The 60948-nt window shown below is 40.6% G+C and overlaps 1 protein-coding gene across 6 annotated transcripts; it reads right to left on the reverse strand.

The window, feature by feature from the left end:
* Nucleotides 1–7008: 7008 nt before the first annotated feature.
* Nucleotides 7009–60710, reverse strand: GOLGA4 (golgin A4). Of its 6 annotated transcripts, XM_035128783.2 has the most exons (26): nt 60323–60710; nt 56195–56287; nt 54077–54175; nt 50288–50350; nt 49569–49883; nt 48805–48852; nt 48063–48119; nt 43413–43511; nt 42488–42626; nt 41547–41734; nt 40423–40506; nt 39615–39762; nt 33114–33292; nt 31886–32017; nt 30047–30202; nt 24455–28644; nt 22859–22980; nt 21932–22062; nt 21630–21743; nt 19754–19774; nt 19570–19638; nt 18072–18147; nt 14381–14484; nt 11710–11796; nt 9787–9852; nt 7009–7720 (listed from the first exon to the last, which is right to left on the reverse strand). In XM_035128783.2, exons 1-25 carry the CDS (start codon nt 60419–60421, stop codon nt 9823–9825), a joined length of 6843 nt encoding a protein of 2280 aa, XP_034984674.2. In that variant the 5' UTR covers nt 60422–60710; the 3' UTR covers nt 7009–7720; nt 9787–9822. The 6 variants fall into 6 exon arrangements, with proteins under 6 accessions (XP_034984674.2, XP_034984669.2, XP_034984672.2 ...); XM_035128778.2 differs by lacking the exon at nt 54077–54175 and having other exon boundaries at nt 60323–60709; XM_035128781.2 differs by lacking the exons at nt 31886–32017; nt 54077–54175 and having other exon boundaries at nt 60323–60709.
* Between the last annotated feature and the right edge of the window lie 238 nt (nt 60711–60948).

Raw genomic sequence — 60948 nt, forward strand, 5'->3', positions numbered from 1 at the left:
ATAGGTACCGCTACAGCGGGAAGGTAAACGGTGTTTCCGTGTGCTGCACTGGTTCGCCAGAAGCGGCTTTGTCATGCTGGCCACATGACCTGGAAGTTGTACACCGGCTCCCCCGGCCAATAATGCGAGATGAGCGCGCAACCCCAGAGTCAGTCACGACTGGAGCTAATCGTCAGGGGTCCCTTTACCTTTAATAATTACCTGCTGCCTCTTACCTGGTATATGAATCCAGGGCCTTTTGAAAGATGGAGCATAATAGGAAACAAGGGAGGAGGCCAAGCCAGGGACAAAAGGATGGCATGCATTAAAACGAATAGATGTGTACAAAATCGATGTGGACCGTGACAAGGGGTCAGCGCATGAACTTAAGAGGCTGATGGAAGATAAGCTTAGCAGAGCCTGAACTGACTGAAGTCCAACAATTGGAGGGGGAGGCTGCAATTGTCTAAACTAGAGGTGACACAAACCAGAAACTTCACAATGTAGACAAGTGCCATGCCTCCCTCTTACAGTTGATTAATAAAGCGATAATCCCAGAGTAATGACATGCTTTCACTTCAGCGACTTTCACTAGAGAATCCTTATGCACAGAACATCCTTCTTCTCTGATATGGCTGTGGGAACTTTCCTTTGTGCTTTGGTCTGACTTCTGCCTTAAAAAATGATGCAACAAGGCGAAATGAATCAAACCTCCTGGTTGGCTAATGGCAAGCGAGAACGCAAGTTGCAAGTATTTACCACCTTGCCAAAACTATTCCTCCCCCCCCCCTTAACACAAATTAACGCAGGCCCAAGGGGCTGCCTGAAAAGATAGAGATCCCACAAAACAGACACATGTAGATCTGCTGTTTTAAGTTAACCCTGAAAACTCAGCCAAATATTCCTCTTCCAATTTTGCCTGCCTGCCCTCCTCCCTTCCCCTCGCTCTATCTTGTTCACAATGCTCATAACTAAATCCATATTTAAAATGGCCAAAGTTTTAAGTTAATGAATTCCCTGTTCTTTGCCGTTGTTGCTTCCTTATTACTTTACTGTTGGGGGTCATCATAGAGCCATGGCGCCCTCTTCCTCCTCCTTCTCAAAACTGTGTGAGGATCCAACGAGAGAAGAGCTATTGATGTGTCTTTGATAGTCCACTCATCAAGGTACCTTACCTTACCTTACCTTACCTAGCAGACTCATCATTGCCAGTTCAAGGAAGAACATCACCCAGCTAGAGATTAAGGTAAACACGCCTTGATGAGGTATGAAAGGGGTCAAAATAAGACATATTTACTGGATTATAAACAATCAGTCTTGGGTTAAAATAAAGCATGGGCCCCATCAATTTACAGCGCTACCTCAAGTTATAAACGGCTCAGGTTACAAACGCTTCAAGTTACAAACTCGGCTAACCTGGAAGAGTTACCTCAAGTTGAGAACTTTCCCCAGGATGAGAATGGAAATCATGTGCCGGCGGCGCAGCGGCAGCAAGAGGCCCCATTGGCGAAAACATGCCTCTAGTTAAGAACAGTTTCAGGTTAAGAACGGACCTCCGGAACGAATTAAGTTCGTAACTAGAGGTACCACTGTAGAGAGTCGCAAGACGATGCAGCACAACTCCCCCATGCCAGGCTGATGGCCAGGAGCTGTTCTGCAACTAAGCAAGGATATACAGTATATGACATTTTTAATGTGTCAGACTTTTTATTTTTGTTGTCTGCTATTCAGCCTTTTATAAATCAGGAAGCGTATTGCTTTCCCATTCAAATGCACATTTTTCTTCAGCACAGCATCTTTCTACAAAAGGTAGCAATTCAGATACAGCAGATCAATGCAACGAGATACAGCAAACCTAGCATAAAAGAACACAATTTTGAGGGCCATTAAGTACCTGATATCTAACAGACAAAGTCCAGTTTGCTGCATGGACAAATTACTGTTCCAAGCTTTAAAATGTTGTAAAATTTGTTTTGAGATGCATATACTGTACATTCTCCCCCTCCTAGCTTGATAGGGAATGTAAAGGTAAAGGGACCCCTGACCATTAGGTCCAGTCGCGGACCACCCCGGGGTTTGTGGCGCTCATCTCGCGTTATTGGCCGAGGGAGCCGGCATACAGCTTCCGGGTCATGTGGCCAGCATGACAAAGCCGCTTCGGGCAAACCAGAGCAGTGCACGGAAACGCTGTTTACCTTCCCGCTGTAGCGGTTCCTATTTATCTACTTGCACTTTTGACGTGCTTTCGAACTGCTAGGTTGGCAGGAGCTGGGACCGAACAACGGGAGCTCACCCCGTCATGGGGATTCAAACCACCGACCTTCTGATTGGCAAGCTCTGTGGTCTAAACCACAGAGCCACCTGCATCCCATTTCTCAATAGTATTTGAATCCAAAGAGACTGTGCCAACCCTGAACCAGTGCCTTAATGCTGTAGTGCAGAGGTTTTCAACCTTTTTGAGTCCACAGCTCCTTTGACCAACTATCTTTCTGCATGCAGCACCCCTCTGGGCCTCAGGCGGGCAGTTATGTCACCCCTTGCCTGCAGAGCTGGCAGCCTCTCACCCCTTTTCGAACACCCTCCCTTGTGGAGTGTTCCCTCAGCCTCCTCTCCTCTCCCCTCTACTTGGGAGCCCTCTGAGCAGCCGCTGCTGCCGCCCCTAGTCTCTCAGCTGCCCGTCCATCCACCCACCCACCCACCTACCCCGCCCCAAAGAGAGGTGCCTCCCAGAGGCAACATTTGCCTGCAAAGCTTATAGCCAGGGCTGCTGCAACAAACAGCTGTGCAAGCCTTTGGGAGGTTGAGATGCAAGAGGAGGGAGGGAAGGAAAGAGGGAGAGGCCAGTGTTCCCCGCGGCACCCCTGGCCATCATTCAAGGCAACCCAGGGTGCGGCATGTGACGAACTTACCCTAGTAGGAAAGGGTTAATACATCTCCTACCTTGAGTGACAGCACATGTTCTCCAGTTAAATAAAGCTTTCATCTATGTTGTGTCAAATTGGATGTTCCTCCTTATTCCAGCAACGTATCTAAACTCAAAAGGGTGGTGACTGAAGAGGGGAGAAAAAACTAAGCCTGAGGAGCAGGTGGATAGTTTGCATCTCAAAGTCACGCACAGAGGAGGCAAGTGAAGGGAAAGAGTGCCTTGAAGTAGCTAAAGTGCTGAGGCAAACAGCTGCTGAGGTGAACCTGAGTTGAGAGGGAAACCTTACTGAGGGCACAAGATTGTTCCTGTAAAATTTGCCTGGAGTTTTTAAGGATACAGAGCCACGTTATTTGGAAAGCTGGAATTGTACTCTATGTACTAGCAAACCCATATATAAACAGGGAGTTTATTTGGGAGAAAGAAGGAATAGGGGTTCCTGTGATCCTCAACTGAATTCCTTCAGCACACTGTTAGTAATAGAGAAGCGAGGTTCGTCACACGGGCACACTAGTTGAAAACCACTGTAGTGGACTGGACATCGGCATCTGTCTGTCTCAAGAGGCAATGGACGAGTGTGCCATCAGGGTCAAGGTCAAACCCTTTGAGAGTTACAGTGCCTGCTGTGGCTGTGGAGTCTGATACAGGAGAGACATGTTTTACTGCAGCTGGGGCAGATGAAAGTGTCTGGTTCGCTGTTACACATGCACCATAGCATGTCTTCTCTCTGCGCTCCTCCCATTGGTCCTTTCTCCTGGACTGCATGAGGACCAGTGAGCAATATGAGTCCTTGGAAGGATTATCCTCCCTGCCTACTTTAGCTGTCAGTTTGCAACATGGAAAGGAGGGATTATTCCGTGATAATCTCAAAAAAAATGACAGTGTTCTCGAAGCCACCAGCGTGAGTCTGACCAAACTGCGGGAGGCAGTGGAAGACAGGAGTGCCTGGCGTGCTCTGGTCCATAGGGTCACGAAAAGTCGGACATGACTAAACGACTAAACAACAACAACAAAAAATCTCAAAAAATGTATCAAAATATATTGAACTGAGTAAAGAGGAAAATATGTAACAGAAGAGCAAGTGGGGGATTTGTGTTAGATGCCCTCTCCCACATGTCAGCTTGAAGGCTAGAGTTGGGTAGCAGTCTACATCCGCTGGGAGGAATGTCATTTCAGAATAACATGAAGAATTAACACTCACTCAGACCAGCCACGTCTTGCTGCATTTTTAACACACACCTTTTTTTTAAAGAAGGCAACAGCAGTACTCTTGGGCACTTATCAATATCTGCAATTAGGATTGAAATTAAGAGGCTCTCAGTCCCAATTAGATTTGTCCACTAATCAAATCACTGCTCCTTTATGGCTAATATCAGGCAAGCTGAAGGAGAAGGGAATCCCTTCCAATGTTATTCACAAATAATTTGTACGTAGCCCTAAGTTTCATTTCAACATTTGGCAAAAAAACCACCCCTCTTCACTAGTATCTTGTGGGAATGAGAATAAATTCCACTTCTCAAGGGGGGGGGAGAAAGAAAGGTAGATTTTGGCTTCCTAAGTGCAAGACGCTGAAAACAAAAGTTTATGTCAAGAGTAAAAGACTGCAGGTGTGGGAATTTGTAGTAATGTGACCTATACCGTATATGTCAACTCCAGTCTTGAAATGTGTATATTTAGCTATATCTAAAGATGACTGGTGCAAACTTTTAAAAGCCCTAAAAGGCAAGATGGGAAAGAACAGGACTCATTTGACAAAGTGTGGAGGAGTGTGAGGTCTGTTGTTATATATTAGCCAATTTTCTGTAGGTTGAGTTCTTCCATATATGGTCAAACATGGAAAAGCCAAAGAGAGGGATAATTACTTTTTTAAAAGGAACTACAATTCATGTGCTGTTACCCTAACAACCTCCATTGGTGCAAACAAGTAATTGTGCAGATGTATTGGGAAAGGCCTTCCTGGGTTCTCAAAGGTCCACCAGCAGCCGCTGCCCCTCATGCTACATCGGATACCTGCTTCTGAAATTCTCTAGATCCCCCTCCAGTTGACAAGGACAGCTCATCTGGTAGGATATACAGTAAGAGCTGCTGCTGGCTTAGAAAGTACTGTATGCAAACAAAGATTGGTCACACATTTAGGGACTGGGACTTTAAGAAAAAACTCCTCAAGCAATGCTACTGAAGAGGGATAGGAACATTTTGTTCTAAGGAAACAAAACTCTTTGCCAAAGCAAACTAGAAACAACACAAGGGAAATCAAAAGCTTGTACCAGGATCAAATTGTGTAAGTTACATACATTTCTATTACCGTATTGGCCCGAATATAAGCCGCATCCACAAATAAGCCACACCTTTAAAGTTCAAAAAAAAGAAAGACAATACAGTACTTGAATATAAGCCGCTCCCTTAAAATTGGGTTGCAGGCTGAAAATCGCTGCAGTTGGTAGAATTGTAACTCCAAGCCAAATTAAGCCTTTGATCTTGCAAACCCACGAAAGTTACCGTAGAATGGCTAAAATTGCAAATTGCTCTTCAATTCCTACAATTCCTCAGGCACAAACACCCATAAATGGCAAATGTAGAAGAAAATCCTACGGGTTAATTGCACAAGAGTCTCAAGCTTGCAAATCGGCAATAAAACCGATTTAGTTTTACCGTATGTCTGTTTCCACAGTGATATTGTAAAAGCCAATTTTTCTAAGGTCGCAAATTTAAGCCACACTTAACTTTTCGCGGTCAGAATTTGGGGGAAAATGTGGCTTATATTTGGGCCAATACAGTATTTGTTTTGCTTGTAATAAATGGCTGTCTACACAATTTCAGGTTTTATCAACATGGATTTGCATGGGGAAAGGGGATGGGGATGCCTAATGGAAACAGAAAAGCAAAAGGAGCTCATCCCCTCTGTGTATCTCACTGTCTGAAGTGTGTGTGCTGTGAACTCCTGAAGACTAAAGACCATTAAAAAAAACAAACTGAAATTTCCACAACCTCAGACTTTTCAGTATTCAAAATGCAATGTACATCACCATAGTTAGAAAGTCTAAGGTTCACAGGACAGTTTTTATTCATGTCTAAATGTTGGAAGATTTAGAATTTGAGAAGAGCCAGAAGTAAAGCCAAGGTTATACTGTATTCATTCCACATTTGCAATGAGATTGCCCTAAATGTTAAAAACTAAAGCTGTGCTCAACCTTCTCCTGTTTAGATATTGGAACTAGCAGTTTCAGTAGGAATGTTTCTTTAACACACTTAGATTGCTCAAATAAAATCAACTTTTTATTCCCGTTCAGCATCACTGCTGCTCAAATACGATGCCTAAATACTTGATGCTGCAATGGTCAATGGATTCATCTAATAAATGCCATTCCATATCCAAGATGCAGATAACATTCTGTCTTACACAAAATTGTTATCACCCAAGCAGAAAGAAATGATTTCACATTCTTTCAGACCACACTGCTTGTGGATTTCCATTTTCCTTACAATGAGTTTGTTTTGACTTTCCCATGTGACTCAAGAAAGACTCAACCATGGGTGCCACTTCAGCTTATCCACTCCAATGTGTCTTAATCGTCCATGGATCCCACACTGAAAATTGGTTTTATATGAAAAGCAAGCTACCAGGCCTGTTGTGAGATGAAAATGAGAATTCTGGGGGGAAATATTCATGTATGTCTACCATAAGTTTTATACCTGGCTTTTAAAATTGTTTTCTGGCCAGAACCTGTGAGTTTTGTGAAACTCTGCAACTGCATTCCAGCAAGTTACTTACTGAGCTTGTGAATGACACTATCATGCATTTTCTGCTTATCAGACCAGGCAGGAGGAACCTTTGCCCTCCAGATGTTGCTGAATATCATCCCTGGCAACTAGCCATGCTTGCTAGGGCTGATGGGAGTTGGCCAACATCTGGAAGGCCAAAGTTTTTTGACTCCTGAGTTAGGCTGTTCTCAATTTTAGAACTCCAAAAAGTATCACTAGCTTACATTTTTGTTTCAGAAGCAGGGGATTGGGCTTTATGGGTAGTTCACCTACATTACTGAATAAGATCACAGCAATCATTAGACAGTAACATTTGCTATTAAAAAGTACATCAGTCTGCAGCATTGTACAGTAAATAGAAGTTTTATTCTCTCCCAGCTCTGCAAGATTAGCACTGCCAACAGTCAGAGATCAGCTTATGATACAAGTAAGTAGTAACTATTTACAATTTACAGGAGTGTAAATTTATTCCCCACAAAATATAAGTACAAAAGCTAGGCATAAACAAATGAGGTACTGCATTTCGGATTCATTATAAAGCAAGTGCTTGAAAGAAATTACCTTTAGCAAACAATCAACAGATCAAATTGTGAGGGAGGAAAAAGTCGAAAGAGGTTTAATTTACCAAGAACATCACCAAGGCCTCCTACCCACTCAAAGTGTATTGCACAATTATTTCAGATGATAAAACTGTTAAAAATAAATAGGGCAGTCAAACCATTAATTTGAGATCCTGTGAGATCTGTATTGCAGTGAGGCAAAACATTTATTAAAAAATATTCTAAACCAAAATAGAAAACTGTGTTCAATATAAGCACTCCATCACCAGATAAGGCAATCTTTCAAGACAACTGTTTGATTACATTCATGCCCAGCCCACAACCCATCATTGTTCTTAATTATGCTCATTTCACGTGGGGCAATGAATAGTAGTAGTTCTTCTCCTGTCCATTCTTCATAGAGCTAGCATGGAGATATGATCAGATTTCAAAGGAGCGTCATCTGCTACAAAGTGCATGTGTTGCAAGTTCTTCAAGAGGACGATCGCAGCCAGGACTGGAAGGGAGGGATGATATGAAAAAATAAATAAAAGCGCAAGTAAAAGCAAAGCAATGAAATAATTTATGATACAGAAAGGCATAAGAGGTTTAAGAGGCAATTTAAAAAACCAACTATCCCACAGTTTAAAAAAAGTATCTGAAGAAGTGTGCATGCACACGAAAGCTCATACCAAAATAAAAACTTAGTTGGTCTTTAAGGTGCTACTGAAGGAATTTTTTTATTTTAAAAAAAGTAGTTTACATTTGGCCCACCAGCCAGATCCAGTGCCCCCCGCCCTTAGTAAGTGAATGGAAACGGCACAATGGCATGACAGAAAGACTGCAAGGGTCTTGGCTAGGCACAATGTACTATGGGGCATGGAGCAATATATCCAGAACAGTGGATGGAGGGAAGACACACACACACTCACTCTATCTATCCTGTTGTTGTAGTTGTAGTTGTTGTTGTTACTACTACTACTACTACTATTATATGCGCATGTATCCCTTATAACCTCAGTTTTATTTCAGTTAAAATGTGGGGTTGAGATATCTTCGAAACAGCTTTTCCTTTGGCTCACTTGACCACACATGTGATTTTAATGTTTTGTTGTTTTAGTCTACCCTGAAATGGCCAATGTAGCTGATCACATTTCATTCACAAGTGCTTCATATTATCTTGAGTAATTTCCATGCATGTTACCCAGTATAAATATATTGAAGCATATACAGTGGTACCTCGACTTACGAAGACGATCCGTTCCGCGGCGCTCTTCGTAAGTCGAAGTCTTCTGTTGTCGAAGCGCCCGTTTTGTGCGTGTGCCGAACGTGCGTGCGGCGAAAAGACTTCCGGGTTTGTCGACTTCAGAAGTCGAGTCGTTCGGATGTCGAGGTACCACTGTATTATGGTCAAAATAATTTGTCCTCTGCAAGCTCCTTGGCCTCTGTATTATGTAATCTAAGTTAAATAAATTTGTATTTCCAAAACGAACTTCTGCATATTCACATTTTGTACGCTTGACTTTAAATAATTATTTAAATTCTGAAGAACCTAGATTTATGTGGGAATTCAGTAGTTGGGGGCTATGCAAAGCAAAACATGTAAAAATACAGAGGATAAACTTCCCACTTCTACAGCACTGGGACTTTCTGCAGACAGCTTGCTTCACATTTTCAGATTTCCTTCCAAAGCAATTGATAACTTGATTTTGTTAGCTTCTTGTGAATTCAAAACAGATGTAGAATTCACAGGCAGCAAGAAAAAAGGGGATAACTAGCCCTTCCTGACAGTTGTGAACGACTAGTACAATCAATTTTGAATAATAAACCTATTACTGAATTTTTCTGGCTTGGAACTTTAGTTTTTTCATTCCTTATTACATTTTGAACATTGAAGGCAAATAAAGGTCAAACTAAACATGACATTGGAAACGTGCAACAGGGTACTGCTGTTGCTATTAAAATAAAATAAAAGATGCCGGGAGATCCAATCCAATATACTACATCTAGTATATTTGGTCTGCAGTATATCAACAATTAGTACACAAGGTAAAGTGAGCCAAAATCAGTGCAACTTGTATCATAAGCTTATGTTGTTCTAATCTTATGCACCAGATGTGTGAAGCTGTGAACATGTTCTTCAAAATAATCTTAAATTTGTCCAAGATCACAAAAAAAGTTATGTGATTAAGAAGTCCTCATTACAAGTGCAAAATAAATATGATAAGAACAAATGTTTGGCATGCTTGTTAGTGGGAAGGACAAGTTATTACTGGGTGGTAGCCAAAGCTTGTCATACTAGTGAAGTGAATGTACTTAAGTCTACATATTTCAGTGGGTTTACTCTGTACAACAGTGGATATCATAATAATATAATAATAATTTATTATTTATACCCCGCCCATCTGGCCGGGTTCCCCCAGCCACTCTGGGCGGCTTCCAACAAAATATTAAAATACAGAAATCCATCAAACATTAAAAGCTTCCCTAAAAAGGGGTGCCTTAAGATATCACTCACTATTATTAATAAACATTGTATGTACTAGGCAAAACCAAATATTGTATGTACAAGGCAACACTCACCCACATGCTAACTAAAAGCACTGATTGATGGCTTATTCAGAAGATGCCACTGCGAGGTGAGGTGAACTACAAAGCCAGGAAAAGAACAGCTTAAGTGGGTTACTGTGTTAATAAAAGCAATGTGAGTTTAGACATGTTAGACATCTATTCCCACACTGTCAAACTTGTGGACATAGCAAATGAGATGCCAATGATTAGCCTTGCCATTTCTCTGCTCTGTACAGAGTTTGACATACGGGGTGAAGTGTAAAAACAGCAATGGAAGCTAACGTTGGCATTGATCTCCAGGGTAAACTAGAGCCAAGTGTTGCCCGCTTCATGCAATGCACATGCACAATCCACGAACCTGCAGAAGTTTGCTTTTAAGCCTAGGATGCCTCATTGTTGTTTCTTGCTACTTTTTCCTTCAGGTGGCTCAGGCAAAGGTCTACTAATTTCTACTAAAGCTGCTAGTATCAAAATAGGACTACAGGGTAGGAACACATGTGACTTTATTTTGATAGACACAACATGAAATATTGGGCCTGGCACAGCGGTACCTCTGGTTACGAACTTAATTCGATCCAGAGGTCCGTTCTTAAGCTGAAACTGTTCTTATCCTGAGGCGTGCTTTTGCTAATGGGGCCTCCTGCTGTGTGCACGCCTTTGGCGCACGATTTCCGTTCGCATCCTGGGGCAAAGTTCGCAACCAGGAGCAGCTACTTCTAGGTTAGCGGAGCTCGTAACGAGAAGCTTTCATAACCAGAAGCGTTCATAACCACAGGTACCACCGTATTCTATTTCCCCCAACTCATCTAACAACTGCATGCAAAATTATACAGACAACAGAAAAGCACAAGTATTAGTATGTATTAAAGCAGGATATGAAAGTAGCCAAACATGAAAACAAACTGATGACAATGTTTCAAATTTCAAACAGAATCCCACAAAATATAGTGTGCCTCCGCTCAAATAGTTTTCCCACAAAACTGAATTGTACAGAATTTTAAGCCTTTTTGTTTCCTCTACTTTGTACCTTTGTCATGGTCTTCAAATGGTACTCATACACAGTTTTAGAACAAACCAATGGTAGCCACAAAAGGTAAATAATTTTGAATGGGATGCTGGCAGACTATTAAGTTTATTTCATATTTATTTCCCATCACATATAACTGCTGCTTAAATTGTGAGCTGAATATGTAGAAAAAGGGAGAAACCCTATTTAAGCTGTTTTGCTCTGGGACCAATGTATTTTGTGAGCGAAAACAGATAGCAGCATCCTCTGAGCAAACAAAAAGAAGAAAAGAAAAGACATAATTGACAATCATGACCCGCACTTCATGTGTCCAAGATCCATGAATGCATCTTGGTTTTATATGGCAAATTTTCCCTTCAGCAATTTCTACATTGAACCCGAGTGTTTAATAATAAAAACAAACAGAATGATAAACCTAATGCCTAGATAGTCCTATGATTGTGGGCATTTATCACCTTCCTAAGCTGAAATCAATATTATAGGATTTATTAAATTACTTTAATTGAAAAGCACCTGCTTTTCAACATCACAGTTCCCAAGGTGGCATGTTAAGTAGGCTTTTGCACAGATGAGTAAAATTGTTGTGGACTTCTTCCCTATTAACACTGACATTTATAGGTTTCCCTGACTTGTATTGTAGTCCAACTGGAAGACAGATATATCAAGCAAAGTGCTGGTGTAGACATAACAGGAGATTTTTTGTCATCACAATCAGCACTCAGGGTCTTCCAATATTAAGGTTCTTATTGCTATCACTAAGAGTTCTTCTGCCCAGTGTGAAATCCTTACTTCCAGATACAAAATCCTTCTGTGGGAAAGTTAGATGACCAAATCAAAGGGCTTTAATGTTACATGACAGTAGACACACCTGAGAAGCCACTTTTATTTAGTATCTTACTATGGCTTACCAATGCCCGTGCATCTTCTCGATCCAAGATCTTCTGTGCTTGGTCAGCAGGGAATTTCAGCACTGAGGTTATAACCTTTGCCATTGTCTGAAAAAGAAGTGAACAAAGTAACGGGCATGATAATAATATGATCTGCTAAACAGCAGTTTCATTTATTTATAAAAACACTGTATTTGTTGTAGTCCTTATGAAAGCATAGGAATGCATAAAGAATACTTGTGTCTTTCATAAAAATCTGTGGCAACCTAAGGCTAAGATTTTAAAATAGTTGCACTACACCAAGAGTCTGTAATCTAACATTACCTGTGACTTAAAATTCCTCAAGTGCTTTTGGGCAGAATAAATGATACAGAAATGGATTCCAAAACGATCAGATTTAAAATAAGGCTGAGTACAAGTTCCAAAGGACACGAGTGGTGGTTTGAATCCTCGTGACGGGGTGAGGTCCCATTGCTTGGTCCATGCTCCTGCCAACCTAGCAGTTCAAAAGCATGAAGTGCAAGTAGATAAATAGGTACCGCTCCGCCGGGGAGGTAAACAGCGTTTCCGTGCACTGCTCTGCTTTGCCAGAAGCGGCTAAGTCATGCTGGCCACATGACCCGGAAGCTGTACGCCGGCTCCCTAGGGCCAATAAAGCGAGATGAGTGCCGCAACCCCAGAGTCGTCCGCGACTGGACCTAATGGTCAGGGGTCCGTTTACTTTTACCTTTACCAGTTCCAAACAACAATAAATTCAGTATTTCATTACTAGGCTTTAATGTTTTTGAAATAGTTGGTTGCAGAAGTCTAGATAAAGCCTATATTTACTCATATGCTATCCACTGAAAACAAAGTTCAACTTAAAAGGAAGACTCTTAACATTCTTTCCCACTGCTATTTCTTGGAAGGAGAAAAAAATAATGTAGTATAGATGGCCTCATAGCAAGAAATATATAGTAAACAGTTTCACGAGCAAGAAAGTGCTGGTGACTCTGCTATATGGTATTATTTGCTGAAGGCCCTGTTTGTAAATGAAAAACAGCTTCTGTCTGCAGCAGAATCAAAGGAAATTATTATTATTTTAATAAAAAAAGATCTAAGAAGATGGTGACTGAACTATGTTGCGGAGTGATTTGTTATCTGAAATTTTAACTCCAGCAGGGCAGTGCTGTGCACCTGGCTTCCCAATGGAGAGCGTTGCTGCTGCTTGCTGAGAGGGAGACGACTGCAATGTGAAGAGCTCAGCGCAGGGCAGGGCAGGCACAGCAGCAGGACCATCAGATTGGCTCTGTTGCTGCACTACTCCTCAGTCCTCACCCTCTTGGAAGTGGCTTGCTGTTAGCAGCCCAAGTGCACAATGCCGCCCTGCCTGTGCTGCCCCACTGACTGCTGCTGGATACACATCTTCCCTCTCCACACTAAGTTAATGAATTTACTGCTGCTCATTATTTCTCCCAGATGCCTGGCCCATGCAAATTGATTGTGACCGAAGGTTGGGAACTTGCTGAAAGATGTAGCTGAAGGTTTAAACCTGAATCAGATCCAGGGATAGGTAAGTGACAAAACTGCAGGGGAGGTAGTCTGGAATCTCACTTGGAAGGGGATGGGGGACAGGAAGGAGCTATGGTTCCATGGAGGAGATGGAAATGAAGTTTGTGGGGAAATAGGATTACATGAGTCCTACGTCACAGGAGGAAGAGGGAAGCTTGAGGACAATAGCTTCATCACATTTGCAAAGTGGAGCCTATGAAACCTAAAGGAGTGGGCATACTTGGGGCCTACTTTTGTTTTATGCTAGCGAGAACCTTGAGATCAACCAAGCAGAAGCAGGTGTTCAGGTACAAAATAGTGGCTCAGCCAGTTGGGGACACACACACATACACACATATACAGTGGTACCTCTACTTATGAATGTTTCTACTTACGAATGGAGCTCCGTCCGCCATCTTGGATGCGGTTTAGATAGGATTTTTTCTACTTACGAATTTTTAGATAGGGTTGCTTCTACTTACGTTTTTTTTCTCCCAATGCATTCCTATGGGATTCGACTTACAATTTTTTTCGATTTACGAATGTGCGTTCAGAGCGCATTAAATTCGTAAGTAGAGGTACCACTGTACATGTGCCTCTGAGCGCATGTTCAGTTCATAAATTTATGAAGCAAGTAGCAAGTCATTTCACATAAAAAACTGTTCCTGTTCCTCACTCCTGCCCAGTATTCTTATTCATTAAGCTAATTTTGGGGGCAGGGGAGATTTTTAGCTGTTGCTATTGTTATGACAGTTGAGAGTTGGAAACCCTTGCCAATCTACTGCAAGCTGCCCAAATATCCATTAGTAGATCCTGATTTGTCTTCTGCCCACCATGGCCTGCGGAGTATAATATCCATTGAGAGTGGTCCTGTTTGAAAGTATTATTTAGTTAGGAGATTTATAACCTACCCATCATCAATTCTGAAACCATGATAGGGTACAACTAAACAGCTTTAATAACAAATACATTAAACATAAATATAACTCTTCATAAATAGGAGATACCCTGTGTCATACCATCTTGCCTCTATTCAAGGTAGCTGTGAGCAAGAACTGGCTCATCCCGTGAGAGCATAATAATACTACAACCTGTGCAGTTCTGCTTCTTCCTCAAAGTGACTGTTAACTTGATAAACATGTGCCTTGAACATGGGGGATACCTTTGTCTCACGGCCCATCATGTACTCGAACAACACCTTCCTTAAGTATTCAAACTCCGTCGGTTCTCCAAAAAGAGAGACATCTGAATGGCAGAGGTTGCCATCTGCACAGATAGGAAACAGTGTTTTATACAATTGTCATTTTACACAATGCGCTACCATCGGCATGCTTATTTCTCCTGACCAAACTGTAACATACAAACATAATGATTACCACTTACCCGGATTATACTGGTTTTGTAAAGAGCATTTTACATTTTAACAAGTGGATTGAGCAGCTACCGGTAGTTCTTAACTCTGGCCTCTGTACTCAAGACACTAACTTACCCTCTCCCTCAAATATGTCGCCAGGCAGAGGCAGATGACTACTGCTCAAGCCACTTCTTGGTAGCATGCTTCTCAATTTGTGCCTCAGTGGGAAAGATGGCTCTTCCAGTCCCTGAACTGTTTCTGTCCCAGCTGGTCAGTAAGAATTACTATTTAGCTTAAAGAATCAACATCTGAATTCAACCCCCCCGCCCCCTCCATCCCATTTTTCTTTCGTGTCATGTCTTTTAGATTGTAAGGCTTAGATTGTAAGCCTGAGGGAAAGGACTGTCTTGTTTGAACTGATTTACTGTATTTTTCGCTCCATAGGAAGCACCTGACCATAGGATGCACCTAGTTTTTTAGAGGAAGAAAACAAGAAAAAAATATTTTGCTTTCTTTAATTGTCCTAGGCGTGGCTCTGGCGTGGCCTCTGGTTTTGTGCGGGCTCTGGCCTTTGACAGGGCTCTGGCTCTCGCATTCGCTCCATAGGACGCATGGACTTTTCCCCTCCCTTTTTGGGAGAGAAAAAGTGTCTTATGGAGCGAAAAATACGGTATGTAAGCCACTCTGGGAGATTTTCAGCGGAAGAGCAGAATACAAATGCTCTAAACAAACAAACCCTTCAAAAGTAGGATCAGTTGAGTACACAAACCTCCTAACGTAAGCGCTATCCCTTCCAGAGATTCATGATTGCCTTTTCCTCTCCTATGGCCAATAGCTCCTGCCTGATGTTAGAAGTAGCTGCCAAAACAATGGAATGTATAGGGATCGGGATAAATCCTTTAAGGTAGCACCAGGGAACCTTAGACCTAGCACAGTACCCAACTTGTCCTGCAAGGCCATAGCCCACAACACGCTCCCTCACCTGCCCAACATCATATGTAACATCAGGTGTGAGGCAAACATGGACATGGCTACAAAGGAAGGAGTTCAAAGATTGCTTCTCATTGTCCCATGGTAAGTAGGGCTGATTGGAACAGACAGGGAGATCCACTGAGGTCAGCTGCACTAGTGCAGCTGAAGAGGCTAGCTTTCTCTGTTTGGAGGAAGTGGTTTCTCTCCACAGAGAAAAAGGTTCCAGTTGATAGAAGCAGTTTGATCCAAACCTCTCACTCCAAACAGAATTCAAAGGAGTTCCATGTAACCACAATCACTTGATCAGTAGTTACAAAAAGCTCTTTTGAAGGTGTGTTCCCCAAACACCAATTTGGACAGGTGCCATTCACATGATGTCATTATGTCGTCAGGTGATTGACAGTTAGGTGATCCTGTCCACCTGTTTGTGGGTGACCCCCTCCTGCTTTAAGGTCACAATGAGGAAGGTGAGAAACCTGCATTATCAAACCCTGTGTAACCACTGAGGATAGGGCCCAACCAGATCTAACCATCTTATCTCTTGTATCACCATGACCACATTTTTATCAAGGATCAATATTCTACAAGGATGCCATCTAGACTACAAACAAGCGTGCTCTCTCTCTCTCAGCAAATCTGGCTCCACCAGCCTGGAAAAGCCATCTCATTGGACCACCATCACCTCACTGCTTTGGAATTTAAAGCATTCCTTTGTAGAACTGTGTGACCTGTATCAAAGTCATTTGCATCTTTGGCTGCTGCTGATTACAACTTGATCCTTTGCTCCACTGCCCCGCCCCCAACATGGAGATATGACAGTTTAGAAAGCAAACCCTACAGGACCCAGACAGCCTTTGAGACAACTGTGTGAGTGTGCATGCATGTCCAAGTTTTGCATCAAATGTTGAAGGACAAAGCTGGAAAAAATATTTGCAATATATTGTATTAACAAATCTCTTACAAGTGTTTCTCCTAAAACTTCTAATCTATTCCTGTTTATGTTTCTTAGCAACATTGTTTTCATATTTTTGCATGGTCACTGATATCTTAAAATGTTTTCTTCATAAAAACACAATATAGAAAGCAGAAGCATTCTAACTATGCCATTAGACTAGCTTTCAGAGGGTAAGAGGAAAATATCTACATTCTTGGAGATTAAGCTATGACTCTTATTTTTCCATTTATGTTCACATAAACTCAAAGTCCAAAAGTAGCAGATTTTACTTTCCTAGTTACGTGTGGATTTTAACTTTTTATTGACAAACATAATTGCTGATGGAATTCAGCAAACACTCATGGCTACCACTGGAAATCCCTTACTAAAATTAGAGGATTGTTAAACTAAAGCATCCTCCTCCAGTATGAGATTGCAGTATGAAAATACCTACAGCCCAACTCTCAGTCATACCGTATTTGTACTTTGGCTTGCTGACATTGCAGCAGGCATCAGTAATCCCAAGATTTGAGGAGATCTAAAACATGTCTTCAATACCTGATTTCTGGAAAAGTATGAACTACACATGTATCAAAATGTTAGCTACTGGTTATACCTCAATTTTGATATTCTCCATGTTGTTCACTTGCACACATAATACATGTGGCAAACATGCTTACATGTCACACTCATTTTCCATGAGTGTATCCTTTATACTAAAGGACAACAAAACATTAAAATTAAAGAATAAACCATAATCTGCATCAGGAACTGTATTACTACAACACATGTCGATTTACTGCTTTGAAGGTCTAGTCCTCAGGATATGTAAGCAATTGGAATGAAAATGACTGAAAATATGAACTATGTTTTATTCGTGATTTCAATGTAGCTATTTTTCTTACGAAGACGATTCGTTCCGCGGCCGTCTTTGTAAGTCGAGGTTTCCAGATGTCGAAGCGCTGCTTGTGCGCATGCGCAAAGCGCGATTTTGCACTTGTGAGCATGCACAGACCGCATGTGCTGGGCGCGCGCAGTGAAAAGACTTCTGGGGTTGTCGACTTCGGAAGTCGAAACCTTCGGAAGTCGAAGCATTCGGATGTCAAGGTATGACTGTATTGCATGTGACCCATGAGGTGGACATTGGAACGCAACTAATCTTACATTTACAGGTCATGCAAAATCACTTCATTTTTAAAAATATGTATTTGTGTAAAAAGATTCGGAATTGTCCTACTGAACTATATTTCAGCATAACATCTTTCATCTGATATATGCAAACTTATAGGGTCAACTGTACAGGAAGGGATCTAGATACATGGCAAAATCTGTATAGCTCAGTTCAACGCAAAGTGGCATATGGAAGTGAGAGACTATTAACAAGTGTTAACAAGGCCTTCCATACCTGACAGGCAACCATAAAAGTCTGAAGACTAACTTTTGGCCCTAAATTTATCTATCACCCTAAATTTAGATAGCTCAATGGGGTTTACTCCCAGGTAAGAGTACATATATTTGCAGCCCTAGTTAGGTTTGCAAGTATTCCCTTAGGCTTTATTCTGTAGCTCAGTGCCAAGACAAAACATTCCTCACCTCTGTAAGGCGATGCAACTGTTGTGACATACATATTCTTCTCGTAATTTTTCAACTGGTCTTGTAGTGTATGAATCTAAGAATAAAGTGATGGATGAGGAGGATAAAAAAACATAACTGAGATGACTCGGAATATGTTTCAACTTTGAAGTGTATTGAATGTACAAGAAAGCAGTTACCAAACCCTGTCCGTCTGTCCCGACCCACTACTGGTGACAACTTAGGGTGTTAAATATTATCTTATCTATCTATCTATCTATCTATCTATCTATCTATCTATCTATCTATCTATCTCACTTAAACTTATCATGTAAATATTTGTTAGTGTGCATAATAATAATAATAATAATAATAATTTATTATTTATACCCTGCCCATCTGGCTGGGTTTCCCCAGCCACTCTGGGCGGCTTCCAACAGAATATTAAAATACAATAATCTATTAAACATTAAAAGCTTCCCTAAACAGGGCTGCCTTCAGATGTTGGGAAAAATTAGCAAAGATTAGGGTTTTCTGTCTGCCTAACGTTCTGTCTAATTCAAGATCTGATAAAAGTAGACCTGGGGAGCAGAGAGGGGCTGGTTAGCACTATACTGACCCTTGACCGGACTGTCCTCTCATCCAGTATGAGTGCTTGTTATCTGACCACTTCAGTTTCATAGTCTTACTGTTTTTTTCTGTTTGCAGAAAGAGCATTTTTGCTTATTGCAACTGATGGTTGCAACTGGTTCTGTTCTGAATTGAGTGTTGCTTTGGATCAGGCATCCCCAAACTGCAGCCCTCCAGATGTTTTGGCCTACAACTCCCATGATCCCTAGCTAACAGGACCAGTGGTCAGGGATGATGGGAATTGTAGTCCAAAACATCTGGAGGGCCGAAGTTTGGGGATGCCTGCTTTGGATCAAAGCATTGTCTCCGGCTTGGCTGATAAGAACAGAATCAGCTTCATGTGGTGGAGTAAACCATGGGGGGATTCATCCCAAAGTGGGGGACATCAAAGAACATCTCCCTTTGGGGTCACCACTTGGAGGACACACAGACAGCGGTGCTTCCCACTGTGGGTTAGAAATTGGAATGGTACAAGAGAAATAGGCATGTCACCCTGACCCAAGGTGCTACTATTGGTATATAAAGCCCTCAGCAGCTTGGAACCAGTTTCCTTGAACAAATGCATTATGTGTCTACAAGCAATACCATATATACCTCAAGGATTTCTTCATACTTGCTTTTGATTGTTGCAAACGGATTCCTTTTAGGGCTTTAGAGTGTTGCACTTTTAATAGCCTGGTGATTATGAGCAGACTGAATCTGTGTTTAACGGCACTATACTATGCATGTTTACTCAAAAGTAAGTTCAATAAGGCCTACTTCCATGAAATGGGATATAGGGTTGCAGCCCAGGTAGCCTTTTATAACCTTTTCGAATTATACCTAGAAAATGCTTTAATGTACCCAAGAGCTAAAGTTCCTTCTTCTTCTTCTTTTATCAGATCCTTACCTGTTCTATGAATTCCTGTTCTTTCAGCTTTGAATCACTGACAAGTGTTGTCTTCTGGGCTAGCTGGGCCTGAAACACAACCAGAAACATATATGAAAATGTGCGCTACAAACACTTAATTTATTACTTTTCATCAAAAGAAAACTTGACATTATGCTACTGGTAAAGATGAAGCTAATCTTACCTGAAGTTCAGCTATTGTTACCTAAAACAGAAAAATGAACATTTAATAAAATGTTTTTGCTTCACAAAATATAACAAAATAAAACAAAAAACACTGCAGGATATTTTTCATCCATATGACTTGCCATTAATTCCTGATTAACTCTCCATTATTTATTTCTCTGATTCATAACCTTATTGCAAAATTTGAGGTGGTATATATTACTATTTGGTACGACGAAATTTGTCTTGCAATTTTTTTATCACATAAAAGCAGTTTTGAGGAGCACAAATAATTAAAATAGATTTATATCTAGCTGTATTTTGGGTGTGACTAAGCTAAGTAGTACAAAGAAACTATTCAAAAGAGAGACTTCAGTAACTATTAAATGAATTCCTAAATAATATACATGTTTTCTTGTGAACAATTTGCTTTCATCATAATCTCTATTAGTTAAGAGCCATGAAGAAAGACTGTGTTTTTTCTTGTAGCAGAGGTTTAATTTTATGCTAAACTCCCACGGTCATTACATGAACTTACAGCCCATTTTACATTAATGAGAAATGAGTCTACATAAATTGTTGCAAAAGGGCATTATCAAAGAAACTACAACTTTTGGTTAAACTGTGACACTAAATTGTAATCCCACTATTCAAAAGGATAAAACACAACATCTATATAATATATGGGTAAAGGGCAATCTGAACACGCAGTTTCAAATGAGAGTAATAAAAGGTGTGAAATATTTTTTCACCCCAGGATGCCGACTCTCCTCATCTCAGGAGATGAGAGTTTCAACCAAATGATTGAAGGGGGAGGGTTAGGCACATACAGAACTTGATTTTTATTTGCCTGTTAGGAGTCGGTCCCAAAGCTATTCATTCTCCCTGCACTACTACAGTAGGTGGTATGTGGTACCAACCAATTCATAGGCAATAATTAGCCGGAAGCACTTGACACATTGGTTGTAGCTCCGGAGCTTTTACACTCTCCATTTAGGGTGATTGAACACTGGGTTTCAACAGCCGAACAGTGAACTCGCAGCATAAAATAGCTGGATGAATGACTTCTCAGAAATGGCAAAGCTGTCACGTACTTATCCATCCCTTTGGAACGGACATACTTATGGTAGGCAAACTCCAAGCCAATCTGCAAGCTTGCACCACCGAGCCCTCCAATTCTGATTGTAGCATTTCCTGGGAATAGAGCACCATCAGTTGTTGGGAACAGGTTGAAGGTAGTCTCTTATTGTGGGGCTGGAATCCTGCTCCTTACTAGCACCTCCAGATAAGCAGCAAGACCACATCAGCACCTGAACGTATCGTGTTTAGCCTCCATAACCACAGCTAGCTGCACATATGTGATGTGGTTCTAATCACATGCGTCACACAAGCGCTTGGGTGGTATTCAACTATGTCTTACTCAGGGTAGACCCAATGAAATTAATCAACCTAACTTAGTTATATTCATTAAATTCAATGGGTCAACTCTGAGTAAAGCTTCGTTGAATGCTGTCACTTATTTTCCAATCTCACTAATTTCGAAGGAAACCAAGTGCAACTAACTTAGTCTTGAACCAACTGTATATATTACTAACTGATTTACTACTGAAATAAAACTAAGATATCTTAGTAAGAATATATCAGTTTCCACAGTTAATATTATTTGCCTCTGTAGCATAGAACAGCAATTGCTTCAAATGTGAGAGAGAACTGTGGCAATAAAGGATTTAAAAAAAACAGCCAAGCCCCTTTGCTAATTGTTAGAAGAAGGTTAAAATACTCTAAAGTCTGACAAAATATTTCTATTAAAACTCTGAAGGTAAACTAAGATACAAGCTAAGAACCACAATAAATTCCTAAGTTAAAAATTTGTAAAATAATGTTTTCTAACTTACTTCACCACTGTTCCAGCTTTCTTCATCTGCCAGTCTTTGTTTGTACTCCTCCTGCAATTTCTCCAACTGGTTCTGAAGCTCATTTACTTTTTCTGACATTTCTTCTTCTCGAGTCTTCAGAACAAAATAAATAAATAAAACCATTACTTTATATACCGTACTTCACAATTAGGAAACAATCTGGCTTCCATCAGCTTTAGCTACAAGAACGTTAACTGCAAAAGTACTGAATTATACACAAATACTGGATGAAACTGCACTCTGACTTTTAGAAACACAAAAACAAGCAATACCATATATACCTCAAGGATTTCTTCATACTTTTTCACTGTCCTTTGTAGGTCATCATCCTTTCCTAGCAATTTTTTATGTAACTGAGTTATCTCTGCGTGATGACTTTCTATCAGTTCAGATTCAACCTCCTGAGCTTTACCTGTGAAAAATGGTCAACAGTGTTTATATATCTCATTTTAACTGGGCTGCTATTATAACTGAATTAGCAGCAATACATTCTAGATACATTAAAAAAAATGAATACTACAGTAAAAGAAGCAGCTCTAAAGAAGAATTCATTTTAAAAACGCTATTAGAATCTAATGTGATGTCGACATGCCAAAAGATAATTGATAACATATTCTTTTTCTTATTTTTGGCATACAAGGTGTCTTCTTTCACACTAGAGTAGGTTGGGTCAAACAAGCCAGTATCATGTTAAAATCACTAGGGCAAGATTATGCTTTGAGTAGTAAGCAATGAAATAAACTTCACTCAAAGGTTTAACTGCTTATCTATCACCTCTTCTTTCTCTACTTTTATTTTTTAAAGCTATTAGTACAGTTGGAACTCCCCACTCCTATACAGAGTCACTGAATGCCTAATTCTTACTTTAAAAAAACTAAACAGATGTTATGGTACTTTCAACCTATCTGAACTTCATACTTGTTAGCCTATTGGCACAATTTATTATCAGATATATATGCAAAATTAATATATTTACATTAAATACACACACACACACACACACACACACACCAAAAGATACAGTATTACATGAACATTCAAATCTAGGGCTAGAATAGAGGGGAATTTAAGGCTTGTTATCATGCCCCTGACTGTTCTCTCTATGAATGTTCCTTCTTCTAAATTGATCCTATAGGAATGGATCTGATGGTTGAATTTACAAGAGATATAGCCATTTAAAATCAACACAAGATACTGTTCCAACTCACTGATTGTTTCTTTTATGGCAGTTTCTATTTCTTGGTCCTTTTGTGCCATCTGGGTATTGAATTCCCTCATCAACTGCTTTAATGTCGAGTTGTGCTTCAGTTCAATGTCCTCCTGTTCATATCTATGAAGGAACAGCAAAATAAGAAGTCCAGATTTTCTAGGGCGGAGTTGGCAGTTCAAAAGTAAAGCATATTAATTTCCAACAGAGAGATTTGAGAGCTTGCCCAAGCATACGATTGCGTGAAAATAAATGGGTTTCACTAACAGTTTTTCTTTACATTTGTATTTGTATGATTGAGACAATAGTTACTGAAAAGAGGAAAATAATTCATTAAGAAAAATGTTACCAAATAGACTTTTTGTGAAAACGTACTGAGGATAAAATTTCATCTACCTATGATAATTGAAACATGTGTCCAGATAAGGCTATAAAAAGGAGGATTTGCTCCAAGTGCAGCTTGTACAAATCCAATTAATTTTGTTAGGGCAAATGAAATAATTTAATTACACCATGTAAACATAACCTGAGATTTGACCTGCAAACTCCTAAGGCAGGTTTCCTCAACCTTGGCCCTCCAGATGTTTTTGGCCTACAACTGCCATGATCCCTAGCTATCAGGACCAGTGGTCAGGGATGATGGGAATTGTAGTCTCAAAACATTTGGAGGACTGAGGTTGAGGAAGCCTGTCCTAAGGCTTTTAGAACAATGTAGAACTATGTAGACCCAGCAATCTTCCCCTTTGAGGCATGTGAAATGAAACCAGGAAACGACTAAGTTTCCAGCTGCATCCAAACCAGGAAATCATGGTTACCAGCTTTGGAACAAGCCAGAATATTCATTTGGGATAAATGGGAAATGTAATGGGCGTGAGGTGGTTACTCACGAGTAACGACGCTGGAATCCAACCTGGCTTTTTACAGGTTTATTGTGCATACTATGTACAGTGCAGAGCTAACTAAAACACGTCCATCTCAGTCACTCGCAGAATCTGGGAGTGGCCCCTTCCTGTTACGAGCCCAACAGAAGAACTTGGACACCCCCATTCTCTGCCTACCCTCTTTGCGCTTGACCCCTCTGCGCAGATAGGGCGCCGGAAACTGTCTCCCCTTCTGAACCCTCCTGTTGAAGGCAGTGCAAGGGCTCTTCGCTACCATCGCTGAGCCCTCTCCCCACCTTTCTGACCACCCCCCTTCTTCCTCCCCTGCAGCCTGATCTGGCCTCCCTCGGACCCTCTGGGAGCTCCCTGACAGGAAAGTATGGTTAGAGACTTCTTGGTTTGATTATTACAGTGAGACAAAGGGATGATGAATTAAGGAGCTTGTGTACTGAGGGCAGAGTACAAGGTTCACTTGAGGCTTTTAAACTGGAGTTACGATTACCCAAATGCAACCAAGGTCTAGTTTTCCATGTGATTTGCTATGAATTTGAAGGATTTATTTTGCCAATGCTGATTATGAATAATAGAGGTTTCATGTATCAAGCAGTTATTGTTTGGACGTAACGTTATGTAATGTCAACTTTTATTATTTTATACAGTGTTACTGCTCATGCAAGTGCTTACTGGAAATTTTATGGACTACTGCTAGAACTTACTTTATTTTTTGTTCCATTTCTTCTACTGATTCTTTTTTCATTATCTCCAGCTCCTGCTGATGTTCCTTCCGCAGGATGCGTAAATCCTTCTGTAGCCTACTCACATCTTTGGCAAGTTTCTGTTTCTCCCGCTCAGTCTCCTCCACTTTAGCTTGCAAATCCTTTTGCTCGATGTGCAGATCATCAAGCAGTTTCTGAAGCTCAAGGACTGATCTACTCTTTTCTTCTGTGCTTTCTTTCAAGTCTTTTATAAGGCCATTTCTTTCCTCCAGCTGCTGTTGGAGTCCCTGCAAATTTTCATCATGTTTTGAAATAGTAGCTCCCATCTCAATTCTGTTCAGTTCTCTCTCTTTTGTTAAAGCTTCATCCAAACTGTGCATCTTTTGTTGCAAAGTCTGCCTCTCTCCCTCCTTTTCTTGCAGCTTTTCCTGCAAGTCTTTAATCATATCCTCCATATTTTGCTCTTTTTGTTCTTTGGTTTTCAATTCTTCTTGGATAGCTGCATGTTTCTTAATTTGCTCCTCAAGTGTTTGTTGAAGCTTTTCAATGAGCCAGTGGTCTTCTTGCTCCTTTTTACAGAGTTCTTCTTGTTGATACTGAGCCTCTAGCTTTGAAACACTACTTGCTTTTTGTTCCTCGTCATACTTCTTTAGCTGTCTCTCCTTTTCCAATAAATCTTTTTGTAAACCATCTATTTTTAATTCATACATCTGTTGCATGTTCCCTAATGCACATACTTTGTCTTGTTCTGTGGAAACCTTTATGGTTTCTACCTTCTGTATCATCTCCTTTTCTAACTCAGAGTTGATTGATCTAATTTTGTCTTCTAAATACGTAATCTTGTCTTCTTTGTCTTGCAATTTTTGCTTTAACTGCTGTTCCATGTCTTGTCTATATTGCTGTTCCCTTTCTTCCATTTGAGATGTCAGTTGCTTCCTAATAGAAACAATTTTTTGTTCAGCCTTTTTTTTCAGGTCTCCTATTTTAGCAGTGGTTTCTGAAGTAAGCCTCTCTTCCAAAGACTTTAATTCTTCCTCTTTGCTTTTCATTAAAGCCACTTTTGTTTCTTCAAATTCTTTTGATTTTCCCCCAAGGTCAACTTCCATGGTCTGCATTTTCTTTTGAAAAAGTAGTACTTCTTGTTCCATCTCCTTAAGCATTTTATCCTTTTGAATAACTGCCACCCGAGTTTGTTGAAGCTCTTGTGCCAGCTCTTTTTGCTCATTGTTCTGCTCATTGTGCCTTTTGAGTTCATCCATTAAGGAATCATTTTCTGCTGTTTTCCGAGTGATGTGTTCTTCAAGCTCAGCAATTCTTGCTGTATGGATTTTTAACTCGGCTACCAAATCAGACTCTTGTTTTTCTCTTCCAATCTGCTTTTGTTCCAGTAAGCCTTTCAAATGCTCTATGTGCTTGGTTTGCTTATCACAAACTTCCTTCATTTTATTCAATTCCTCTTCTTTTTCAATAGCATGGTTATTACCGAGTTCAACTTTGTTTTGTAATTCTTTAATCGTGTTATGATTCTGTGTAAATCTTGACTGGGCTTTCTTCTTCCACTCCGACAACTTGTTCATCCAGTGGTCTACCTGTTCAAGAGCAGTTGCTTTTTCTTGACTCAGTGTTTCAATTCTGGAAGACAATTCTTGCACCTCATTCAACAGCTGAAGTCGATTTTCTTTGTGTTGCTTGTTTAACAGAGTTGTGGCAGCATCTTTTTCAGATTTGTCGATTTCAAGCTGACTGACAAGCTTGTTAAGATCAGTGATGTTTGCCTTCTTTTCATTTAGCTCCTTCTTCAGAGAAGTGACAGCATTAATATGCTCAGACAATTCTTTCTTCAATTGTGTGATGAAAGTTTCTTTCTCTGTTGCTGCTTCCTGCTGGTGTCCTCCTTCTTTTTGCAATTGCTCTTTTTCTGTTTCGAGTCTGTCAACATCCACTTTCATAGACATTATCAAGTTTTCCTTTTCTTGCAAGTGTTGTTTTGATTCTTTGAAACAGTGGGTTAAAGTATCATGACTCTCTCTTATTTGTTTAAGTTGAGCTTCTAGGTCAGGAATTTTAGTGATTTTAATTAATATTGTTTCTTTAATTTTTGTTGTGCAATTGTGACAGTGTACAACTCTAGAAATTGCAGAAGAAATTTTTTCATTGCATTTCTCAAGCAGTTCAGCGATTTTTACTTCTAGGAAAGATTCTGCTTTCTGCTGGTAACCCTCTAGTTGTGTAGCTATATCCCTTGCAAGCTTCTCAAATTCCACTTTTTTTTGTTGAAGCTCCAAGTGTTTGTCCTCCAGTTTTTTCTCATAATCTTCACACTCTTTAGAATGTGACAATTTGAGAGCCTTGAGTTGTTCATCATATGTTTTCAACTTCTCTGCCAGCTCACCAACTTTGTTATTCTCTTTTTCTCCTACTGCTTTTACTTCACTTAGCTGTTCCTGGACTTCTATCTTCTCCTTCAGAGACAAACTAAGGTCATCCTCTAGTTTCTCAAGTTGCTTTTTAAAATCAGTTTCTCTTTGCGTCAAAACAGTGACTTGAGCTAATGTTTGCTGTAGCTGTTCTTGCAACTCATTCAACAATTTGTCCCTCTCTGTCTGTTCATTCTTTAACCGAGTAATATCTGCATTTCTGTCCTCCCTTTCAACACTGAAGGTGGCCAGTTTCTGTTTCAGGTCTCCTACTTCTTGATCTTTTTCTTGCAATTCCATTTCATGCTTTTCTCCAAGTTCTTCAGCCAGCTGACTCAGCTTCTTCTCCCACATTTGGACAACTTCTTCTAGTTCTTGTTTGTGAGCTTCAAGCAGGCTTTCTAGTTGTTCTTTCTGATTCTTCTCCAGTTTTGATACAGCATCATCAATTCCTGTTGAACTGGCATGGGCCATTTCCAACATTTTTAAATTGAATTGCTTCTCTTTCTGACTAAATTCCAACTGTTTATTCTCCATCTCCTTTTTGAGTTTTGCTTCCTGCTCTGAAAGTTTCTTCTTGAATCTCTCCTGCATTTCCTTTCCTTTTTCTTTAACTTTCTCCATTTGGGTCTCTTGTTGCTTAAATTTAATTTCATATTCACTCTTTAAAGCGCTAATTTCTGCCTCTTTGGCTGATAGCTGCTGTCCAACTTTCTCAATTTGTTGATTCAATAGCCCCTTTGTTTGCTCAAGCTCATTTTCCTTGTCAGTAAAATGACTCTTTGCCTGATTTACCTCTTCTCTGAGATCTCTTAACTGTGATTCATGCTGTTCTGTCAGAGATGACACTTTCTGCATATTTTCTTTCTTTTGCTCATCAAGTTCACATTTCAGATCATGTACGTCAGATATCCGAAACTTTAATTCAGCTTTGAGTTCATTCAGTTCAGCTTCGGTTTTTACAATCTGTTCACCAAGACGTGATTTTTCAGCTTCCACATTTACCAGCTTTTGCTGCAAATCTATTAACTTTTGCTCATAAATGCTTGCTTGTTCTCTGGCCATGTTCTCATTGGACTGAAAAAGGCCATCTAGTTCAGTAGACTTTTCTTTGCATTCAATTTCAGCCTTTCCAAGAGATTCCTTCAGTGTTTTCAAATGCTCTTCCAATTCCACTTGGCATTTCTCTTTTTCTTCCAAGAGTAGCTTGAGTTGACTAATTTCATCTTTGAATGTTTTCTCCATGACTTCCTTATCTTTAAAGATAGTTTTAACTTGTTCCTTATGATGATTCTTCTCTTGCTCCAGCTTTGCCTCAAACTCTAGCTTTGCTTTATCTGCATCATCTTTTAATTTCGACAAACACTGTTCAAGATCTTGACGAATTTTTAGTGTGTCTGATAACTCAGAAGAGAGTGCTTCTAGCTCAGTTTGTTTCACATCAAGCTTTTCTAAAGTTTTTTCATTCATCTCTTCTATATGGCCATGAAATTGAGTCTCTTTCTCTTTCAATACTTTAGTCACTTCATCAAGCTGCATTTTCAATTTCTCCATTTCCGACTGCTTCTGCAGTGTTAATGTATCAAGTTTTTCTGTCCAAACTTGTTGTTCTTGCCGTTTCACATCCTCAAGTTCTTCTCTATGTTTTTCAACCATGGCAGTGATTTCTTTATTGTGCCTGTTCTTTTCTGATTCTATTTGAGCAGTCAGTTCCTCCAACTGGTTGTCATTCTGCGAACACTTTGGAAGGGAACTTTCCAATTCTAGAATTCTCTGTTTAAAAGATTGGTTGAAAAATATCATCAATCCCTTTTTCTGTGACTGACTTCTACTTGAAGATAAATACTTCAATGAAATTATTACTATGAGCTATACATTTCAAAACATTATGACATAATCCATCCAAAATTAAGTACTTTCAAATCCCATTGATGGGAATGTTAAACATATGCTCCGCTGCCTCCCATTTTAATCAATAGAACTCCAAAGTACTGAACTTTGGCTGGATCGCACCCTCAATAAGTGCCAATTTTATATAGCCTTGATGTACAGAAGGAGAATGGGGAAATATTACTGGACCCAAAGCTGAGGAAAACTTCCAGAACTACTACATACTTTTTCTCATTAAAGTGGAATAAAGATACAAGAGCAAGGGGGTTCTCAAATTCCATCACAATGAATAATAACAAGAACAATTTGAATCTTCAAAGTATGACTAAGATAAGAAAGTCCTTAACAAAATATTTCCTCAAAAGAGCTAACTTTGGCGTTAGACTGAGCCAGTGATGGTCAGTTAAGTACCACAATGCAGTATTTGGCTCTTTCCTCCCATCTCCCTGTAAAATCACCCACAATTGTACATAAAGGCATAAGAGGCATGACATTATCGACTGCACAGGATGCCTGACAGATTAAAATCAGCACAACAGACTTACACAATGCTTTTGACATTATGTCTCCACATGGCCTAGGGCACACGTACCTTGGTTACAAGGTACAGTATACAGGTTCTAGGAACTAAGTGACTGGCTACTCTTGAATTAGAGGGGAAAGGTCACAATCACCTACCGAAGCATTTAAAGCTCCTGGAAAAGGGCACCAAACAAAGCAGTAGCTTGTACAAAAAGAAAGTTGTGTACCTGACTCCCAAACATGAATCCTGATAATTAATGTAATGTAAGGATGTATATCATATGCCTCCTATGTTGTTTCTATGACCACCAAGGGATGTGGAAGAGGAAGGCAAGGAAAGATGCAACAGGGGAATATGAGGTTAGGTTATTCTCCTCCTGCTGCAACATATCTATTTAGAGACACTATGTTAGGCTCAAATCACAGTTTCTGCCCCCTTTGTTGTCTGCCTCAACTGATTTCACAATCTTTCTCATGAATCGCATTGTGTTTTTAAAATTATAAATTATGTTGGGAGTCGCCCAGAGTGGCTGGGGCAACCCAATCAGATGGGTGGCATATAAATAATAAAATGTAAATAATAATAATAATAATAATAATAATAATAATAATAATAAACAGCCATGTCCTTTGGGGCCAAGCACCCTCCCCAAATTTCTCCCATTAGACGCAATTGTAGGTATGTATACCCCTCATATGCAGTTTACATTTTAGGTTTGTGCAATATAAAAAAGCAGTCAAATGTTCCAAATCTTTTACTCACGGTTTTGAAGGTTTCTATTTCTTGCTGCATGTCCTCTAGTTTTTTGTCACATTCCAACTGAATTGCTTTTTTCTGCAATTCCAGTTCTTCTAGGGCTAACGATTCCTGTTGTTCTTTTTCTTGTGTAGTCTGTAGGTGTTCACTCCGGCACTTTTCCTGTTTCAAGAATTATGACTTTTTTAAAAAAGAAAGTACCATAAAGTCACTGATCTATCAGCAGCACTAGGAGTATTAGCTACTTTAAAATTCTTGCTCATACATTTTTTTAAAAAAAGTGGATATCACACAAACCAATTAAAAATCCATGAAGAACCTTATAATTTTCTATTTTTCATGTAACTGTAAAGAATCTGAAAGTGAAGTTTCTGTGTGCAGAAAACGAAGAAATAGCAGCAATAATTTAGATTTAGAATTACTCTATTAGTCCTTATCTAACCTTACATATGTGCATGGCCAACAGTAACAGGGTCTAAGGCAGGCATGTCAAACTTGCGGCCCTCCAGATGTTTTGTACTACAATTCCCATCTTCCCCAACCACTGGTCCTGCTAGCTAGGGATCATGGGAGTTGTAGGCCAAAACATCTGGAGGGCCGCATGTTTGACATGCCTGGTCTAAGGGAAAAGCTCCCATGTCAAAACTCTGTAACCTTTCCTCAGCATAATTCCCTGACTCTACCTATCCATCCATAGGGATGCAAGCACATTTGTTCCATGGTATACAGGGAGCCTTCAACCAAACACAGCTTACTAATAATATGTGCATTTGCAAACACTTGAGTAAAGGTGAAAAAAGACTGCTTTTTCAGTTACACAACACAATGAAATATGGACAAGTTCTGTCTGGAAACTCTTATCTGGAAACCCACTTCCATACATTATGTTTCAGGTATATGTTTAAACCAAGCAAACTACCTAAAAGGGGGTGGGGGAGAAAGAAAAAGGAAGCATTTAGAACAGATAGGCAAACTCTCCAAAACGTGTCAAAAGTTCAGAAGTTCCTCTTTATGTAATGTCTAGAACAGGCATCCCCAAACTTCGGCCCTCCGGATGTTTAGGACTACAATTCCCATCATCCCTGACCACTGGTCCTGTTAGCTAGGGATCATGGGAGTTGTAGGCCAAAACATCTGGAGGGCCACAGTTTGGAGGTGCCTGGTCTAGAACATCTAGGATTGGTTGCTGTAATGCACTGCATGTGCAGTTACCCTTGAAAACTATTAAAAAACTGGAGTTTGTTCAAAGTACACAATGTCCTGACTATTGAACTGGGACAAATCAGTAGTTATCCCGTCAATACTGAAAGCACTAGCTTCTTGCTAGCTTCCAAGCACAACTGAAAATACTAGTGCTCATCTTTAAAGCCTTCTAGAGTTTAGGACACTGGTCCCATACCAATTTCTCAGTATATCGAGGTCATTTTTGGAGGCTCTCCTCCAAGCGCCCCAACTTTCTGAGGTAAGAAAGGCGATGACCTTCTCAGTGGTGGGATCCCATTTGTAGAATTCCTCTCCTACGGAGGCCTACCATTTACTTACATTGTTATCCTTTTGACACCAGGCACCAACATTCTATTCTCCCAAACTTTTTAATGCATTTTTGTGTTTTTGATTAACATGAACTTACTGCATTTTATTTTAGAAATTGCTGAAGGGTGGTGTGCATATATGTATATATTTTAAATAAATAGGTGTTATTATTCCCTTGGTCTGTAGATTCCCAGATATACATCCAAATGCATCTTTATGCACCAAGTTCCCCTATTCATACTTAGCTTTATTCATCATCACAAACACACGTATACACACACCAGACCCATCTGGCTCTTAAGAGACACTTACAAGAGCTGTTTTCATTTGTTCCTGAAACGCCTGGTCTTGAGCCCGTAATCTATCATTTAATATCTGTTCTTTGCTAGCCAATTCCCTTTTATGTAACTTTTCTAGTTCGGTAATCCGTTCTTCTGAAGATTTCTGCAAATTTGAAAGGCACACGTCTGATGTTACCCAAGAAACAAAGGTGCTTCTATATTATTGATCAAAGAGAAGTGAAATAAAGAACAAAAATGTGACTAGACAGATTGCTTTCTTGCAAGAAATGCTATTTGGTGCTGAAAAAATAAAAAAAAGATCCAAAAGGGTTCCAGTTCACATCTGCAATTCTATATACATTTACTAAGGAATAAGTCCCATTCACCTCAAAGAGGCAGAAAATTGCACTATGAATGACTCACATCTTCCCATTCAGTTCTTAATAGGCCTTCAAGAGTACAATTCTAATTATGCTTACTCAGAAGTCCCACTGAATCCAATGAGCCTTACTTCAAAGAATACATGCATAGAACGACAGCCAAACAGTGCAATCCTATTAATATTTACTCAGAAGTAACAGATGCATACAATAGAGTTAACTCCCAGATAAGTATGTACAGTGGTACCTCTACTTATGAATAACTCTACTTACGAATGTTTCTACTTACGAATGGAGCTCCGTCCGCCATCTTGGATGCGGTTTAGATAGGATTTTTTTCTACTTACGAATTTTTAGATAGGGTTTTTTCTACTTACAAATTTTTTTCTCCCAATGCATTCCTATGGGATTCGACTTACAATTTTTTTTGACTTACAAATGTGCATTCGGAACGCATTAAATTCGTAAGTAGAGGTACCACTGTATAGCATTACAACCTTAGTCATATATTTCTGAGTGTTGCCTAGCAGCCAGGTTCAACACAATACTACAGAATCCATATACCCTTTCTTCCTTACAGAGATTCAAGCAATTCAATTTAGGAGAAAGCAGCAGAGAAAGTAGCATGATTAAAGCAGCAGAGAAAGTAGCACGATTAAACTCACAAATTCTTTTGTGTGTAAATCAAGGCTTTAATGGAACAGTGTAAAGCTGCAGGACTGATTTATTATCAGATACTTAGTATACTGCACTTTTATTCAGGCACACCCCAACAAGGGGAGATTGAACTCTGCCACTATTAACATGATATATTCTGATTTCAAAGTGAATTGTTACCTTATCTCTGCAGTTTACTTTACAGAAGATTTAGCCATTTACCTTCATAATATTAACCACCTCCTGCTTCACCCTTGTTAATTCCTGTTGGAGGCTCACACGCTCTTCCTCGCTTGCCTTTTCTACAGCCTTGATCCTTTCATCCATTTCTGCTTGCAGTTTCTTGCGTGCTTCTTCAGTCCTTTGGGCTGCACTGAGAGCCTTCTCAAGCTCTTCAAATGCTGCAGAAAACAAGAAAAAGAAGAGGTTATATGTATGGTTTAACATCGCAGAAACTCTAGACAAAGTAAAATTACCATATGTAGGCCATAGTCTCACTGAATAACCTAGCTAAAGAGAAATCATGAAGTCAGCCTGGAAAGGCAAACATTTAGTATCATGTCAACAAAATAAAACTCAGAAATCAAGGGACTAGGCTCTGCTTCCTGCTTGGTGTCAAACCTCTCAACCCTTAAAATAAATTGAACAATAATATTGTATAGAAGAGCTAATTCAAAAGAAATTCCCTTTTCACTCGACTGCATAGCAATTCTCAGGAGTCTATAAGAATGTCTGGAATGCCTGCACTCATGTAATCTTAAGAGCAGCTTCTTTGCATTAGAACCGTGAATAACTATACTGCCATTTAACTTTAATACAGTTTCTTTAAACTTTATTACAGCTCAATTGATGTCCTTGTTTTAGCTCTCTAGAAGACAGGTCAGAACACATTTCACCTGCAAATAACACTAAATCTAACCATGGCTAAGTGAGAACAACCAATGTTGGTGCACAAAGCAAAAATCACAGCCACTTCGTTCCTCCTCTGAGCCTCTTGCAGTACCAGAATCCAAGTCATGGTTTGCTTTGGCATTACCTGCAAATCCGAGCCAGGGTTTGTCGTCTCCAAACAAACAACGAGTGATAAGCAAATAGTTTATTTGGAGTGAGACAAACCATAAGCCTGGATTCACAAAAAATGCTAAGCCAAATGGTGATTTAGCTCTCAGTATTACCGCAGTAACAGGATGGAAGCAAAACAGCTGATCTTTTTGCTTTGTGCATCGGCAAGCTTGCTCATGTCAACCTAAGCCAGAGTTTGGCATAGTGTTATATGTGAACCAAGTCTGGGCAGTTCATAATTAATATTGCAACTTGCTGATTATTTACAATGCATATGACTATATGCTGGTATCGTCTTAGTCTTCCTTTTATGCAAATTTAGTTGTTGTCTTAGCTGCCTTGATTTTTTAAGATAGAAAAGTGGAATGACGATTATTTTAAATACATGAAAAAATAATTTTAAAATTAAAAAATGTTATGACTGAATGATATGACTGAAGAATTTTATATCAATGTTGTTGTTTTGGCATAGTAAAATCCTCAAGGAGTGAAAAAAAAATCAGGTTGCCACATTAGTTAAATTGTTAAAAAAGCAATTTACATTCCTCTACATGGGGGGACTCTTCCATAAAGACACTTTGCAATAGAAAAATGATGCCGTTAACTCCCTTTATGAAGCCTCTACCACATTAGCATGAGATTTGGCCACATGTGCCTTCCAGCACAGTTTAGAATGTATTTATCAATCTCATTGTACTGAAATGTATGTGCATTGTAATTCAGCACAAAGTATTTACATACATAGATAAAAATATACTTGTACGATAGTAACGGACAAATTTAGGAACTGCCATATAATCCAAACATTAACACTACTTTATTTTAAAATATGGCACCGCCCATCTTCTCTCTCTTTTAGTGAATTATCTATATGCAGTAGCATTGCCTGTTACTGGGCTATGGTTGCAAATGTCTAGCGCAGTGTCACAACATTGTCAAGGCTGCATACTTGGGTGTAAGCTCCACTGAATTCAGTGGGTCTTACTACTGAGTAGACACTCATAGGATTGTGCTAAATTTTATAAGGGGAAAGTGAAATGATTCAACATGAGAATGCTATTTTGGGTGGCAGCAGCATGTCAACTGCAACACACACTTTTCCCCTTAAGCTCTGATGGAGGATGAACAATGAAATCTCATAGTGCAATAAATCAGAATTTAATATGTCTAAAGATGTCAAACTTTCTAAAAGGCAGAGTTCATAAATGCACAGGCCATTTTTATTTATTTATTTTTAGCTTTTTGAAATGTAAAGTGGGTGAAAAAGAAACACACATTCAGGCCCACAGGCAAGAAGAACAGAAACTTTCCAGTAAAGACTAGGAATGACTACTCAAATGCAGAAACCCAGCAACATGCAGCTGCATTACCATAAATACAAACACACGACACCAGGAAGAAAGCTAGGCAAGCATGAAAACACAAGGAAGCAGCACTTCACAGAAACACATTCTGTTCTCTAAAAGTAAAATTTTATGCATCTCAGGCATCCTAACATAAGCAGAAACACAACATTACTATTTGAGGTAGCTAATTCTAATACAAGGGGCAGGTAGGTGCCAGCTAGCTGCAAATGATTGTGTATACTCATGAAGTTACACAAGTGTCCATGTTCACCTTTTACTCACTCAGTGAGTCTCTGGTTAAACCAAAGCTATAAAACCAAATTGTAAAACAGAGGTGGGTTTCCGTCCCCACTATACTAGCATAGCTGTTTCAAAGAAATCAATGTGCAAGCATATTCTGCAATTTGCACTTGACAAGAAATCTAAGCAAGAGCTGTTTGACAGTGGAATGGGGTACTTCCAAAGTTGATGGGCTCCCCCTTCATTGGAGGTTTTTAAACAGAGGTTGGATGGCAATTTGTCAATGATTATTTAGCTGTGATTCCGGGCATTGCACAAGGTTGGACAAGATGACGCTTTGGTTCCCATCCAACTCTACAATTCTAGGTTTCTATGAATCTAAGTACACAATGATAAATCACTTCCACTGAACTGATCACATTGTAGCTTTCACTATCCTGAGGCAAACATGAATGTTTCTCAAGGCAAATGCTGAAGGCATTCCTAAGCAATGCCACCAATGCAATTGAAACTACGAGCCACAAACAATAGATGAGATGGTAAGCCAGAGTTCTTGACTGTGCTCCTTCAGACTGCAGGTGAGAACAGCAGTGGTTTTTTTAAAAAAAATTAAAAGATGTACTTTTAATTTAACTACACTTGGTCCTTATTGCAATCAATGAAAAGGGTTAGTCACAACCCAAGTCCCATTAGTTCAACAGGAAATAGTCCTTATTGAAATTGCTACAAAAAGTTAAGTACAACTACCTCTCAGACTAAATCCAAACCACTGACTTCAGTAGGGAAAAAAAACCTCACTGCCCCTCTCTCCACAGTAGAAAGCTGTGCAGTGGAAACCCATGCTTATCACCTAATCTGCTGTTTGTGAAAACTGTCATCACTTTTTAAAAGGAGTTTGTGATAAGGAAGAGGAGTGAAAGGAAGGGTTGAGCTTCACCTGAGCTAGCAAGCTTACATTCATATTCTCAAAAATGCATTTTGTGGGTTTCCACAAAATGGTCTATGAAATAATCAGCTATAGAAGAATGGTATCTTTTACTGGTCCAACTCTGTTTTAAAGCAAGTTATCAAGCTGTTGAACACAAGCTGAGCACACAGGTTCTCCATCAGTCATAGGGGATTTAAGATAAAGTATAAATTATCTGTTTTAATACATGAAAGCCTAGCTTCTCACCTTGCACTAACAAATAAAGATTCAGAGAAAGTTCAATTGACTTTTGCTGGACAAAGAGATAGCTCATGGCTCAGAGTGTTTCAGTGGAAAATATCACATTTGACTACGCTCTGTGGGATTCTAAGGGATAAAAGAAACACTACCAGGCTGCAGAATGTTGGCAATTGAATTGATGTTGTGTCAAAAAAGATGAAGGCAGCAATATACAAGAGTGTGTTGCATCATTATGAGCCACAGAGTGGTATTCTGTGAAATCAACAGCATATCCTTTTTCTCTACTGGAACTGGTGAAGGAAAATGATGAGCACAATTTGCAATTATTTTTAAAACACTCTTCATTTTTTTTAAAAAAAGTTAAGTGCCAGCCATAAGCCAACTCCTTGCTTTTGCTCTGATGAAATACCTAGGTGTGGTTCAAAAGCTTGCAACAAATTTTCATAAACAACTAGAGTTGGTGCAATAAAAGCTATCTTTACCTCTTTCTTTTAAGTCTTTCATGCCATATTAACTGATGTCTTCAACTTATGGCGCTATCTAGTGGTGAAAGCAGGAGAAAGCAGCATGGAACCAAATTATGCAGACTAGGAAATACTCATTTAGTCTGTTTCAACAAGTATGCAAGAAATGGAAGCGCAGAACTGTAACAAAAAAAATCATCTAGTCAAAACAACATTCTCTTACATTTAGGCAACCTGCACCAATAATGATTTTGAATAAGCACCTGAATATATAAAAGAGTTTCTTGTCTATGAATGAAACAGCTTTTATGCAAAGAAGGAAAACAATTACAAGGATTTATTTGAAATGGTTGTTTTACATGGCCAAACACTGGCGAACCCTCACAATGTTTTGTGCGGAATATTTAATACTGGTATAATGCTGAAGTTTGAATTATGAGAAATTAATGTACAAGTTATTATAACATAACCGATTTCCAAGAGCTGTAAACAAATATTCTAAAGCGTTAAAGAGATTTAATTGCATTGAACTGAAGGCACTCACTTTAGGTATTGCCTGAGAAGCACAGAATTTACTTTCTAAAGCCCTCTGCAAGCAGCAGTTGAGTGATATTAAGTAAGAGATCCCTTACCCCAATCCTGTTCATACAAGGCTTGGGAAAGGCACCATGATTCACTTATTGGCATGTGTGGATGCACAAAAATAAGATGCTTAGTGAGATTTTAACACAATACTTTCATTATTACAGAATGAAAAGCTGCAATAATAAACTGACATGGACTGAACTGTTATGGTTTTATTTCATTTAGTTTCAAAGTTTAGCATTCCAAGCATATTTTATTATATATATTTATTACAAGACCTGTTGCAATGACTTGTCCATCACATTTGAACACTGGTAACGCAATCCTACCTACTGACTCACAAAAATCAAAATAAGTAGGACTGTGGCTTAAAGCAGTATCTTTGTGTCTCTCAACAACTTAGAAATACAAGCATATCAAATATTACCTATCCTTAATATTAAATAGATGTAATAACTATGTAAAGTATTATCTAACGTTTTATATCAAAACGAAAAATTTGTAAAAGCTAACATTTTGCATTTCGTTCTGTTTATCTGCCATTTTCCCCACAATAAACTATTTCTGTTTAACAAGTGAGAAGAGAAGTGAGAAGAGATAGGATGTTGGATGTGTGGAGTGACTAAGAACACAGAAAATACAGGCATAAAACTGCACTGCTGCAAACATGAGCCATCCTCATGGCTGCACATTATCTCCTCCCATGAGCAATTTCTCCTGCGCTATCAATACAGTGGACGCTTGGGTTGCAAACGTGATCCATGTGGGAGGCACGTTTGCAATCCGCAGCGTTCGCAACCCACAGGTTGTGATTTGGTGTTTTTGCACACACGCGAGCGCCGAAACCCAGAAGTAACCCGTTCGGGTACTTCCAGGTTCACACGGTGCGCAACCTGAAAACACGCAACCTAAAGCGTCTGTAACCCGAGGTATGACCATAATTACTTTGTAAAACTGAGTCGAAAAGCATGGTTTGAAGTGGTTGCAATCCATGGTTATAGAAATGTGATTTGGCATTATCCATAGCTTCGGTGGACATATAATGCATAACCATGGTTAACACTGGGAAGAGAAGGGAAGAGGTAAAGTGCTCTGGATGGAGAAGGCAAGAAAGTGCATTCATAAGGCTGCTTCCAAATTTGAAAAACATGGCTTGCAGATATTCTGCACCAGGTCTCAAAAGACAGATTCTCCCACTGTCCCCACATTCAGTGTCTACATCATGCTTATTACTGGGAAGAAATTCATCATCTAGGTCAGACTAACTAGCAGGAATGGTGTGTCTCTTTTTCATAACATGTGACTTCATGCTTAAGCTATTAGTATGACTACTACTGAATGCCAAAAGTGTTAGCTGCTACGTGGAACTTAGAAGAAAGGTGGCTTCTCATCACCGGACTTGCTGTGAAACTTACTGATCTAACTCCTTCAACTTGTAAGGCACTGCAGAAGCACATTATTCAAAATGAGGTGGCTTAAATCTATGTGGACCATCCTAGCCAGCTTTGATTCCATGATAGGGTTGAGCATTTTCCCCCTAATGTGTTTATGTTATAAATGAGGAATGTTGGAACTGTTTTATCTGCCAACTTATTTGCCTCTTTCATTTTTGTACAAGCAATGAAGGAAGGAGTAGAGCAAAGATGGCTGCAGGTTTCCACCAAGTTCCACAAAGCACCAACAGGGTCTTCTGAAAACCACATGGACACCCCTATATTCACTACCATTAGTCAAAACAGTGATGTTAATTTTGATGGTCAGGGAAATGGGATTGTTGTGACAGTTAGTGACAAAGTGCAAACAAATGATGCCAAAGAAACATTTCCTGCTTGGATAAGAAACAATCACAACTTCTTACCAGCTTTTTCAGACTTTTCCTTCTGTTCTTTTAACTCTTCACCTTGCATAACCACCTGCTTGACGCGAGTACGCAACTGGGCAATTTCTTCTTCCTTCATTTCCAATGTTTCATGCATTTGCCGTTTGGTTTCTGCTATTACCATGCCCTATAAAATGGGTAATTACAGATAAGGAGGGTGCTGTGTGGGATACATACATACACACACTCAGAAACAAGACATAGTTATTGTTATGCAACTTTCCCACCTCTTTGTAGCATTAGAAGAAAGTGCAGAAGCATTGTGACAAATATATAGCAACTATAACCAAGGGGAGGGAAAGAGGATCTGGAGATTACTGGTGGAACTTAAAAAAACAACCCTCAGACTCTGATTGTGTGCATGCACAGCCCCATATCTATGACAAGTCAAAGACCATGAAGAAGAGCAAACAGCAGACTTTGCTCCTGCCAGCAGAAGAGAAGAGATGCAATCTGCTCTGGAGGTTTCCTGCTGGAACAGTCTCTAGACCAGTGTTGGAGGTGACAGCTGCAGGGGGAGAAGGGAACTGGCAAAAGTTACCTCCCCTTCCTTCCAAGAAAAGGATTCTGCCCCTGGATCTAAAGCCTTCCGTGGGTGGAAGGAGTTGCTCTGTTCACAGAAGACAAACTCTGGATCCAATTCTCTCTCTGTCACTCTCTCATATATCCTCATTTTAGCAATTATTTTCAAGACAGTTGACAAAATAAATTACATGCAATTTTTATGCCTGAATTAGCACTATTCGTACAATATTTTAGGAATTTTTAAATAATCTATATTGCTTACTTTATCTTGCTCTAGCTGTTCTATCAAGTTCTTGGCGTCACGTAACTGAGTGATCAGTTTGGTCTTCTCAGCCATATGAAGATCCTAGGAGACAGGTTAAAATATAAGCAGTGTACCCATCTTCCAATAACTCTCTTCCCCTCACCCACCAAGGCTTCACATTTGAGTACAGGGAACGACCATTTTGCATGTGACTGCTGATGCACACACCACTTTCAGCCCGAGAAGGGGATAAAACGGTCCAGGCTTACACGTACCCTGCCAACGCACGCAATGACCTGGAATGCAACTCCCAGGGAAATAAGGAGTAGCCTGTATTTCTTACTTGAATATATACTACTATTCAGCTCCCCACTGGAGAACATCAACACACACAACTCTGGGAATCCCCTGCATTAAGATACCTTTTTGCTCCTTATAAATGCTGGTTACATTGGGAAGAGGCTGAAAATACTTGTTTCCTTGTTGAAGTTATACTGATATCAGACATTACAGACTTTGAGGGTACAAGCTTTACTCAAAATATTTATACCATGCTCTTTGCCCAAAAAGGCTCCTAGAGTTTCTTAAGGAATAATGTGGAGGCTACTATAAAACTCACTTAAAATTTTTATTTTCAGGCATACACTAGATTAAAAATAAAATAAAATCAAGAGTAAAATATGCCCAGTTCCTCCTATTTTAACAAGGACTACAGCCTTGCTCCCAACTGTGCATGAAATATCTCACTCTGCTCAACATTTAGAGGACCATATGTTTCCCCTTCCTGAACAAAAACATCACTGCATGGTTATACAAAAATAAAAAACCGAACAAACCTACTTTGAAGTCTAATTAAGTTACGTTAATAGGCACACACAATTAGAAATGTGTAGTTTAAGATATGCAGTTCTGGAAGGTTCTGACATATAGTCTACATCTATTATTATTATTATTATTATTATTATTATTATTATTATTGTATTCCATTTAATAGAATCAACACCATGTCTTGCCCTTACGTTAGGCATTCAGGAATTTTACAATATGTTTCGGGATGTGACATCTGGCATCTTTGTTTTATCAGTTAAGCAAAGAAATTTTTGACCTTGCGTGAATTGATACACAAAGTGATTGTTCAGTACCTTTATTTTCTCTAGTTCCTGAAGTCTCTCATCCAGTTGTTCCTGAAGTGCCTCTTTTTCATTGGTTAGCTGTGCTGAGCGCTCTTTATATGAGCGGATTGTTTCTTTACATCGATGGAGCAAGTTCTCTTGACGTTTCACTCGCTGAGTAAGAGCTTCTAGGGTTTTAGCAGAATCCCCATCACCGCCTACATCAAACAGAAAATTATGTTTGGGCAATATAATTGCCCGGACAAAAAATGCTTGAATACCATGACTGAAGAAAGGTGTGAGGTAAGTAAAGTTTATATCCAAAACAGCACTAAGTCATTGGTTCTGTTATTGCAATAATTTCTGCTTGCACAACACTCTCCTTCCCCCGTATTTTCCCTAAATCTTGTCTAAAGGGTCTTCCTACCCTCTGGAGCAGATTTGGGGTTGCCGGAACACACAAAACAACCTTGCCTTAGATAGGAGGAATTTTAAAAAGAATAAAAGGGGGGGAGAGAGAAGCAAACAAAGCAAACCCCTGGCATGTAAATGAAAGGGAATATGCGGAGCTCTGATAAGCACATCTTACCTTGGCGCCATCTTGCACCTCCTCCCAGAGAGAAAGGAGTGCATGCAAGGGGAAAAGGAATTTCTGTTGTACAAGCATAAATTCTAATGGAACAAGGGCACTGGATACTGGCCAATGTAAACTAAATAAATGAAGAATACTATTGTAGTGCTCTCATAGTAATATCGTCTGGAAGTACTTAAAATCCCCTGCATGTTCAATAAGAGATCTTAACATCAATATTTTATCAACAATCTAAAATGCAGCTGTAAAGCCCTACCAACACTGTACTGGAAATCTGTATTAGGAAACATAGTTATTTAGTAGAAATTGATGAAAGCACAAGATTGCTGATGTCTTATTTTCATGATATTTACAGTCTTCTTCTAATACACCAACCTACCAGGACTCTCTGGTTGCACAGCATTCTCTGTGTTTAAATCTTCTGTTGGACTCTGAACTTGTGGTTGAGTCTGAACATTTGGATCAGGTAACTCAATACTTATTTGGCCATTTTGCAATCGTTGTTTCAGTAATGATACCTGCAAAAACAACAAAGTAATATAATTGTTTATTCAGCTACTGTCTGACATTTCTTAACATATAATAAAAATGTTCACTTGACTGCTGACAGGTGAACCACAGCATAATGTCAGACTTCTGAATAGCTGCTGGCCCATTGCAGGCATATTGGAGAGCGAGACAGAAGCAGGCAGAGGAGGAAGGCAAGGTCAGATGAGAGGGGGCCTCAGCTGAGACGCAGAGGAACAACTCTAAGGGGAGTGACAGGAGGTAGCACTGGGTGCAGGAGGTATCTGACTAGAGGTGTGATGTCACAGGGACGGAACACTCCTCTGTCAACCTGCTTGGCCCCTCCCATGGATCCACCCCTTCCCATTTCAGACACTTCTTGGGGTCCCAAATTTCACCTCTCCCATCCTGCTAGGACTCTCCTAGTAACATCTAGGTCCAACTCCTCCCATTCCTCCTCAAGATCCCCTCCATGAGATCTGCACGCTTATGACAGTAAGATCCTGATATGTTTAAAATCTGAAGGACAATTACATCCCCAACTATGCATTCGTCCAGCTAGTGTAAATTTTGGTTCAAAATGCAGACCAAGCAGCAGTTTTCTCCACCCTCGATTTTCCTCTCTCAACAAAACAATTGGGAAACTGACTTAGAAAGAATGAAACACAGGTAATTTAGACAGAATGAAAGATTATGATATCTCTTGGCAAAGCTAGTACACTCAGTGTGTAAGAAAAGACAACTAACTGTTCTTCCAGGGTACTTTGGAAGCATCTCTATTGATCAAACATAGACACCTGAGTCTGCAGGACACTGATGAGTTGATCCTTTTCTTCTAAAGATGCATCGAACTCTTCCTGAAGATGTTTTTTGGCCTGTTGATCCATCTGGAGTTCCTTAAATAGAACATACATTTTGCAAATATTTCTAATTGAAAATAATAAAACAGCTTAATCAGGGGGCTATCCCTACATTGTAAGAAGGGTGGTCAAGCACTCCATTCAGACAGGGAGATTTCCTGTAGTGTCCCACAGGGCTCTATCTTGTCCCCCATGCTATTCAATATCTATATGCAACTGCTGTGTGTTGAAATCAGATTTGGAGTGAATTGTCACCAATACACAGATAACACCCAAGTCTCTGTTTGTTCTACTTTTTCTACACCTACCTGGGAGAGGAAGGTGAAGTACTAAACCCGTGCTTGGAGATAGTGATGGGCTGGATGTTGGCTGAAGAACTGAACATGAATTATGCAAAAACAGAGGTCTGATGTGTTCTAAGGTCTCAAGTCCAGGAGGTTGCCTTTTCTGGACAGGGTTGCACTCGCCTGAAACAATTAGATCTGTAGCTTGGGGGCATTCCTGGATCTAGCATTGCCATCAGACGACCTCAGTAGCTAGGAGTGCTTTTTTCCAGCTATGTCTAGTTTGTCCGCTATGGCTCCTTTTGGACAGAGATCTTGCCACATACTCCATGCTCTGATAACTTCAAGACTGGATTACTGCTTCTACCTGGGGCTGCCCTTGAAGATGACATGGAAAGTTCAGCTGATCTAAAATATACAACAGCCGGATTACTGGCTGAGGTTCAATTCAAAACTCATATGAAGCAGCTTCACTGGTTGCCTGTTTCCAGGCCCATTTCAAGGTGTTCACATTAGTGTTTCAAGCCCTAAACAACTTACAGTAGTCCCTAAGTATGGTTGAGGGTCTGGTAAGAAATTGAAATGGTGTTAGTTGACAACCAATGCCAGAATGACTCTACTATCAACAACTGGTTTTCATTTCGTTTTGCTTTTTGTGAATGACCACTGTTCATATTGTAACTATCACTGCAAATTTCTGCATTTATTTCCTTTTGACTTCAATGTTTACAATCCCCTCCCAGATAATGCATATAGGTAATGATTTTCTTGTGACAAATTCATGACTGCAGCCAGTAATATTTTTGCCACTCAAACAGTGGAGAAATGTGAAACAGCTCATACTAATTCCTAATGAAGTTCATAGGGTTGCCAACTTATGAAGCACCCTTTTAACTCTCCTTTTAACAGCCCCATGTCACCTGTTAATTCCTGCACAGCGAGCCGATGGTAAACACACAAAAAACTAACAACAACTCATAGCTAGGCCAATTTTTTCTGTGACTAGTTGACAAGACTGTAGAGAAATCTTTTTCAGCATTCTGAAAAAGTGATAAACAGAATAGCTAGAAGGTCTAGTTTCTTGCTGATTGCTCATAAAATGTGAGTGTTTATAGAAAGAAATGCTATGGATTCTATGCTTAAAAACCATGTTATAATATCAAGTCACTATTTGCAAAATATACACATACCTGCATAAAAACTCCACATGGCAAAAAAGAGGGCCAATTTCTTGTAATCCAAAAAGGAGGATTAAAAGGCATAAATACTGCTGCACAGAACTGCTATACATGCTTCCACAAGGATTGCTGAACAGAATTGGGGAAGGCCTTGGCAATATCTGAAGACATCTTCTTGTATTTGCCAAGTCATCTCCTAAAATCATTTGTCTTATCGTTGATCTAAAAACATCAGCCACCTAAAATTACCCCAGACCAGATTGGTTAACACTTGCACACTTCCTGACCTTAGGAGTTCACTGACGCTATGGCAACCTACTTGAACATAACCAGGTGGAACCCAGTGACATCACTGCGACAGTTTCCATGCAGAATGTGTCATACTAGTTTCAACTGCAGATTACATCCTGAAGTCAACCAATAGCTAGGAATATTGACAACTGCTGTGGTACTCTTTTCTATGTAGTGATTGATGTCATTTTCCCATTTTAAACACATTGATCATTATTTTGATTTCTAAATACCCTGAACTATAAATATCTACATTTACTACAGTTATGTCAAATGATGCTGCAGCTTCACTGGAACAGAGCAAAGTGTTCAGGCAATAGAGAGTCCCCTGCTGTTTTGAATAAGTGTTCATTTGCTCACTCAAACAAACAGAAAATCCCAGCTCATTGCAATGTTACCTGATAAAATCAAATAACCAATGTTCATGGACCTTTAGCAAAGCTTATACACAACCGTAACTGGCTATAATAAAATGCATGAACTAATACAGAATGAATAAAGAAATTTTAGTTATAATGTACGTAGGAACAACCTCTGTCAAAGGCGAGGGCACAACCCCAAACTTAAAGTGTTATTAAGGGTCACAGTCCAAACAAATAAGATAATCAAGGAGTACCCCAAGAGAAGAGGTACAGCAGGTATAGACCAGGTACTCGTAGATCCAGTTGGGAAAAGGGCGTGATGAGCCCAGGTCCATGAGATGGCAGTAGATGTATTCAATAGTGCCAGGGTCAGCAAACAAGCACTGTCCTTAGGAAAAACAAAGTTCCCGGGTATATTCCCTGTTTCGCCCAAGATGGGCTTTTTCCTAAGGACAGTGCTTGTTTGCTGAACCTGGCACCATTGAATACAAGCACTGTATTTAGGAAAAAGCCCTCGCCTTTGACAGAGGTTGTTCCTACGTACATTATAACTAAAATTTCTTTATTCATTCTGTATTAGTTCATGCATTTTATTATAGCCAGTTACGGTTGTGTATAACCTTTATGTGTTCGTAACTGAGGTCTGTGTTGTAGCCTTTAGCAAAGCTAGCATTAACTCTGCTACTTTTATTTCACATTTATTAAGTAGTAACAGAACACATCATTCTTTAAAGAATGGTTCTTCAGTTGGTAGAAAGCACAATAAAAAGTAGATTTATTTATATGCATTTGCAAGAAGCAATGCGGCAAATCCTGCAGCACTCACAAGTACTTCGTCCCAATAAATTAGTGGGCTTTAGCGTACAAAATGATGTGCTAGAACACTTCATCTTTATTAAGCAGTTGCAAACAAATGTTTGTACAGTAGAACAGAGATTGGCAACTTAATTTACATAACAGAAAAATGAATAGAAGTAGGCAACAACTCACAGATTTCTGGCTTTGCAGTATTTGTAGAGTCTGAGGATTGTATCTCAGCTGACGCTAAGTCTTTCATCCACAAAAAGGAGGAGGAAGAGTTTTTCAGCCTCTTGCCCCTTCCCTAGAGTACACCTCTAGGAAACTGCTTCCCTACCCATTCTGCTGACTGAAAACTTACTGTCAAAATCAGTGACACCATTGGAGATAACCCTAACACTGCAAAGCAGGGGTGGCTAACCCGTGGCCCTTTGGTTGTTGTGGGGCTATAACTCCCACCATCCCTGATAACTGGCCATAAAACCAGTATTGGTAGTGGGGAGTAATTAAGTAAATGGTTCTTTAAATGAACATTAATTGTGAAAATGGCAAGACGTACAATCTAGATTCTAGGGAATACATCTGAAATAACAAGGAAAACATATTTCAAATTCCCTTTCCTCATGGCCATAAGTTCTGTCTCCTGGCAATTAATTTGGGAGATCATGTTACAATTTCCCCCCAAAAAATGCATAATACCCCAACTAGACTGGGCTAAACAATTGTATATTTGACCTTAAACAGACAAGCACTAACCAGTATACCTGAAGGAGCGTCTCCTCCCCCATCGTTCTGCCCGGACACTGAGATCCAGCGCCGAGGGCCTTCTGGCGGTTCCCTCGCTACGAGAAGCCAAGTTACAGGGAACCAGGCAGAGGGCCTTCTCGGTAGTGGCGCCCACCCTGTGGAATGCCCTCCCACCAGAGGTCAAAGAGAATAACAATTACCAGACCTTTAGAAGGCATCTTAAGGCAGCCCTGTTTAGGGAACCTTTAATGTTTGATGGATTTCTGTATTTTAATATTTTGTTGGAAGCCGCCCAGAGTGGCTGGGGGAACCCGGCCAGATGAGCGGGGTATAAATAATAAAATAATAATAATAATAATAATAATTATAATTATTATTATTATTATTATTAACCAGTTTTTGTATTGCAATACTACCTTTGAAAACAGTAACTAGATTATTTGTACCTGAAAGAAGAAGAAGCTTATTTGAAGCCAGGGTTGCGCTGTTATACTTTAATTTATTATTTACCTTATTGTTAGCTTTTTTTCATAGTGATCTTATTCAGTGAATGGCCTCTTTGTCATTGTGGTTTCACTATTTTACACATTATGTTTTCTATACCTATACCATAAATATTTGATTTGATTTGCTTTTACAAGGTATATGTATTAGTTTTTGTAATATACCAAAACTAGTTTTTGTTTTGATTGCCTCAATTATTATTCTACTGTGTGTTCTAAATTTTTCAGAAAGTGTCCATTCACTGAGAATTACCGCTAAGATATTAGTGTAGTTGCTTTTTGTAAAAATCTGCATAAGGCCTATGCAGACCACTGGAATACTCTTTATTACTGCACTTTATTACTGTCACATAGCTAATCACGTGAACTCAATTCTCAGATTTTTTGTTGTAAGATTACATGCACAACTGGAATTAAGTATTACCTCCCGCAGTTCACCAATTCTGCGAAGTGCTTTATCCTGACTCTGGCTCAATATTCCCTAAAAACAAACAGAGAAAGATGATTTTTTTAAATACTGTACACATAAAAGCTACATGTGAGCAACAATTTCTGCTTTGCATTGCCACTACAAATCAAGCTCCAGTTCAAGAGCTATATTTCCCCCAAAAATACAAATCTGAAATGTCTAGATGTAAATTAAGCACCAAGCAGTTTGTAATTCCTTTAGAATTAATTTCCTTATCCCTCCAACATTTCCCTCCTTGGAAATCCTTGCTCCAGTTTAATTTTGTGCTATCTCCTTTAATTCCTGAAGACCGCAAGCTTTGCAAAATATTGTTCCTATTAACAATTCCTAAATTCCTAAAACAGACAGGCACATTACTGCAATTCTAATTCCCACTCGCCTTTGTCATCACTGCTCTGTCTCTGGTCAGGTGGTTTTTGTGAGGGCTATGATCAGTGGCAAAATAATTTTAGGCCAGAAATAACAGCCTTTAGGGCTGCAGGGAATCTGGTTTTCGGGTAGCCTTGACTGAAGGAGACTCCAGGGAAATGATCACATCAGGGGAAAGGAATACTTATGTGGATTACATCCATATTTAAAGACTCTCTGTTGCATACTGGGCACAATTTAAAGTTACAGTACACCCTTAAAAATGTCGCCAGGCAAAAGAAAAGGCTATGAAAAATGTTCGGGGAATATCCTTTCTTTTTTTTCTTACCTGCAGTTTTTTCTTTTCTCTTTGCACAGCTTGATAGGCAGTGACCAGCTGAAAAGTGTAAAACACAGCTGACAATGAAGACAAACTCTATACAAACTGTTTACTGTGAAACCCAATGTGCTTTAGCCAGGTCATTGATCTTTATTGTTTCTCATACCCTATGAAAAATGTTCAACACCACACTTTGAATTTACTATACTATAATATACATCAATGGGACCCAGGTGGCGCTGTGAGTTAAGCCACAGAGTCTAGGGCTTGCTCATCAGAAGGTCAGCGGTTCGAATCCCTGCAATGGGGTGAGCTCCCGTTGCTCGGTCCCAGCTCCTGCCCACCTAGCAGTTCAAAAGCACATCAAAGTGCAAGTAGATAAATAGGGACCGCTCCGGCGGGAAGGTAAACGGTGTTTCCGTGCGCTGCTCTGGTTCGCCAGATGCAGCTTTGTCATGCTGGCCACATGACCCGGAAGCTGTCTGCGGACAAACGCTGGCTCCCTCGGCCTATAGAGCGAGATGAGCGCCGCAACCCCAGAGTCAGACATGACTGGACCTGATGGTCAGGGGCCCCTTTACCTTTTAATATACATCAAAGCACACCCTAAATCTGCTTCAGAGGGTTGAGGGACAGGGAGGACAAAGGAGGCTGCAGGGTGGTGGTGGGGAATGCCCTAAATTTCTGTTAACGAATGATTGTTTCACCTTCAGTTAGTTCTTCCCACATTAGCTTTTCACATGGCTCACTAAAAAACTCAAGTATGTTCCTACCTCTGAGTATTTTCCTCTGTAGCTGCCTAAACTTCGTTCCATCCTGCGCAACCGCTGCAGCAGCTGTTCCTTGGGAAGGCTGTCTACATTTCCGGGCAATTCTTCTGCTTCACTTTCTACATCAGATGGTGGATCAAATGTGGGACCAGGAGAATCAAAGTCCAGTTTGTTCAGTGAATCTCTTGAAGAAGTCCGTACTAAAGACTCTTTAGAAGAGGATCGGAACAAAGTTTCCTTTAAGGGGCTTCGAAACAATGATTCCATCGAAGGAACTCGAATCTGAATCTTCTGTGCAAAAGACTGGACATCACTAGGCTGTAAATACACAAGACGTTGCCTGAGTTTCTAGACCACATTTTCTTAAAAGACACCAAACAAAACATACTGGCACACATGTAAAGTGTTACGCTGCCAGTATAAATTTACTTCCAAAAGTAAATCATTTTCTTTGATGGAATACAAGTACTCCATCAGTGTATGAATAAATTTTGATTTATTTATGTAACAAACAGATCATTTCCAGAAGTGGTAAAATATAGCTTATATTGAATTGGGCAAGTTTGATGAGACAGTAAAATAGAAGAAGCATAAAAATAATGTATTTCCTAAGACACTATGAGGCTCAGGCATCATGCTTATTTGGCTGTCTCTGCTTTAGTACCAAGACATTGCAGACACAAGCTAGAAGTTAGTCAATAGCTACAAATATACATACATACCTGTGGGGAAGATGGTTCACTTTCATTATTATTAGTGCTGGGTGTTGCTTGCTTAGATACATTCTAAAAGTTGAAAAAATAAACATTTCAAGAAAAAAATTAGAACACAATGTCTTAAGTAGCAATTCTGCAGTATATAAATATACATGGCAATCTACTTTTTTTTAGTAAATTAGTACTTTTACGTTGCAACTGCTTATTAAGATGCATTCATGCAAATTGAAACAACACAACAATAAAAAATATAGAGAATTTATAAGAAGATGTATTCCTTAAGAAGAATCTCAAAAGCTAATTGACAAGCACAGGTCTGGTTCTGATTCTGAGGTCTCCTGAATGACCAGCAAAATCCCTACATGAAAACATTCTACTTCATACAACTTTGGATTATTATCATTCCCTATACAAGTCTTCAGAGATGACAGGGTAGAACTAAATGGGGGGAAATAAAGTTTGCTGATAACAACATCAGTCTTATACAGAATACACAAAAATCCCATTAAAATAACTATGAAGATTAGTACTTACACCTTTTCAATGTTGTGATTTCAACCATTTCTTTGGAAAATGCATTTTTAGGGTGAAAAGATTTTTCAAAATGAAGCTATTAATGTGATTGCTCTCAAATCCAAACTTATTTTACAGAGATTGTTACAAGTTGCCCAGCATTCTTCAGATATAAAAATGTTTACTTACTATAATGAACATTTAGCATAAACTATGCAATGTTTATTGCATATGCAGGTGGTGCTGTGGGTTAAACCACAGAGCCTAGGGCTTGCTGATCAGAAGATTGGTGGTTCGAATCCCTGTGACGGGGTGAGCTCCCGTTGCTCGGCCCCAGCTTCTGCCAACCTAGCAGTTTGAAAGCACGTCAAAGTGCAAATAGATAAATAGGTACCGCTCCAAGTGGGAAGGTAAATGGCATTTCCGTGCGCTGCTCTGGTTGGCCAGAAGTGGCTTTATCATGCTGGCCACATGACCCAGAAGCTGAATGCCGGCCCCCTCGGCCAATAATGTGAGATGAGTGCCACAACCCCAGAGTCAGCCACGACTGGACCTAATGGTCAGGGGTCCCTTTACCTTTATGCAATGTTTTTAGTACTTCCTATACACACCCTACCTTTTGTTTAACCACAGTAGCCAAGATCCAAAAAACTATTTTAGGTACGCCGAACGGCTTTTGGAATTTTTTTTTTCTTTTATTTGACTTCCACCTATCTCACAATTTGTTCTGCAAAACCTCCTTGGGCTCAACAGTGTTTGATACAAGGCATGGAGGCTGCTATTTACAGAGCACCCTCTTCTGCTTTAAACTCACTAAGCCCACACATTTTAAAATATTATATTGTCAGAAAAATAAGCAAAACAAAGAGAAATATATTGGGAGTTAGAAGCATATTCAGTTTAATATCAAGTGCATTTTAGACCTCTCAGATCCTTCATCAGAAGTGCAGTCCTTGGTTATACTGTCTCTACTGTCCTTTTATTATTAAATATTAAACTTTTTCTCTTACTTTTTTGCGGCTTGCCCCACCCCATTTGTCTTTTTCCAGACAAACTACAAGCTGTAGCCAGGGTTTGTTCTTTTATCTGAGTGAGGAAAACAACAAACCTGGGTTTGGATGTGATGCTAAGCCAGACCATGGCTCAACTTTGCACAGCACAGCAGTAGGAAGACCACAGGAGGTCTTCTGCTATAATTTCTGCTATAAATACTCACATGCTCACACAATCATGCTCAGCCATGGTCTGGCTTAGTGTTAAGTGTGAACTAGCCAAAGTAGGTTGGTCTCTTATCCAAGACTAACAAAAAAGAAAGACAGCTATTATCACTAAGATCTGAGAGAAGTATCTGCCTGGAAGGACAACACTAAGATCAGAAATAAGCCTATGCCTGCTCTTCAAAAAGGATTAACCCAGATTTTAGCACTGTCAAGACTATAACAGATAAGCTTGTAGTGCTACCTTTTATTATCAGAGAAGCAAATTTTATCTCCACTCTTAGTGCTCTTAGTGTGCACTCTTAGCTCCTGCTTGCTCCCACAGCTTGGATTTTGGATCACTGGATGTCACATAATGTCAGGTAATTGACAGATGGGCAGCCTCTTCCTTCTGTCAATGTGGCCAGCTGAGGTTCTGGATTCGGCCTGCCAGCTGGATCATCTTCCTTATCCCTGCCTTATTGTAGTGTGTTCTCAAAAAGTGCCAGGGGGATTCCATTATTCTAAACTAATTCAAAACCTACCCAGAACATAAAGCAATGAGCAACTCACTGAGGTGTAATCAATGCTACCCGTTTGCTTCAGGACTTTTGTGCATAAACAATGGCATTCTCATACTGAATCAGTCTGCCCTGAACCAGCTTACCAATAGATTTGCAAAGGCGGCAGCAGAGGGGAAGTAAGTGCCACTCCAAACAAGCAGCTCAGCTCATCACCAACCACTGCTGGACCCATGTCATGTGATTACTTAAAGGCACTTCTCACATACAAATTGTAACTCAAACAAACTGGAAATTAAAATAAGGCCATAATCCTAAACATGCTTACTTAAACAACTCTGTCAAAGAAAATGGGATTTACATAAGAGAAAATCCATTTAGGTTGGGATAATTATGTGATTTATTTATTAAATCTAAATATGTGGAACAAAGCTCTCTCACACACACCGCTTGCATGAACTTTGCTTCCTCTGTGCCCCAGCCAATACTTGTTTTCAGTGCCATCTCAGCTGCATAGTTAATTTAGTCCCAGACAGATGCAAGAACTTTAATATAAAAAGGAGCTTACAGGCTTCATAGTATCAATGGATGTCCCTGGGAGAATGTAATACACAGCCTACTTACAATTATAAACATTTTTTTAAAAAATGGAACTGTCCGCTGCAGGTGACACCAGCTCAACAATGAAAAGGCAAAGCAACCTACGGGAAGCATTTCTCCTCTATTATACACACTTCATTCCAACAGTATGCAAATATTGTGGATGCTATGTCCAAATACCATCATAGTGTGTTCTTTTAAGCAATTTGAAGTTAAGTTACTAGAAGGCAGCAGAGCAAGCTGGCCTAAAATACCAAACCTAATTTTGGCCTCATCTGCTTGTTCTAATTTTATGAAGCACCAACTGAAGATGGTGTCATAAGGATCGCGGTGGAATGATTAATTTCCAAGGGAGGTTTCTATTCTCAATCATCCATCATTTGTAACAGGGTCAAAAAAGAATATGGAACAAATTAGCAAAAGGAACTCTTTGTTCATCAGGGAGCAACAATTTCATTTCTCATGTTCTTACTCTTCATCCTTCTGCTTGTCCTCATTCTGTAACCTCTCTCTGAGCAAGTGCAAAACATTATTCTTCACAGAACTAGAACCAGAAAATACCGGTAATTGTTCCTCAATACTCTCAAGGATACCAGGCAAAAAATAATAATTTAAGATCAGGTCTGTTACTATAAAGAAAAAGATGGCAAAGCTTTTTAAAAATTTAAAAGAACCACCCACTAAAATTATCACCTATACTACAAAGGTATTTTGTGATTAATGCCTGAAAGCAAAGCAATGTTAATTTATATGTTAAATTAAGCTGATGTTATCAATATAACTTGGTTTGCTTAACTCTTGATTAAGCAGAAATATGCCCTGAATTTTAGTGCAGGGTTAGCAATATGGCACTCAGTATGCTTTAGTGAGGCTATAAACCAAAAGAAGCACTGATTCTTCCCTATAATATCCTCTTGTCCAAGTCAGGGTGTCACTATGAGGGACAGAACGGGGCAGGGACTCACCACACTTTCACTCTGTGGCTTATGTCGTTTGGTGGGATCCAAAGCAAAGACAGTATACTCAGAAAGAAAAGCAGGCTCTGATATCATCCCAGCTAGCAGCTGTGTCATTCATTGCAAAAAGCAAGGAAATGAAAAATAAAACATGGTAATAAGGTAAAGGGAAGGAACACAAAAGCATGTTGCAGTTTGAATTCAGAATGTTTGTGCAAAATGCTTACAAAAACTGCAAAAGTATGTATCACTAGCACCAAGGAAAGTTATTGAGTAGGACACACTGAAAGTGGAACAGAGCACTCAAACCAGCCAAGATGTATGCATGTATACAGACATGAGAGAATAAACAACAGAAACTGTTAAGCCTTATTTTAGAGTTTTTAAAATGAAAATAAGTATGTATTGTCAAGTATCATCTACATATTTAAGCATCATCTACATATATGTGGATGGTCACAATATTTACAAGTCAATACTTAATGGGGAAAGAGCTCTGGATGACAGACTACCACAGCAATAGTCTAAATTATGATTCCAAGAATTCACTAATTATCATCCATGTTTTAGGAAGGTATGACGAGCAAAGATCTACTTTTAAACATGCACTACCCAATGTATTTTATTCCACTCCAAATTATTTAAATGAATGATGACAGCAATATGTGCATATACATAGCAAAATGCAGCAGAGAAAAGAAGGGGAAGCCTCACATGACGTTATAATCACAGGATTTTCCCTTTACTTCTCTAACCTAGTAAAGTAAGTTGTAAACAAACCTTTCAACTATAATATACACAATAACTCAGGAATAGTACATGTCTATAAACCAGCTTTCAACAACCTAATGCCCTCCAGATTTGAACTACAATTCCTGCCAGCCTCAGCCAGCACATCTGTTTGGGGCAGGTGGTAGCACAAGGCATCCGAAGAGCACCAGGCTGGCAAAGGCTATTCTAAACCGCTCTGGCTATATGCATCAAGGCTGAATGCACTAACAAATTATGTGTAATCATGCTGAATACTAAATTCAGGCTGACCCCTGTTCTGTGCAGTATTCGCCAAAAGAAAAAATATGTCAAGAAGAATAGTGGGTTGCAGAAAAGATGGCAATGTGTCATCTGCCAAATTAATATAGACTTAACTAAAGTCTGCTTGCTAACTAAATCTGATGGTATCAGACTGCTAGTCACAAAACTGATAAACTGACTCTACTCTAACTAGCAAAAGCTGCCCTTTGCTCTATTCACTAATAATTATTCAAAATCAAGTGTATGAAAGTAAGGTTTGGCAACTTGACTGTCACTCTACAAATGAACAGGAATAAAGACAGGATAATCAGCAGCCCATGTAAGAAATGAGGATTCTTCCTCAAGTGTGCGCACACTGATCAATCTTGAATTTCCCCTTTTCTGTTGCATCCTCCCCTCCAGTGGAAATTGGGAAAGAATTGAATTGCTCCCTTGTTTCAACACCCTGCTCTGTCCCTCTTCTCTAACTCCTCTAGTAAAGACATGACTAAGAAAATGTGCAGCAGCAAGTGGATCACACACTTGCACACTCCATTCTTTCACAGCTTCCATCCTGGCCCCTAAGAAACAGTGTTAATGAAACATGACTTTTTCTCCCCTTCACAAGAAATTATTTGTTCAATGGTAAGTAATAAAATGTCCATAACAGAATTAGTTAATTTCCTTCAGAGTGGTGTGCAATACAGACAGAAATGATAAATATGTACTGTACTTGGAATAGTCATCCTCTTAAACAAACTAAGGATACAAAATTAAAAGAGAAAACAAGCTCCAGATTGTTTTAGGAGCCCCTGTACTTCAACCCCTTAACAGTGTAATCCTATTCTCAAGTTTGGGTGCTCATCATCTTGCATTGTTTATGTCTCTTCTTCATTCCTGCATCACATGGGGGTTGACTGGATGACCCTTGAGGTCCCTTCCAACTCTGCAATCCCTCTATTCTACAATTTGTGTGATAGACTTACCCTTTGACGAATATATTTTTAACATGTAATTTTCTTAACGTTTCATTGATTTTTGCTGTACTATTTTTACTTTTCTCGTGGTTGATTATTTTGGGGTGCACCCTTTTTCAGGCAACAGGTTTCCACCTACCTCTCTGTTGGGTATTAAAGTGCCTTCATCATTTTGCTCTTCAAGTGAAGATGTTCTACTCCTGGAAGTTGATGGTGAAGATGCAGAGGATCCCTGCAAAAGAAGTAACAGTAATGAAGAACTGCTAGTCCCTACACACAAGCAATCTGACCATAAGCAGTGTTACATGCATCCATTAGTTTGGGTACCTGCCACCAAGTTGCAATAATAAGGATTTCAAGATTTTAGGCCATAACCCTGAAACTGAAAAAAATAGTGCCAAACAGACCAAAACTAACTGATCAGCAATTTCATTCAAGAGGAACACAGCAAGTAACAATCTAGATGTATGGGCCATCCATCCTGTCAAATAATGCCCATCCTGTCAAATACCCGCCTATGCTTTAAATTTTCGTTGGAAGCCATTCTTCAGGTGCCCATGGCTTCGGAGGCAAAGTGAATGGCAATCAGGGACAGGGCCTTCTTGGATTCAGCTTCTGGAATTCTCTCTCCATGATGTAATTTTGGCACCAAGAAAAAACTTTTTCTTTTCTAAAACCTTTCAAAAATCAGTTCATGCTATTTTAATCAGCCATCATTATCTCCTGCAGCTACACTGTTTTATTCTATATTGTGCTTGTATTTTTTCTTTTTATTCGGTCACCACAAGGGCACTGCTAAAACATGGGGCAGAAATTTACTAAAGATACACAACATGCAGCAGAATAAAGTGGTTATGCATTATGCTAGTAGAACTGACTGTATCAGTTCAGACAGCAAGTGGTGATCACATTTTAAATACAACCCTACATGGAAAAGCTCCCTACAAATCAGTACAGTAGCAAAAAGGCCAACACAAATCTCTCCCTGATGAGCTATTCTTCAAGATTGTGGATGAGATTTATCTTTAAGATATGGACAAGCATTCAAAAGAGTACTCTCCACCAGAAACTGATGCAATTCTGTAATCCAGTCTCCCATCTCATCACTTTAAACACCTCATTATTCTGCATATATAGACCATGTAGTATGCTGCTTAATGTTGCAATGAAAGTTCAATGAGCACAAAAACCTGATTAGTACAAATACCTAATTAGTACACTATAAGCACACCCATATTTACTCTTTTATGTCTTTGAACTTAATCACGTGAAAAGCTAAACATGTCAATCTGTTCCACAAAATCAGTTACAGTTCTTCATATCCTGCTCCACCTTTGCCAGATTCCCAGCAGGGATTGCAGCAACTGGCTCCGCCTCTTTCAAGCACTCACTGCTCCTGCCACCAGAGATTATATCAAGACATCCTCCGCAATTGTCTATGTAAAAAGAAATTTCTGTGCACTGGATGTTCTGTCTTTGAAGGGCTTGGGGCTGGAATGAACTCTTTGTACAGCAAAGAGCTAACAGAATGAAATATAGTGCTACTAGCAGGCTCTGATTTTTAAAATGAAAAGAGAAGAAGGTGCAGACAGAGGATGTGCTGCGTTTGGTCCTTTAAGGCATGGACTAGGCACAAATATAATTGTAACCAACAGGGCTTTATATACGTTTGAGAGAATTGGGTATGTTTAGCCAGGTGAAGAGAAGCCTGACAGGAGACTAAATAACCATCTTCAACTATCTAAAGGGCTGTCACACAGAGGATGGAGAAAGCTTGTCTTCTCCTGCTCTGAGGCTAGGACCCGAACCAATGATGTCAAGTTACAAGAAGGGAAATTCCAACTCAATATCAGGAAGAACTTTCTGACAGGAAGACCTGTTCAACTGTGGAACAGACTCCCACCAGAGGTTGTGGACTCTCCTCCCTTGGAGGTTTTTAAGCAGCGGTTGGATGGCCAACTATCATGTATGAGCTAGTCGAGATTCCTGCATTGCAGGGGGTTGGACTAGATGACCCTGGGTTCTTTTCCAACTTTACAATTCTATGATTCTCTCTCTCTCTCTCTCTCACACACACACATGTATATCTATATAGATGTAATATGTATATGAATTTGTGTGTGTGTGTGTGTGTGTGGCCGAGGGAGCTGGCATACAGCTTCCAGGTCATGTGGCCAGCATGAATAAGCCGCTTCTGGCGAACCAGAGCAGCGCATGGTAACGCCATTAACCCTCCTGCAGTAGCGGTACCTATTTATCTACTTGCACTTTGATGTGCTTTCGAACTGCTAGGTTGGCAGATTTACCGGTGGTATACATACACACACAAAAAAAAATACACACACACACACACACACACACACACAGACAGACAGACAGACAGACAGACCCCTTACTACCTGTTAAGTCTAGGCCAGCGTTTCTCAACCGCTGTTCCGCGGCACACTAGTGCAGTGTTTCTCAACCTTTTTTGGGTCACGGCACACTTGTTCCATGAAAAAAATCATGAGGCACACCAACTCTGTGCCGCCCTCCCCTTTTCGGGGAGAAAACTGGGCCTGGGGTTTAATAGTACTGTAATCAATAATGATTGTGGTGGTGGCGATGCAATCGGATCGTCCCTGTGACGGGTAGGGGGCTGAAGGCTCTTACGCCCCCCTCCTTTTGAAGCGAATAATGTTGGGGAGGGGGTCAACACCCCCAGCACCTCACACCTCCTGCCCCCCCCTCGTTGATTACTATTATTCCTATTACCATGAATTTATTCGTCACCCGCCCCTCACCCTAAGGACCCAGGGCAGGGGTGGGAGGGGGCACTTACCACCCGCAGGAGGAGGCGGTTGAGGAGGAGGAGGCCTGCCGGGTCCCTCCAGTGGTCTCGAATAGAAGCGCGCCGCCGTCGCTGCGCCTCACAGGCGCTCCCCCCGCGGCGGCGGGCCTCGCCGCTTGCTGCTGCTGCCGCCGCCTCCCCTTCCTCCTCAGAGGGGGCTTCTCAGCCAGAGGGCCGCTCTCCATGCCGGGCGAGACCAGACTCGCCTCCGCTTAAGCCCGGGACGAGAATGGTTAATGGCGGCGGCTGAGGGAGGAGGGCCGCCCGGCTGCCTCGGCAAAAAAAAAAGAGCGCCGTTTGAAAATGGCGGCGGGAGCCGCGCCGGCCAATCAGCGCCGCTGACAGCCGGTTGCTAGGAGACGGCGCGGGGTGCGAGTGGGGAAGAGGCCTAGCTGCCAGGCCTGAGGTCTTCTTCGCTTTGGGGATTGCCCTTCTCCCCAAATCGCCCTTCTCGTTGCCGCACTCGCGGCACACCAGCCAGCGTCTCGCGGCACACTAGTGTGCCGCGGAACAGCGGTTGAGAAACGCTGCACTAGTGTGCCGTGAGACGCTGGCTGGTGTGCCGCGACGTGCAGCGACGAGAAGGGCGATTTGCATTGTCACGTGCCTGGCGGCCGCCGGAACTTAATCCAGCCAAGTCACGATGCGGGGCGAGCGCAGCTCTCAACAGCCACCACCACGGCCTCGGACGTGAGAGGCGGCCGGCGGGTGCTGCTGCTGCTGTTTGTCTCGCTCTCGCTGCTCTTGCTGGCGGCGCCCGGGGCTTGGTCGGCACGAGGCCGCGGGCAGACAAGCAGAACAGCCTCCGGAGGGCAGCCAGCAGCGTCTACGAGGGAGTGAGCGGCCTCTTCGGCGAGGAGCACCTGCAGAAGGTGAGGCGCCTGGCAATTGGCAAGTGTTTCTTACAGTCATAATTATATAGTCAATATAGGGCGGCACAGAGTTAAATTTTTTAACTTTTTTAATGGTGGTGTGCCTCGTGATTTTTCATGGAACAAGTGTGCCTTGGCCCAAAAAAGGTTGAGAAACACTGGTCTAGGGTACAATCCTAAACAGAATATTCAGGTCCATCCTGTACTTGGGGAGGGGGGAAATCCCAAGTACAGAGTGTCAGAGACGTTATCGGCTCGGGATAGGTCACGGAGGCTGCTGTCCTGTGTACGCTGCACCTGCGTGGAAGTACGGCTGCCCGCACCCAACGAGGCGAGCGAGGTGCGAGCATGAATCAGGCCGCAGTGGTGAGAGACAGCCCTCCTCCTCACGCACGCACGCACACACACTAACAAACAAACAAACAAACACGTCGCGGCCCCCGCCTCCCTCAGCAGCCTCAAAGGCAGCGGAGGTCGGGAGGGGGCGGGAGGCGCGCTCCCGCTTGACGTCAGACCCTCGCAGGGAAAGAAGTCGAGCAACGCAAGGCCGCCGCCGCCGCCTTACCTGGGCCAGGCCGGGGCCTCGGCCGCCGGGACTCCGCGTCGCCGCCGGCGCCGGCGCCTGCTGCTCCTCGCTGATCTTCTGCTTCAGCTTCTTGAACATGGCAGCGCGGGAAGAAGAGCTCTTGGCCGGTCTGAGGTGAAATGTGCGGGCGGGAAGCCCCCCTCGGCGCCGGGCGCTCGGCTTCTTCCAGGGCCCAGGTGGGGTCGGCGGAGGCGGGTAACGTCTTTTCCCCTCAGGTTTCCCTCACGGCAGCTCCTATCCCCTCCGCCCCTGCTCAAGGCGGCGCGAGGTGGAGAAGGAGGGGCGTAATGGCCGCTGACGCCACTTTCGTTGACCCTGCTGCCCACCCCCGCCCCTCCCCGCCTCGCCCGGCCTCTTCGCTGGGCTCCCTCCTAGCTCCGGCGGCAGGTGAGTAAGCAGGGCCAGCACGCATGCGCAGCCGACGTGGTTCCGAAAGCGTAATGGGGAGGGGGGGTGGAATGGGATGGGTTGGCTATGGCGAAGGGAGAGGCCCAAATTTCCTCCGGAACGACGCGACAAGCCCAAGCGCTTGTTCCTGCGCCCTTGCAGTTCGATTCGCCTCGGCCGCCGAAAGGTTTGGCAGCTCGGAAGTGTAATTCCAGCAG

This window comes from Zootoca vivipara, chromosome 12 (assembly GCF_963506605.1).
Source record: "Zootoca vivipara chromosome 12, rZooViv1.1, whole genome shotgun sequence".
Lineage (NCBI taxonomy): Eukaryota > Metazoa > Chordata > Lepidosauria > Squamata > Lacertidae > Zootoca > Zootoca vivipara.

What these genes read in the sequence shown, in the direction of transcription:
- GOLGA4 (XM_035128783.2), bottom strand. Translation starts at nt 60,421, where the DNA reads ATGTTCAAGAAGCTGAAGCAGAAGATCAGCGAGGAGCAGCAGGCGCCG. An exon ending in AGCCACAGAGTGAAAGTGTG is followed by an intron (nt 50,351 to 54,076) that starts GTGAGTCCCTGC and finishes TTCAACTTTTAG; the next exon opens with AATGTATCTAAGCAAGCAAC. An exon ending in TAACAATAGCTGAACTTCAG is followed by an intron (nt 19,639 to 19,753) that starts GTAAGATTAGCT and finishes GTTGTGTTTCAG; the next exon opens with GCCCAGCTAGCCCAGAAGAC.